General features: G+C 31.7%; 4 protein-coding genes across 4 annotated transcripts; 1 reads left to right on the top strand and 3 right to left on the bottom strand.

The window, feature by feature from the left end:
* Positions 1-13429: 13429 nt before the first annotated feature.
* LOC122610163 lies at positions 13430-16596 on the bottom strand. The gene is made up of 2 exons (XM_043783156.1): positions 16500-16596; positions 13430-14097 (listed from the first exon to the last, which is right to left on the bottom strand). The coding sequence occupies exons 1-2, from the start codon at positions 16594-16596 to the stop codon at positions 13430-13432; spliced, it is 765 nt and encodes a 254-aa protein (XP_043639091.1).
* A 10357-nt stretch (positions 16597-26953) lies between these two features.
* LOC122610161 lies at positions 26954-27334 on the top strand. The gene has a single exon (XM_043783155.1). It carries the CDS (start codon positions 26954-26956, stop codon positions 27332-27334), a length of 381 nt encoding a protein of 126 aa, XP_043639090.1.
* A 17846-nt stretch (positions 27335-45180) lies between these two features.
* LOC122610160 (protein DETOXIFICATION 14-like) lies at positions 45181-47860 on the bottom strand. Its single transcript, XM_043783154.1, has 7 exons — positions 47628-47860; positions 46464-47008; positions 46151-46237; positions 45992-46048; positions 45660-45898; positions 45366-45571; positions 45181-45279 (listed from the first exon to the last, which is right to left on the bottom strand). The coding sequence occupies exons 1-7, from the start codon at positions 47850-47852 to the stop codon at positions 45181-45183; spliced, it is 1458 nt and encodes a 485-aa protein (XP_043639089.1). The 5' UTR covers positions 47853-47860.
* Positions 47861-52463: 4603 nt separating this feature from the next.
* LOC122579915 (probable histone chaperone ASF1A) lies at positions 52464-54344 on the bottom strand. Its single transcript, XM_043752173.1, has 3 exons — positions 54059-54344; positions 53357-53472; positions 52464-52946 (listed from the first exon to the last, which is right to left on the bottom strand). Exons 1-3 carry the CDS (start codon positions 54165-54167, stop codon positions 52599-52601), a joined length of 573 nt encoding a protein of 190 aa, XP_043608108.1. The 5' UTR covers positions 54168-54344; the 3' UTR covers positions 52464-52598.
* Between the last annotated feature and the right edge of the window lie 17745 nt (positions 54345-72089).

Raw genomic sequence — 72089 nt, 5'->3', positions numbered from 1 at the left:
TGTTTATATTCTATAACACTTGATATAAATTATATATATCAATTTGATTTTAAACGAACTTTTCAATGATATAACTATCATCAAATATTATATGATACAAACAAAAGTACTTACGGTCAAAGTTGAAGGCAAAAGACTTTGAAAGTCAACAGTAGACAACTAAAATGGGAAGAAAAAAGTATTTAAAAATAAGAATAAGATAGTTTATTACTTTTAAAAAGGAAAAGTATGAGTTTTTTTTTTCAACTGGATATCGCCAAAACCCTCAACAATAATATCGTAAACTCAGAGTTTATTACAGTTGCATTAGTCACACAGAACCACTTTTACATGTAATCACCTCTCTGAAAATTCTATGAGGAGTTAGGCTATCTTCAATGGGGTTACCCTTAGATATCCATGGATATCCTTTGCCGTTAAAGTTTGTTTAAAACTAAAGATTTTTTGAAGGATGCCCTTACCTAAGGGCATGCCTTGTCCTTACCTAATATATATTTGTTTTTAGTTCGAGGTAAAATGATATGTAAGGATATAATGTAAAAATGTTTGTATGGTTGGAGATAAAATTATAGGATTTTAAAAATTTATAAGGATGTATAAGGATTTATAAGGATATAATGTGTCAGCTCAAGGACGCTTAAGGGTGTCCTTAATTGGCATTGGAGATAGCCTTAGGAGAGATTGCCTTGCTACCTCGATCAACCATTTTCTTCAAGGAGTTGACATCACCACCGTAAATCAATTGTCCTCTTTGTAAAAATGGGGCTGAATTCGCTGATCACATATTTGACAAGTGTAAAGTTAATGGTATCATTCGAAATATCTTGTCATCTTGGCTTAAATATGCGATTCCTAATACCCTTGACAAACCAGTTAAACTTCGACATAGGATTCGAGCTATACTATTTATGTGGTTGCGGCACTTGCTGTGGAAGTTAAGAAATAATGCTTTGCATAACGACGTTCAAGAAGACACTCACAACTTGTTTCAGTTCATCGTAAATTATTGGTATGATTGGATTAGAAGTCAGGACAAAAAGACTTTCCTCACGTGGGAACAATGGATCACAGACTCTCTTTCCGAATGGATAGTGGGTTAATTGTTTTTGTTGTTTAGGCCGTTCGATCTTGATGTTATATTTGTCTTGAAGTTGGTTTGTAAATTGGCTCGAGCTGGTGTATACCCCGAATTAAACTTGTGTAAAATTACATCAAAAATATCATGAAGTAATAACCGATGGCTCGGCTTTTGTTGATGAGATATTTTTTGTGTCTTGGGTCACCGTAATTAGCACAAGTTTTTTCAAACCATTTTTTATTTTCTAGCACTTAAAATATTCGAAAAGAGTCTAGATATGGTTGTTTATTAGTTATCTAGATTACTTTAATTATATGGTTTAATTTTGATCACTCTAGTACCTTACTGGTGGTCATTTTGAGATTAATACATATCACAGTTACCAGTTAAAGAAAAAAAAGGATGTGCAAAAAACCCGGTCTGGGGTGTTGGAGTGGAAACGCATCGACCAACAATTTGTTGTTAAAGATGGTCAACATCAACATCTAACTCAAAATTTAAGTTTCATCTACTAGCTAGTATCTACCAATAAACTAAAACATGATTGACATGTTCTTAAAATGACACGTGGCGTAATCCTTGATCGACAGATTTTTTTTAAAATTTTTTTTATTTTGTTAAATTAGTTTTTTTAGTTGTATATAAATTCAATTTCTTTATTAGACTTAGAACTAAACTCTAACTATTGACTTATTAATAGAAAAAATATTATAATCTTATTTGATTGATCGTTTTCTCACTAATAAATGGTCTCTTTTTCTTTCTCAATTATTCCATTTCTATTACTTATATATATACTCCCATTCAACTTGGATATGTTTATAAAAAACCAATATTTATAAACTTTTGGCTTATTAATACAAAAGATATTATAACCTTATTTGATTGATCGTTTTTTCATTAATAAATTCTCTCTTTCTTTCTCAATTATTCCATTCCTATTGCTTATATTAATTATAATAAGTTACTAACATGAAGGCTTCAAAAATTTGAGTTTATATTTCGAAGTCACAAGGCTATTAGCTATCATACACTAATACACTATGCTTATAAGTTCTGATTTTGATGTGATTCTAAAAAAATAAGATAAATCCAAAACTCTAACTAAACATATATTATATTTATCATTATCCACTCATCGATTTACTTTTCCCTTAATTAATTTCATACTCACGAATCATGTATGATGCATATTCGAATAATTTCTTTATGATACACCGTATATAGCTACCGTAAATCATACAGATATTAGGACTAGTATGATTTCTAAATCGGGAGCTAAACGTAGCTAGCTAGCTACCTACTAACGTTTATATGGTAGGATTGGTAGCTAGGCTAAGTCGATTTGATAGTGTTGGACTTTAATGGATTTGCCGAGGCATCATTCAATAAAGGTTGGCTGGTTCATTAAATAAAATAAACATTTAGCCATTAGTAATAGGGTTTTGCTGTCAAAATTAATATTCTTACTTTAGATATAAATGAAAGTAATTTATGATCTAGCTATTTCCTTGTGTATAATTACATTTATCAATCTAATTTATGATTAGAGAGCTCTTATAAAAATGTATTATTTTATAAACTATGCATATATCATATATGTTTATACAATAAAAATATGCGTACACACTAGTCTATATCCACACCCTGCGGCCTGCGCGATAGATCACCATTGTTGACTACAAAAACAATGTTAATGATAAAATAAAAGAAAAAAAAAATAGAACATACTAGTCTTTGATAAGAGAAAAAAAAAGCCCCGTGAAATTTCGTGATAAGTATTTGTGACCTGCGATCGATATGACGATATGTTAGCTAGCAAGAATCCATTTTTAGACGTTATTGAGAAAACACATGAATCTTAACCTTCTTGTAGATGTGAAATCTATAACTAATTTTAGTAAGTACTGTTACATCAAAAAAGTGATAGATATCTTTTTTAACCACTAATCTTACACGATATTTTTAACTTATTACTAATCAACCACAAGTCTGAGAAATCATTATTTATTTATTTTATATTAGTTAGGGATAAAGGATTTTGCGATTTTAATAAGTATCACTAATCAACCACAAGTCTGACAAAAAAAATTAGAGGCTTGTTGCTCACATCAAACTTCGACCACAAGCCGAACCATGAGTCAAACCATGTGTTCCACGTAATGGTGTGGGGTATATGGTGATCAAGGCGATCACAAGCAAGGTACGTACGAGTCTCAATATTCCATAGTGAATGGTCGATCGATCTTGTGAAATAAAATATTAATTGTTTAATTTTCCATCACTCAATTTGATCTTACATTTGGAGAAACACGTAAAAGTGTGAAATAAGATGATATATTATCGAGAAGGATCAAAATCCATACCTTCTATTTGTAGTACTATTAAATAAAACAATATATACACATTAATTAACTAACTACTTGTATACCGAAGCTAGTTCATGAGAAGCTGACATATTCTTGTAAATTTCAGACATTAACCTAGTCTCAAATGCATCTCTAGAACCAGCCATTTTCGATGACGCACGAGGTTTCGATTTGTTTTTCTTCGGTGTCGTCCCTGACTCTTCTTCTTCTGAAATTCCATCCAAGTGAAACAGCTTCTTAATCTTCCAAAATCGGCCATGGTGGCTTTCTCCAAACGTAGCAGTCTTCATGTCTTTTCGACGATCCGGACTTCCATTAACTTTTTCATCATAGATTTTGTTCCTCCAACTTTTGTTAATATCAACCGTGCTAGTCGAAAAGCTTCTTGTGAACCTCTCCATTTTTCTTTTATGTAGTGTTTGTAATTGAGAGAGAGATGAAGAGAAAATGTTATGTGTCCATATATTCCTTCTATATATAGTCAGAAAGATATATATGAAGGCAAATGCCGTTACAACAAGGCTTTTGGGCAATAGCAATGTGTAAGCTTGACTTGAATTAATTGAATTATATATATACGAATTTAACAATAAGTATAAAAGAGCATCTTAAAATATTTTTTGAAAAAACCTTAACCTTTGGATTAAAAATAATTTTAAGTTTTAACCTTTGGATTGTTTTGATGACATTACTAACTTTATTTGGATTGCTAATTACTATTAATAATACTCACAAATTACAAAATATAATTTAAGTTCAATTCATTAATGTACGTAACATTATGAATGGAAAGAAAAAACAGACTTTATTTGTTAATTACTTGATTTTTCATAATTTAATAATGAAATTGATAATCAATAAAATTTGATTTAGTTATAAAGTTCAAATATATCTTGTGTCTTAAATTGATAAGTGTATAAATTTAAGATTACATTTCTTATAAAATGAATTTCAAACTTAACATTTATTTTTGCCACTCCTCCAAAGAAGAGTTGGTAAAAGTGATGGTCATAAGTTCGATACTCACATAATATATTAGGATAAATATATTATGTCATTAAAAAATCATTAATATTTGTTGAGAAATACGTAGTGATATGTGAGGCTATGATGATTAGTTTAGTTTTTCTTTCTTTCTTTTATTTTTAAGATTGATATTGTGCTAAAAACTTTTTTGTTTTATAATTTAGAAAAGACGTTATCTAATTTCAAATATATCTTGGGTCTTAAATTGATAAATATATAATTTAAGTTTACAATTTTTATCAATATGAATTTCAAAGTTAACCTTTTCTTTTACCAACTCTTCCAAAGAAGAATTGGTAAACACATTGTCTACAAAAGGCATGGTCACAAGTTCAAAACTTCTTACACCATGAGAAAGTTTACAGTTTTATAAAACTACCATAAATAATAAAGTTTAAAATAGTGAATAAAAAGTAAAAGTATTTTGGGTTTATCAACAACTTAATCGGGAAAAAAAGGAAACAAATGTTTTACAATGTATTTTGACAAATAGTGTAAGTTATTAATGTAAAAGAGAGGATGTAATTCTTTTAGGGATTAAGGGGAGATGTTGTAAACTAATTTCGTTAAACTCACTATTTTCAACATCTTTTTATCTAAATGTGTCAATATTTGATATTATAAAAGAATAACATGTCATTAGTTATATATATTCGCCCGCGTATTACGAGGGTTGATAATCTAGTTAGCTTAGTTATAGGTGGTAATATTTTATATTAAATCTCCATTTATTCCTACTTACACTATTAATTTCTTGCTAATAGATTTTTTTAGTATTATAAAACCATTTTTATTAATACATATATTACCGTCATTTGTGTAATATATTGTCCAACACATTTTCTAATATCTTTGAAAAAGATGCTCAAACTACTTGTGCCATAGAAAAATATTCGTATGCTATTATTGACAAATTTTTGGAGGGTCGACAAACCTATATATATATATATATATATATATATATATAGTAAAATTATTTTGAGAACATTTTTTTTTTAGAGAATCTTTGAGAACTTTTAAAATCAAGCTCAATCGATCATTGTTCTTTACATGAAAATTGTTTTTTAACTGGTTTCTGAATAACTTATGTGTAATTTTGAAGTTTATAATTGTGTGGAGGCATGGATTATCATCCGTTATACAACTATATGGAGATTTGAATTCTTGATCACATGTGCATAAATATTGCTATGATCACATGTATGCAAGTCGATCACATGTAATCATAGCAATATTCGTGCACCTGTGATCAAGAATCCAAATCTCCACATAATTGTATAACGGATGATAATTCATGCCCCTACACAATTATAAACTTCAAAATTACACATAAGTTATTCAGAAAACAATCAAAAAACAATTTTCATGTAAAAAATAATTATCAGTTGGGTTGATTTGAAAAGTTCTCAAAAGTTCTCGCAAAAAAAGGGTTTTCAAAATAACTTTTCACTATATATATATATATATATATATATATATATATATATATATATATATATATATATAGGGAAAAGATAATTTGAGACCAACTAAAAAAAGTCCAAAAAAGGACCATTGATTTTCGTAACTTACACACTACCATCATCATCTACTACGATATACAAGACTTTTTTGTAAAAACACTAAGACTTTCCAGCAACGGACCCATAGAAAAATCATGTGTAAGTTAACTTACACATGTGTAAGACATGATTTTCTGGTGGGCCCGTCGCCGAAAAGTATTAGTGTTTTTACAAAAAAAAGTCTTGTATATCGTAATAGATGATGATGGTGTACAAAAATCAATGGTCCTAGTTGGTCCTAAAATAAGAGGTGGTCTCAAAATATCTCACCCTATATATATGTGTGTGTGTGTGTATATATATATATATGATGTTTCGAAAATTGAGATATGGGGTGAGTTATTTTGAGAACCATAAAAAAAAAGAACGCGAGAACCAATCTGGGCCACACATCTCATCTTCTTTTTTCTCTCTCATCACTTTCATCCAAATTTTTCAAAACGTTTTATCTCACAAACCGTGCATCGTTAGACGAAAAAAAAACCATGGGTAGTCTTAAAACTTCGTCCTCTTTCATTAGAGATGCGACTTGATATACTTTTGACAAACTTTTAAATTTCAAAAAAATTTTTTTTTTTTCGAATTTTTTTTTTTACCTGCACATGTGTAGGACATACCTACACATGTGTAGGATGTATAACCTACACATGTGTAGGATGTGCATGATGTATACCATACACATGTCCTGCACATGTGTAGGACGCCCTACACATGGGTAGGATATACATCCTACACATGTGTAGGATTATCGCTAAAAAAAAAATTAAAAAAAAAATCGAAATTTAAAAGTTTGTCAAAAGTATATCAAGTCGCATCTCTAATGAAAGAGCACGAAATTTTAAGACTACTCGTGCTTTTTTTTTCGTTTAACGATGTACGGTTTGTGAGATAAAACCATTTGAATGAATTAGGTGAAAATGAGGAGAGAGAAAATTAAATATCATCAAGATCAAAATCAATGGTCAGGATTGGTTCTCGCGTTCTTTTTTTTTTTATGGTTCTCAAACTAACTTTCCTCAGGGAAGTGATATCGATGTCGACAAATGAAAGAACAATATTGTGCATTAGTTTTTTGACTTTATAAAATGTTTACTTTTGATAAAGTATTTCTAAATTCACATATTTAGATCTATACCTAAATAATAGGGATAACTAAAAAAAAATAGAAACGAACTTTACTCGATTTCACGAAATTAACAATATCCTTTGAAAACTTTACTTTTTAGAAAGCATCTTTCGTTTATTAGCTAGAAAAAGTAACATTTAACCTGGTAACATGCTGACGTGTCAGTTTGATTTTTAATTCACGGAATTAGAAATGAACTTTAGATGAATTTACAGAATTAACAATATTATTATTTTATCTAATAATAATAATAATAAGCACTTTTATAAATAGTAATAATAATAATACAGTGAATAATTACTTTATAATTTTAAAATAAATCTAATAGATAAATTTACTTACAACTTAATTAAAATATTATTATTATATTACTATTTTTAAAAGTTGTTTTTATTATTATTATTACTATTACTATTATTATTAATTAATTAATTAATTAATTAAAATAATAGTATTGCTAATTCTGTGAATTCATCCAAAGTTCATTTATAATTCCGTGAATTAAAAATCAAAATGACACGTCAGTAGGTTACCAAGTCAGATGTTACTTTTTCTAGCTAATAAACAAAAGATGCTTTCTAAAAAGTAAAACTTTCAAAGATAATGTTAATTTCATGAAATCGAATAAAGTTCAATTTTATTTTCTGCAGTTATCCTTAAATAATACGAGTATACAACAAAAAAAGAAAGATTGAAATAAATTATATATGTAGCGCCTCAAAACACAATATCTGAATATGTTAGATGTTGGGATAATATTCCCGCTACATAAAGTTAAGTGCACTTCAACGAACATTTATTTTGATTTTCTGATTCGTTTCACAAGAATGGTTCAAGTAGCTTACGAAGTAATGCTTGAAGATATGACATCACTCACTGAAATGAAATAAGCATAAAAGACCCGATTCAGAACAAGACAACCCAAGTCTTAGGTCACCGATTGTTTTGACAAATAATTACTGATCCATGCTAATCTCTAGCAAGATTAGAGCATCAAGTATGGATGCAAGATGTGGAACCATTCAGAATGTCACCTCAACGCCACATCAGTTTTCATAATTTCATCAAATTTAAGCAGTTTTGAACGCGGAATCATCCAAAAATGCAAAATGCATAATCAAAAGTGAATTACGAGTCGGACCAATCTTTGAATCGAGCGAACTCCCCTGAAAAAAACGGTTGCTTAGAGCTATTAACGGATATGAAAACCTACCTTTACAAAGTATTTTTATTAACTGTCTTATATTAAATAATATTTTAATACAAAGATATTACTAATAAATGTAACAAGTCATTAATAATAAAAAAATAGTACATTAATAATAAACTAAAAATACATTAACAATAATTCTAATAATAATCTTTACAATTTTACCATTTTTAATAGAGATGTGTGTCAGATAGGTATTAATTTACAATCTTACTTTCAGATAATCATAGATTAAAAAAAAGTATATTAATAAAAAAAGATGTGGTTGTTGTTCCTTGGGTTTAAAAAAAAAAAATTGAGCTGCACATGAGACAAAAGATAGGAGATAGACTTTGGCATCTAACTATTAAAATAATTATTCTACAATGAAAAGCAATGATGTCGGACATAGCCATGTTTATGAATAAACTTGATGACATGTCCGACTGAAGAAACTTGATGACATGTCCGACGCAGAATTGAGGGGAATGGGAAGAATATCTTGTCTCCTAATGTGCTTTGTAAAATCATATCAAAAATGATGATAGACTTTTTCACTTCGTATCCCATCCACTGCGTCATGGTTATAAACCGGTTGAGTTCGCGAATCCCCAATACGAACCTGTGATATTGTCATTCCATTGTCCCTCGTAATCATGTTGCGCAATATAATACACGCGTGCACGCTGTTAATAATCTTGTCGACCGTGATGACGATGAAATCTCTTCAGACGACGATGATGAAGATATTGGATCTATATGATGAAACTAAGTTATTGTTTGTATTTGAATTGAAAAAATATAGAGTAAAAATGAGGTTTGATTGTGTTTTTGGAAGGTGGAATTCAACCATCTACGAGAATTAGAAAAAAAAAAAGTTTCAGCCGGTTAACAACTTCAGTCCCTGGCGCATGCAACTTCAAACCTTCAATCGCTGTAACTAGGGCTGTAAGCAGTTTGGTTCGGTTAGCTAGAAATTTCGAACCGTTTTTCGGGTTTTGGTTCGGTTCGGTTAGTTAGAAATTTTGAACCGTTAATTTCGGTTACCCGCAAATCGGTTACCCGAAAAAGTCGGTTAATTTCGGTATTATTTTCAGTTAACCATTTACTAAAGTTATGTTAATATAAAGTTTAAGTTTTCAATTATAATAGTCATTTACATTGTTTTAATTAATTTTTCTATGTATAATAGTTATTCAACTATATTAATATTTTGTTTTATAAATAAATATACATTATGCAATGCAAGTTTCTATTTAGGAGTATCATAATTAACTACTTAAAATGTCTTCTATATGATATTATTAATATTTTTGATAAATATTTTAAACAAAGTTAACAACTTTTCTTAAAAAGAGTATATATATAAAAAAATTACTTAAAATATCCAAAATTAATCATAGATTGTGAAAGAAAGTTAGTCAAATTGTTAATATTTTAGACAACAAATACAAAAAATTAGCTAAATAGATGTGAAAATGATGTATTCATGTAATACATACATATGTAAATATACATATATATGATTATATGTAGGTATATATCAAAATTCGGTTCGGTTAGGTTAATCGCGAGTAATGAATATTGAAAACTGTAACCGAACTATTACACATCGGTTTTTTTGTTTTCGGTTTTCTCTGGTTTTGACTTTTTTGGTTTTGGATTACGCGGTTCGGACCAGTTTTTCGGTTTTTCGATTCATTTCTTACACCCCAAGCTGTAACGATCACATGACCATTTGAAATGTTACACATTTAGTCCTTCTTCCCTCATCTCCCTCCCAACCTTTAGCGAGCTTCCAACTCGCCCTCCCACCTGCTCGCTCCAACTCGTTGCAGTGGTGGCCGAGTTCACTCCGAGCTCACGAGTTCCCTCCCATCTCCCTCTCATCTTTCTCACTCACTCCCTTCACCCTTACTCATGGAAAAGTATTTCAGCATCTACACAGTTTTGTTAGTCATGTAACACAAATCAGGGGCTAAGTAGACAAGTTGTATCATAACGGCCGGTTGAGATAATAACTTTAGATCCGAAAGAACAATCCAAATTGTTACATCATTTTGATAATTTACAAATACAATTGGTGGCTAGTAAAAAGAGTTTTTTGTTTGTCTTGCATTACAAACTCTTGAAATGGCCAACAACTGTGTGCTGCAACAAAAACGAGGTCCAACTGTTGTAAACAGCAGTTTCAAAAGAACATGTGTGTCATGGTCAAAATCAGCCACATAGATGAACCGCCTAAAAGTAAACAATTCTACGCTAAAAATGCATTCAAGTCAGTTCGCAACCACCCACATATAAGACAAATGTGTTGGATTTTAATTTATTAATTAGTAAGAAAGACTTATATATTTTTTTTAAAAAAACAACTAAATTATATAATTGTGAAAGCGTATTAATAATTCAAGCATATATTTGGAATTTTGTCTAAGAAAAACACATATATACATATCTATACTACTATATAAAAATTATATACTTCATGTTAAAATTTTAAAAAATGACACATACGAATTGACCAAATTACCTTTAATAAACTAATCTATATTTGATTTAAATCAATTATATAACTGTAAAAGCAAATTAATAAAATAAGCATAGCTTTTGGATTTTTTTTTCAAGAGAAACACATATATACATATCGATACTTCTATACTACTATATATAACTATAGACTCATATTGAAAGTTAAGAAAAATTAGACATCTGAATTGACCAAACTACACTTAATTAATTAAATCATTATCAACAGTTAATATTAAATTACATTATCAATCTTTTATATTATAAAATATTTCTAATATCCGTTAATTTTAAATCAAACACTTTTACATCAATTACCTGCAACATTTGACGTCCCCACCACCATCATCATTTGTCGTCACAATTACACAACCGTCATCTCAGCCGCATTACGCGAGTACCATACCCATAGACATAGACATATGAATTGGGAGTAAATTCTAACTTTATGGTTCTTCTTAAAACGTAAAGATGATGATTAATTGTAAAGAACTACAGATAATAAAACAAATTATTCAAGAAGGTAATGACATAATGAGATAAAAGACAATGTAGGTAGAAGAAAAAAAGAAAGAGAGTGGAAAAGGAAAATAGCAAACCATTTTATAATTTTTTTTATTAAAAAGTTTACTTTTATCGTGACATAGTCGACAAGCATAGAGTTATTTAAGTTTTTTAAAACAAGCATAGATAATATCAGAATTTGGTGGCTAAAGTCCTTATTTTACTTTTTACCCTTGAGCCGCAATTTGTGCGAGGCAACAAAAATCAACAATTATTGACACCGGAATCGATTGCGTCCAAACTGTTAGAAATATAACATGATTCAATTCGTACTATACACGTACCATGAGATCCAGAAGAACCTGTAAAAGCATTAAACATTTTTGCCATTGATTTCGGGTTCCCAAAATAAGATAATTGATTTAGGATGGAGTGATCAATTCTGTTCTAATGAATTCAACAGAGAAGATGGACGAATTATTTGATATGGGGGGCTGTGTATTTCGTTGTGATTAACCCTAAATTAGGGTTAATTTACTCTCTCTATATATAAGGAGAGTATTTTCCTATTACGTCCCTCTGGTGTTTAATTCGTGCCTCATTAGTCCTCTCAAGTCCAATCACTTAATGGGAAACCCTATAATATGTCTTTAAGAGTAAATACGTCCATCGAATATTTACTTGGACATAGGGATTTCATTATCGTCAATTATCATATCAGGAATGACACATGATCAGTGACGGTCACACTAACGTGGTTCCCTGTCCAGATCTCATGAGGAGTTTTAGGGACAGATTTAGAAGGAACTCTATTGAGAATATGAACGGCTGTTATTAAGGCCTCGGTCCAAAGGAAAGTAGGTAAGTTAGTGTTGGCAAGCATACTTCTCACCATGTCCATTAGAGTTCTATTTCTCCTTTCAGCAACACCATTTTGTTGAGGAGAACTAGGCATGGTGTATTGGTTAATTATGCCATGTTCCTTACAAAAGTCATGGAAAGGACCAGCGGCTTGACCAACATCAGTATGTCTACCATAATACTCACCTCCTCTATCTGATCTTACAACTTTTATTTTTCGTTCAAGTTGGTTTTCAACCAAAGTTTTAAAATCAGTAAAAGTTTGTAAGGATTCAGACTTTTCCTTAATCAAATAAAGGTACATATAACGTGAATAATCATCAATAAATGTAATAAATGAAGTATGTCCTTTAATGGAAGCGGGATAGGGGCCACTAATATCAGTATGAATTATTTCCAACAAGTTGGAACTTCTTGTGGCTCCTTTCTTATTTCCTTTAGCCATTTTGCCTTTGAGACATTGAATACATGTTTCAAAATCACTAAAGTCAAGAGATGGTAAGATTCCATCCTTTACGAGTTGTGTCATGCGATCTCGTGAGATGTGGCCAAGACGTTTATGCCACAACATGGAGGAATTCTCTTGTTGCTTAAGTGATTTTGTCTTTGTCTTAGCTATATCATCAACGTTAAAAGACAACAAAGATTGTGAGAAATTATGATCTAGTTCTAATTTATACAGCATTCCATCCAAGAAACTACGACCAAGCAATTCATTATTAAGAGTAATAGTAATCTTGCCGAAACCAAGAATTATTACAAAACCTTCAATGTCTAGTTTAGAAATAGTACGAGGTTCCGAGTAATTCTCGGTACATATAAGGTATCTAATAGTCTAATACATTTTCCAGTACTCATATGTAAAATATAAGTTCCCATGGCTTCGACATCTAAAAGATCACCACTTCCAACTCTAAGTTTTCTTTGGCCCTTTCGTAGCTTCTGGATTGTATGGAATCCCTGCATTGAGTTAGTCGCATGGACCATAGAACCAGAATCACCCCACCATGTATTAACAGGAACATCAGTAGTAAAAGAATCAAATATTACATAAAGTACGTTACCTTTCTTAGCTAGCCATTCCTTGAACTTAGGACACTCTTTCTGAATGTGCCCTTGAGTACGACAAAACTTACACTTGATGTTCAAGGCATTAGAGCTAGAGGCAACTGCACCAGGGCTCATTTTTTAAGCTTTCTTTCCATTCTTGTTACTGTTGTTACCCTTCCTCTTCTTGGAATTAGCAGTGGTAGTAAGGTGAACAGCTTCAGGTTGCTCGAGCTTAAGTCGATCTTCTTCTTGTTGACACATTGCAATCAGTTCACTCATCTTCCATTTGTCCTTCTGAGCATTATAGTTAATCTTGAAGGCATCAAATTGAGCAGGCAATGATGTCATTATGAAATGCACAAGAAAGTTGTCAGAGACTTCCATTTCGAGAGTCTTAAGCTTGTTCGCCATGTCGCTCATTTTCATTATGTGTTCACGGACACCGCTTTTTCCATCGTATTTCAGAGTAAGCATCTTTAGCATTAAGCTGCTTGCATGTGCTTTAGACGATCCCTTGAAGTAATCCTCAACAGATTTGAGGTAATCTTTCACTTTATCAGACTCGGGAATAGCTCCTCGGAGACCAAGAGGAATAGAGCTCTTGACCGTCATAAGTGACAAGCGATTCGCCTTGTCCCACTTCTCAAATGCCGCTATCTGCTCTGCAGTATAGGTTGCAGTAATGGCAGCGGGTTCATCATGACGAATGACGTAGTCCAGGTCATAGTACCCTAGAGTAAGATCTAACTGATCTTTCCATGAAGCATAGTTTTCACCGGTAAGTGGCTGGATGCCAATGGGAGGTACTACAGTGGAATTAAGGAGGATATAGATTTAGGATACAAGTAATAGAAGATTAATAACGTAATGCCTAAAACTAAGGGCAATGAGATTATAGTGACATAATTAGCTATCTAAGGCAGACTAAGTAATATCTTTAAAACTAATGGAACTAAAGTAATGCCTAAACTTAACTAAGGGCTAACAATAATGTTCCTTACGTAAGAGGCTAAAGTAATGTTCCTGAAGTAATGAGACTAAGACCACTATACTAATGAAGCTAGTGATAGGTAACTTATTGTAAACACCAAAACAATAAGTTAACATAAGGCTCTACTTAGATTTACATCACCTTTGGGCAGAAGTAACTAATATCTAAGTACACATGAGCATTAGGTTCATGCGTCACAACGCTTATCTTTTGACCTTTGGGCACAAAATTAAGAATCGTGTATCTTATGCATGAAAAATGTTCCTTTCAGCACACAGAGTATATTAAATCACCTTTGGGCAGAATCAATATACTTAGTGTTCATTATCTAAAAGGAAAAGAACACACCATGAGAATCACATCTGACCTTTGGGCACAGATGATGAAACCATGTACATTTGTGTGAAGCCCCCACACACTACGGGGGTCCGGGGGCAGCACCCCTGGGAGCGGGGTCCAAGGGGCAGAGCCCCTGGCTGGGGCCGTGCTGATAATCAACTAAGTTAATCAGTAATCCATGAAAATAAGCATTGTACGAAGATAGGTAAGTTCGTAATAAGGATTAACTTCGTAAGTAGTGATTAAATTCGTAAGTAGTTGACTATCTTCGTAAGTTGTTAACTATCTTCGTAAGTAGTGATTAACTTCGTAAGTAGTTAACTATCTTCGTAAGTAGCAAACGAAGATAGCTTACGAACATAAGCAACGAAGATAGCTTACGAACATAAGCAACGAAGATAGCTTACTTACATAAGCAACGAAGATAGCTTACGAAAATAAGCAACGAAGATAGCTTATGAAAATAAGGTAAGTTCGTGAGGAAGTAAGTGCGAAGATGAGCAGAAGTTCTGTTTTGTACACATATAAGCCTTACGAACTTAGAGTGTTCTTACGAACTTAGTGATTTTGTTTACGAACTTAGAGTTCGTAAGGAAGTTCTCACAAAGTTAGAGTTCTAACGAACTTTAAGTTCGTAAGAAGCATACGAATTTAAGCTTCTGCTTTCTTCAGTTCGCGAATTAGGGTACGAAAACGAATCAAATCAAGTGATAGATTCGCAACCTGCTCTGATACCACATGTTGAAATATAACATGATTCAATTCGTAATATACACGTACCGTGAGATCCAGAGGAACCTGTAAAGGCATTAAACATATTTGCCATTGATTTCGGGTTCCCAAAATAAGATGATTGATTTAGGATGGAGTGAGGAATTCTGTTCTAATGAATTCAACAGAGAAGATGGACGAATTATTTGATATGGGGGGCTGTGTATTTCGTTGTGATTAACCCTAAATTAGGGTTAATTACTCTCTCTATATATAAGGAGAGTATTTTCATATTAAGTCCCTCTGGTGTTTAATTCGTGCCTCATTAGTCCTCTCAAGTCCAATCACCTAATGGGAAACCCTATAATATGTCTTTAAGAGTAAATACGTCCATCGAATATTTACTTGGACATAGGGATTTCATTATCGTCAATTATCATATCAGGAATGACACATGATCAGTGACGGTCACACTAACGTGGTTCCAACACAAACATCATAACCGAATCCTGTAACCGTGTGTATTAGTGTATATATAAATATATCTTTTATGCGGTCTATCCGCTTTCAACCGCTGCTATTTCACCTCCCAAAGAGAGCAAAGTTGGCTTGATGAGCGGAAATTTTAATTATTTTTCCTTAGTCACTACTTTCATAACAGTTCATCAAAGCCATATCTTGAAAAATTCGAAATCTGATTTTGCGGAAGGGAGAAATGTTATATATTTACACGGATCTTCGCGAACAATCAAGCATATATATTTATTAAAACCATACTATACAATTACAGCTCGTTAATTTACTGGAATCCAAAATTTAATTTGGTGCTAACAATTTCAAATAAGAAAATACATTTAATGAATTTTCCATAGCCAAATTATTAAATTTATTTGGTGTCTAACTAGCTGTTTCTAGCTAGAACTTAACTGGCCAGTTCATGACTAGACGACATGTTCTTGTAAATTTCAGAAATTAATCTGTTTTGAAACTCATCTTCCGTACTAGCAATCTTGGATGATCTTTTCGCCTTTGAAGTATGTTTGCCACTTTTTTTAGAGTTAGTGAAGCTGCTAAACATATTCTTGATCTTTCTAATTGCGGAGCCATGGTCGTTGTCGACCTCCCCAAGATGGAAAGTTTTTATGCTTCTCCCACCATCGAACGTACCTCCATATGTCGATCTCCTCCACACTCGATTTGCGTCAACAGAACTTGAAACACTTCTCGAAAGACTTCTTGAAAGGCTTCTTGTAAAGTTTTCCATTTTTTTTTTTTTGTTTCGTTCTGTGACTACTGTTTTATAAGTTATGATAGTTTTGCTAGGACAAATGAGTTACATGAGTTTATATACATATGAAGATATATAAGGTGAGGGTGAGCCGACACTAACTAATGAAATTTAGTTTATGTTTTCTATTAAACATTTGGAACATCAATGTTTGACCAAATTTTGCTGACTATGTTATATTTACAGTCAAGAAAGTCGATTTTTCGATAAAAATAAAAGCAACCATCACGTTTCCAGACAGTAACGAAGATTCGCAGTGTATTCCACTTGGTCTTGAATACGAATTAATAGTCAATTAATTAGATTCATACGTAACCACATTTAACGAAATTAAACTTAGTGATCGAAGTGATCAAGTGAAAATCAAAATAATGGTAAACTATGAGAACCATTAAAAACCATCTTTAAAGTTTAGCCCTTACAAATTAAGGGCTACGCCCGTACTGTATTCAACAACCACCATTTTTTGGATCGTCGTCTATCAAATCCATATGATTTCAATATGCGTTTGGTAACAATCCCTTTAAAATGGATAAAGGCAACACATGTCCTTTATCCATAAGTTTCAACACGTAACCCATATGATTTTTTAAAAAAAATTTCTTTTTGGAATAGGTTTTTATTAAAAAAAAAAAAATTTGAAAAAATAGAAGACACACCTAAAGGGAAATACAAAAAAAGGAAAAATTAGTTGTTCCAAGTATATATTATAAGTTTATAACCTACAGTTTTCACGCCATTAGTGTCGTTGAGCAACTTGACAGATTCTAACAATTGTCATACACAATAACATTATGATGCAAAAAATATGAATGTAGCTTGTGAAAGGTCGTGATTTTTTTAGGCAATTAAAACCTTTTATTTTATAGCTGTAATTATAAGAGTCTATGGGGTGTTTGGTATTGCGATTAAAAACAATATCTACGTTTTTAAAATAAATTATGTGTTTTCAAAACTACATTTTGAAAAAGAATGTAGGTACATGCTTCTCCAAAATTGCGTTTTTATAGCCAATAATCACTTTTACGTACAAACACTTTTTTAGATTATTTACGTTTTACAGACGTAATAATCAGATAATTACTTTATAACGCAATCTCAAACAAGCTCTATATGTAGCCAACATCACATCATCATCAATATAGTTGAAGTTTAATATACATTCATAGCAATTCGAATGCACACTACAAATAATATTGCATTTGTCCACACTTTTAGTTAGTGTTAACAAATTAAAAATTTTGTCACGTTTTTATGTGTGTAAAAGTAAAGATGTGTAGAAATTTCTTCACACTATATAAAAGTGTGTAAAATTAAAAGTTCACACTTTTCAGTGTGAATATTCATAATTATTTTGTAACATCCCATTTGTTCACACTAACTAAAAAGGCAGTGCCGGCCCTGCTAGTGGGCTAAGTGGGCACAAGCCCATAGCAACAAAACTTCTTGGGGGCAACGGGCTTAGTCCATACTAGTAGTATATATAGTAGGTTCATGTTATTGGTTTTTTTTAAATCTGTGACCAATATTAATAGCTCATTGCTAGTTGCCCATTATAAATTAAATGGAATTATATAAAGCTGGAAACTACAAAATTGGAAACGGACAAAAGATAAACCCACCAAATTAATTAGTGACAAAAGCAAACTTTTTTTGAATTTTTTGCCTTATTCAGTGATATCTATCTATGACTTTTGATTTCTTTTTACATTTTTGCTTTGTATATAGTTTAATAAATAAAGCCTATATTAATTAAATGTTTAGATTATGACAAATACACTTAGGTATTATTCTAGGTGATTTGTGTATTTTAATTTTAATTTAATTTTCACCTCTTAAATTGTAAATTTGTAACTTTTAATTTATTTAATATAAAACCGACGTGATGACGAGGCACCTAGTTAGACTAGGTTTCAAACCCTTAAAAAAAATACCTTTGTCATGTTATTTAAAGTTTTTGACATGGGCAAACTTTTGAACACTAGCCCCTAGTATCCGAATTTTTAGGACCGGCTCTGTAAAAAGGTAGCATAAACAAATGCGGTGTTACAAAATAATTATGAAAGACCACACAAAAAGTGTGAATATTTAATTCTACACACTTTTTAGTATGGATAAATTTCTAAACACTTTTAATTATATATATTTTTACACACATAAAAGCGTGAAATTTTTTTTAATTTGTTCACGCTAACTAAAAGTGTGAACAAATGCAACATTATTTGTAGTGATATTTTTTCCGAACAGTCCATTTTATTAGAATAAGCTAGCTAGTAAGGTACTAGGAGTACAAGTAGCTAATCAAGAACAAAAAGGCTTAGAAACTAAAATTACATTCGATTTGTTTTTGATCTATTTGACATCCACATGAAGCTTGTTGTCTTCATTTCCTTTATTGCAAAACACATTGACGAGGGCTTGTTTGAAAAAATACAGTCATTCCGAATTTTTCAAATAACCCAACAGAAAGTCAAGACAATTTGTTGGATTAGTTTGCGTTTACATACTATAGAAATTTTAGATTCTTATTTAATGCATTTTCAAACATTTAATCTAGCTATCTCTAAATTACATAAGGTGGTTCTTCAAACGAAACAAAGCATATGTTTTCATATGGAAACCAGAAATATAAAAAGTATTAAACTCACAAATGTCAATAGATCTAATATCATGTTCAATGACTATCAAATATTATATTATGATATTATAGTTTTCGGCTATATTATGCGTTCTTAACATGTAAATATTAATATAATTAGTTGCAACAATACAAGTTTAAACTGGACTTTCGTTCTTCTAGAAAGTGGGCATACGCCCTCATAGACGTCTCCCATAGCCAACTACACGTTATGTCTTGCATATATTGGTTTATCATTTTCACACCTTCACTACTACTAATGATGTATTATTAAGTATTACTCCCCCGTCGCTACATTCATTTATAAAAAGCAAAAAGGTCGTAATTAGCTTAAAAATGAATGACTATATTTCTAATGTCTTTAGTTAATTTTTTGGAAACTGCATTTCAAGTATCAAGCTAGTTTTAAAGTTAAATGTAAAAAAAAAAAAAAAAAACCTTTTCTTGAGATAACTATCTTATCAAAGGTTTTGTTAACTTGTACCGACGAAAAACAAGTTAGGTAGCATTGAATGAATTCGGACATTCCTAAATATTAAAAATACACTTCACGATTCCTTTAACATGGTATATATTAAAACGTTATATTATATGCATTTGTTGATCATTTGTTTTATAAGTTTATGTTTATTACATGTTCCTACGAGTGGACGACACTCACAATCGCTGTCACATGGATATCTCCCCATCTACTAGGTACTCGTGGGATGAGGAACGAATCAGAGCTTATGGTGTCTTTTGATTGAAGTATTTGTGGAATGAGGAACGAATCAGAGCTTATGGTGTCTTTTGATTGAAGTATTGAATGACGATATTTATGAAATGAGATTAAATATCTTAATATATGAAATAACATTAAGTATCTTAATATATATTATAAGATAGTTGAACTAACTTATTAACCAATCAAATAAATCGCTCAATTTTATAAAATAGACTCTCGCTTATGTCATCATTTAGATTAACTATAAATTAAAAATTTTAATAATCATTATCCAAATATATTATTATATTAGTATTTATATTATTTTATAGAAAAAGTTTCATAATTTACAATTTTTTTTGTTTTCCATCAATAATTTACACTTTTTAGCTCTAAATACTTGATTTATATTTATTTTTAGTCTCAACTGGAGAGAATTTTTTAAAACTTATAATCATTTAATTAGTTAAAAAAATTTCAACATATTAAATATTGTCTATAAAAAATTATTTCAAAACCTAATGACTTATTAATAAATATTAAGTTAGATTTTCTAAATTATAAATATTAATATTTAGTTTAATATTTATAATAAACTTAATTTGAACTCTAGATACATATTCCAAACATAATAGCAGATGACGATATACAACATATTTATCCTAAACACAATAGGAATCACAGAACATGAAACGATCATAGAACAAAGCACGATTTATGACAAAGGGTTACTTGAATATAAAATCCCCATCCATATGAACTCCATTCAAGATTCATTATATTTCTCAATAAAAAAGGTACATAACTTTCTCCTTTTTATATATATTAGGTTTGCATATTAATCTTTAAAGTTATAACAGTTTATAGTACGTGGAAGGCTTCACCATTATACGGTGAGGTGTTCCCTAATGTCGAATACCAACTGTTCAAAAAAATCAACAGTCCTAATTGTTATCAAATAATATGAAAACAATCCTAATTGTTATTTAATTCTTATAGGACATGTGATTGAAGATAAACCTATGCGTGGACAAGATCACAAGTATGTTTATATTTTAATTCTTAATTATCTTTCATAATAATATCACATTATGAGTATAAATGGTATCAAAAAGTTCTATAATAGTGAAATTAACATGTGCCTTGTGAAATGAATACAGCAAACAATTTCTTCAATATGTCTCAGCTAATAATGACAGTGTCGAATCTATGATTTTTGTACTACAACTTGCAAAGTATAACACTTATAACCGTATACCTTCAAAAATATAAGCTTTTATGACTTAAACGTATGATAATCTAATATTAAAATCTAAGTATTCTTCTAGAGTAATGCCGTCAGAATTGAAAGTCAAGGAATGAAATTGGGCCCGCAATGTATTGAATTTCAAGAATCTTGGAGAGAAGTAAATACATACCTTCTATATATGGACCACAATTAATGGGCCTTATGTGATGGTTTATTCTAGAATATACTAGAAGTCTAGAACGCGACCTACTTGAGAGAAATTAATAATCATATTTCTGATCGATTATGCATATTTTTGATGGGCCTCATGTGATTGTTTGTTATAGAACACTAGACTAGAGACCAGTGGTAGAGCATGATTTTTAGTCTGAGGTCATCAAATAGTTTTCATGATACTAATTATTCTACAAAATTAAATTATATCAGTCTGAAATTATCAATTATCTTTAAACTAAATAAATACATAAAAATAGTACTAGAAATATAGAGTTTTACGGAAACTGTGGGGTTGCCATGGCCATCCGTTACCACTACATAACTCCGCCACTGCTATAAACATAAATTTTTTAAGAATGTGTTTTTTTAAAAACTACAGTTGAATATATGAAAAGATATATCATTGTATCCAAATTGCCATTAAAAAAAAATATTGGTTGGGATTATGTGGAAGATTAATACAAAGTTGTGTAGACAAGGAGTATTTATATTAAAACTACAAATTACGTATAAACCCTATGTAATTTACAAAGTAAACAATTCAACTCTAAATATTAGTTCTAACAATTTATCTATCATTTAGTAAGTTTTCGTCTTTACAAAGAAATAAAGAACTCACAATACACTCAATAGTTACCATTAAAGAAATAAATAATATTGGTAATGGATTATTCGTCCGGAATTTGAAGACCCCGAAAAGATTGAGGTCATGTGCAGTCACACAACTTGCAACCGTCAAGGATTCTTCGAAAGTTGAAACAAAAAGTAAGGATCAAACAAAGGATCCATGATGGGGACCAGACATAACAATTGGCTAAACATGAAATAAACGACATCTCCAAAACATGAAAATAGGCTCAATCACATTGGCCCAATCACTTGACGGGCCTGAAATCCATTAATAAGTTACGTGTAAAAATTCAGTTACAAAATTTCTCTTGTTAAGACATGCCGAACTGCCGAAGTAACATAAAAAAATCATTAGTCCTGATCAAATGACCTGGTTAATGGTAGACAAATCTTAGATTAGATGTTAGTTACATACTTACACATGATACTATTAACTTTGATACAAAAATTTTTTGTAAAATTTTATATTAAGGTGGTTAATTAAGAGTTACTTTTTAAGTGTATTTAGGGACGACATATAAAGGGTGCACGGGGCGTCAACAAGCTGGGCTCACTTCCTTCGATGTCCCATCCGAACGAACGAACATGAACGAGACCTTATTCATGTTTGTTCGTTTAACTTAATGGCTTGTTCATGTATGATTGTTTATGTTCACGAAGACAAATGAACGAACATAAATGAACTACAATAAACAAACATATAGTTATACGTATTAAAACTTAAGTTCAATATTACAAATATCCATCGCCTAAAAGTTTGACGATATATTCCTACCTACGAAACGAATTACACAACACTTTTCTAATAAAAAAAAGGTTTATATCCTTTCATTTCCAAAAGAGAGTTTAATGTTTGAAATTCGAGTCCAATACCACACGATCATACGCTTTTAATATAAAATAAGTATTTATACTTAAATTTTTCCTTTAAATATGGATAGTAGATATTAATAATTTAACAATACATTAATATATATGATATAAAAGAAATACTTATATTCAAATTATTTTGTAGGTATAGTTGATTAGGCATTAATATATGTAAACGAACATAAACGAACGAATGTTCAGGAACATAAACAAATGATGTTCACAAACGATTGTTCACGAACATAAACGAACAAACATTCATGAATAGATTATCGAGCGTTCATGAACATAAATAAACGAACGAGAGATTTGTTCATGTTCGTTCATTTAATTAAATGAACAATTTTTTGTGTTCATGTTCGTTCATTTAATAAAAAAACGAACACGAACGAATTTCCCGTCGAACGGTTCATGAACTGTTCAGTTCGTTTATGACCCTACATACGGTGGGTTATAGCAACGAAGGGAGGACGAGGTCATGTGAAAAGGCGTTGGTGAGGGGCTAGATGGTTGAAAGGGGAAATATGAAGGGAAAAAAAAAGAAAAGAAAGAGAGAAAAAAAAAACATTTTATAAAGTTAACAAACCAAAACGTATTAAGAAGATAACAAAATTTATTATTTAATAAACAAAGTAACTTCTGATTTACTTCAAAATACTCTGTGTAGAATAGATTCAAATAAGTTAATTGACCTTAATCTAACTTATATCTGCAAGTATGAGAAAAAAATATTCACGACAAATCAAATCAAATCATTCACTTGTTCAACTTTATATTAAAAATAAATATAGGAATATAAAATGTCATATAGAATATCATGGCATGTCGTTATACGTTTTAACTTGTAGTTATGGTAGTTCAAAATATTTATATTTTACGCCACTTTATCTTACAAATTAAATATAATATAATCTGCTGCTATCAAATTCTACCTTCCAAGTAGCTCTCTTTCGCGTTACGACAAGTCAACTATTTCAATTACAAACAATAAACTTCGAACTATTTGGCATAGATTGTTCTTCAAATATGGCAACTCTACAAACCAATTGCATACTTAAATTCCGTCTCTTATACAGAGTATAGTATCAGCTGAATAATTGGAGAGATTGTTTTAATGCACGGCTGACGTACACGATTTAACTTTTAAAAAATAAACTCGTGAAGGTGATGACATAACAAATAGAGACATTAATTTTGAAAAAACAATAAAAAAATATTAGTTATTACTATCACATACGTACTATGATCGAGCAACAGGATCTCAATCTGTTCTACCGATTATAATGGAGTATTATATATAATACCGCCTATAATAGAGTATTATGCGATAGAGTTTATTTCCTTATAAGTTCCAATTTTTCAAACCATTGTCGACTACATATAAGACTGGACTATTTATGAATAGACATGAAAAGAAAGGGTTATTTAATAACTTAAAAATAAAAAAAAAAATTCAAAGAATAATTTTGGACTACATATTTCTCCTATTTTTTTCTCTCTTCAATTAAATAACAAAATTCATTCAAATCATTCAAAATGTTTTATCTCACAAACCGTAAATCGTTAGATGGAAAAAAAAGCATGGATACTCTTTAAATTTCGTCCTCTTTCATTAGAGATCCAATTCGATATATACTTTAACGACTTTTTAATTTTCTTTTTTTCCCCCTTGTACTTGTCTATCTACACATGTGTAGGATCATTATTTTAACATATAAATTAGTAAATGAACATATGTACACAACAATGAAGGTTAAGGGCGGAACCCATTAATCCATGGTGGGGCCATGCTGGCGAAAGGCGGAGCCCGTCAATCCATGGCGGAGCCATAGCGGCTACAGGCCCGTTAGGTTGATCACCCATCATCGGTCATCCCCTATGACCTATCACCCTCTATGACCTATCACACTAATACACTATGACCTATCACCCTCAATGACCTATTACCGCCACCAGCTTTAGTTTATGAATACCCTTAAGTAGAAGCCCGTTCTGAATCATAATTTTTGTTCAACCTATACATGTGTAAGTTATGTGTAAATACCAAAAAGAAAACGAAAATTAAAAAGTCGTTAAAAGTATATCGAATTGGATCTCTAATGAAAGAAGACAAATATTTAAGACTACCAATACTTTTTGTTTCGTCTAACGATTTACGGTTTGTGAGATAAAACATTTTGAATGATTTAAATAAATTTACATATTTAATTGAAGAGAAAGAAAGTTACATAAAATATGTGGTCCAGAATTATTCTTGCGTTCTTTTTTTTATGAGTTCTCAAAATAACTCACCCCTAAACATGGATATTGATTGATTATTTATGTTCATAAAAATCCAACGGTTCATTATGTTACATATGATATTTAGATATATATTTTTTTCTTTTCTGATTACTTTAATTTTTTTTTTTTTTTTTGTAATTTTGGATATCATATAATTAATGTTAAAATTCTGTGTAATGCTTCTAATTTATATTTGTGCTCATTTGTATTTATCTGGTTTTTTCATAAATACAAATAAATAAACATGGATATCTTCATGAATACAAATACAAATAAATAAACATGGATAACATATATTCATTTTATTCAATTTTTGAACCGATAAACAAACTCTTTTTTCCCTTCCGTATTTTATATTATTTTTGTGAGTTGTTTTTATTTTTTCCATTAGAGTAAACATTTTTATCATTTTGATTGGTGAAAATACTAATTAAGGAGTCTTATATTTTTCCCATCCGTATTAAGAGGAATAAATGATGAACAGTGAAGTGGCAGGTAACTGCACAGCTATCTGCTAGTTTGCTTATATTTTTATTTTTAAAAAAAATATATTTAATATGTCAAATTTTTTTTTTGCGGGTTTATCATATTACTTTTTATTTAAGTTTTTTTTTTTAGATTTCGTCTATCTTTAGTTTTGATTTGACTCATCAATATTTTTTATAATGGTTTTAGTTGCTTTGTCTTTTATATTCTTTTAAAAAATAAATTTATATATTTAATATGACAAAATTTTAAGCATGATTATTTTATTATTTTTTTATGGCTTTTTTTTATATTTCATTTTTTACGTATTACCCTATATTACCTTTTGGATTTTTACCAAGTCACAACCATTTTTGGTTTTTCTTACGCAGCTGTCTGTCATTTTGGTTTTTGTTTTTTAAATAAAAATATGTGTTTAATATGAAAACTTTAAGTTGGTTTATTATATTTATTTATGTTTGATATAACAAACGTGACATATATCTTTATATTCTTTTTTATCTTTTTAGTTGTCAGTCAACCTGTTTGATCTTTTTGTATAATATTAAAAACATTTGAACGTAATTGTAAATGTAAACACGGTAGTTGTAGCACGCACGGGCTTATAAACCCACTAATTATTATTATTACTAGTATTACTATCTTATCGGTCAATTCCAACAATTTTTCAAATACTTTTAAGAATTTGTTTAAAGTAAGATATAAACTTGATACTAATTCATACTATTATATAAAAATTATAGTTTCATTTTGAATTTTAAAACAAATGAGACACTTAAATAACCAAACTATCTTTAATAAATTGAATTACCATCAACTTTTAATATTAAATTATATTATATTGTAAATATTTTTATAACTCCTTTCACTTAAACATCCTTATATCATTACCTACACTATTCAATGTCACAACTACCATCACCCATTGTCGCATAAAACACCACAATCGTCGTCGCATTGCGTTGTTATCCTATAGTATTTAATTAAAAGAAACATGACTCGGGGTGGTAGTTTCACAAATCGTTTAAAAAGGGTCTTTGTCAAAAAAACACATGGGATGCTCTTAGAATAATATTGGTCAATAAACACAAAATGATAATTAAATAAGTACAAACATTAGTTAGAAAATGACTAAAACTTCCCATTTCCCTGCTAGTCTCTATATATACAGTCAAAGAGCTAGTCAATATACATCTTTAAGACTTGCACCACAACACACTTAAATAAATCTTTGGGAAACAAAGTATCCATTTCAAAAATGGTGGAATTAAGTTCAAGTGTTTTTGATGGTAGCTCGAACAAATCATGGAGGCCAAGAAGGTACCAACGAATCAATAGTTACAGAAAAAGCGTTAAAACTGTCACGTTTGGAGGTAAAAAGAAGCGGTTTTGGAAGATTAAAGCCATTCCACGGCTGCGATTGAAGAAATTTTCACCCATCAGGCTTTATTTGAAGTTCAAAAATGCTTATATCAATATGATGCTTAGATTAGGCGGAACTGAAAACGTTTTCGGGTCTAAAAGAATTCCAAAAAGGGGTCAGGTTTCTAGTGCTTATTCGATGGAACAGTTTCAGAATAGGCTGATCTATGAGATCTCAAAAAACTTGTTCACTGCACGTGAATTGGCTGCCCTATGATGTGTAATAATCCTTGTACTTCTTTTAGTAATCTTAAACGTTTTAGTTTGTAATTGTAATCTAATAAATTACTGAAAGTTTGATTACATATATAGCTTGTTTATCGTCTTCCAAGTCAAGTCTTTGTGTTGAGTTTTCTGGTTTCAAATAGATGATTTTTGTTGTGTATCAAACATGAAACAAACTGTATTTTGGTATGTTTGGATTAATATCTTCCTAAGAGTAAAAGGATCAATCAAGTCTACATAGTTTGTCTCAAAACATGCAATTTTCTGGATGTTTTCATGTGTCAAATAATTATGATGCGCTGTCAAACTTTGTCATTTTTCCTATTTAATATCAAAAAATATATAATTCATATTAATAATATTGATAAAATAATACGGTAATAAAATATTGCATGAAACCCCTGTCCTTTGTCTCCCTCCCATGCCTTGTCCCTGTTGGCGGATCTTATTAAGGACACGCGAGAGCCGCAGCCCCCTCCGTTTTTTCGTTAAGTATTGATATTTTATATTCGTACTTCTTCCAAAAAAATATTTTTCTTAGAATTATTTTAGGTCCCCGTGACTTATGGCCCCCTCCGTAACTTCTCTCAAGATCGATCCGCCACTGCTTGTCCCCTCTTTTCCGTTTTCCACCATAAGGTCTTTATTTGTCATTTAGATAGAACATACAAATAGTTTCTCTTGTTGGAACCACATTAGTGTGACCATCACTGATCATCTATCATTTCTGATATGATAATTGACGATAACTGAAATCTCTATGTCTAGTAAGTATATAATGAGAGTATAATTTAAAGACATACTATAGAGTTTATCATTAAATGATTGGAACTGTAAGGACTAATGTTACACATATTAAATACCAGAGGGGTTGAATATGTAAACACTCTCATTATAAATATAGAGTCACTAACCCTAATTTAAGGTTAATGAAAGAATCACATAATCACACCATAATACCCTCACTAATTTCATGTGTGTAATTCCTCCATATATTCGTGTATAACTATATCCGAATTTAACATCTCATTATTACTTAATCATCATATTTTGGGAGCTGGAAATCATTATCAATCATGTTTAATGTTGTTACAGGTTCCATAGGATGATGTGAGATGTTTTATCACTCGAATCGAATCATGTTTATTATAACATCTCTAAATAAATAGTGATAAGATTATTTACATTTCAACATTCACCATAACTGTTAAGATATTAGAACTCAAAAACTGTACAAAACAACGTTATATGTTATTTATTTAATTTTTTTCACCACCATTTGTCCACCCTTCCTTCCGACGACCATAGTTCACGGCCACCCAAGCCAACACAGATCACCTATTTGCTTTCTTGTCAACCCCAGCCACCTCAACTCTAGTTAAATTCGAATCAAAACCCCACATATTTATTCTCACAAATTTCATATCAGAACCATCATTTCAACTCATACATTTCACCTCTCTACCATTTCGATTCCATCTTTTCAATTATGCCCACCTTAACAAGAGCGTAAACGTATACTAGACCAACCTCATAGTACATCCAAAATACAATCACATTCACATGTGATTCAGACAGAATATTTAAGCTAATATGCAAATTAAATAAGTTACATGATAAACTAACGCATACACAATCACATGTATTCATTATTTAGTGTATAAAATATAATAAACAAACACTACTACAATCACATTTGATTCCAGTCAATAAAACATAAAATACAAACACATGAACACAGCTAAAAAATCACATGTTGTTGACTACACATTACTTAAAGTACATTACCTCCCACAAACTTTCATTTAGACTTTATCATCAAACACCTTGTAGACAATACACTTCTATGAATTTTTAAACAACAATAACAATGATAAAACAATAACTAGCTGTCATTTTGGCTAGAATATCATAGAGTTGTTTCCTTGCTGTCGGATAAAAATGGAATATTCATCTATTTTTATAGAAAGAAGAAAAAAAAAAGGACGAATAAAGTATAATATGGAGTTGATTGGAAATACAAATAGTACTTGACTAAACCTAAAACATTGACTTTATTGAATATTTTAGGATCGAAATAAAGACGTAAGGTGCTATTTTGAATTTTCATTTACTTTCTAATATTTTGAGTTATTCACAAATAAATAAAAAAATTATGTAGAGAGATCTAACGCTTTAAGCCTCATAGATGATAGTGGACTTCTATTCACCCAATATCCGAATTCCATAGCTAAAAACGTGATTTGTAATACTTCTTATAAAAAAAAGATTGAAGGAAAAAACCTGCACAATGAACGCTAGATATTCGATGAATTGCCTCAGTGAAGTTTACTACGATTATGTTTCATTTTTAGTCATGTTTATTTCTTCTCTTGATTTGTGTTTCATTTTTTTTTTTTTTTTTGTCGGTAAGATCGGTCAGAAGTGACCCGTGAAACTTGGCGGCCTAGGAGGCACCGGTTTGGATGAAGGCACGAGTCGTCTAACAAGGCACACGGGACCTTCATACTAATTTGGTCAAGTTGCTTACTTGAACCAAAGTGGTCTATAAGAAATTTCAATGATACTCTACTAAACTAATGACCCGCCTCGATCTTCTTAACATACTAGTAAGTAGTAACAATGTTAATATTCAAACCAAGTTTTCTCTAGAACGATTACCGCTTAATCTTGTACTAATTAAAAACATCATTTAAGGTTATTGATGTTTAAATAGGTCCTACAACGCCTCCAATAATCCAGTTGGATTATATGTAGGCGTTTTGATTGTTCCCATTATTCATCAGCAAATAAACCAGCATCATGGACTAATGTAGATGTAGCCAAACTAGAGCGATAAAGAATATGACTATGTAATCAAAATGTGCAAAAGTTTTATTATACCATGAACAAATATGAAGCGAGCATATATGGTGCCTCGGGGCTCGGGCATCCCAAGGTTTAAACGTGATATCATAAGGTGCGTGGGGAACCGACAACACTTACAAGTTTCTTTTGTTGTTGTCATAATTGACTATACTTGGTGAGCAAAACCGGAACTTCTTTTTATGATCATTATTCATCAACAACGGATGTCAAACTACTATTAGAAGAATGGGACATTTTGGTTCGTACATTCGAGGTTTAATTAATATACAGTCGAACCTTTATAAATACTCGATAATTTAATAATCGCGATAAAACTAATAGTTTATCCGATTCTAACTTGGGACCAGTACAAAATTGAACTCCAATCATTAAAATAATAAGATAATAACTTTTTTGAAATCTCATAATATTTATATTGGTGCCAGCGAAACTATAAATTAATAATTATTAGAATCTTTCAAATTTTAAGATTGTTCACTAAAAAGTCACATTTTTTTTGTTGAACTTCAAATCTATATTGATCTTATCTTTAAGTATTCTCATTGTACTAAGAGTTGCGGCATTGTATTTTTGTAATGTTACAAAAAGTTGTGAAGACTTGTTGTCGTTTACAATGTTTCTTTTTAAAGCTATTGAATCATCCTCAACTTCGTCATTAACCAAATTTTGAATGATTTTGCCATAATTTCTTTAATGTTTTGAATCTCATAACCTTCATTATTTACATCAGGTGAGATAAACAATTAAGTGCTTCATATACATTTTGTGTTGATAATGCATACTCGTAATCAAGTTATCAAACTCACGAATTTTTTTTTCACAATTTACATCATAAAACCTCTTTAAGTTAATAAAATATTAATTTATCAATATAATAATATATTAATATCTCATTAAATTGATAAAATATCCTAGTCCCGACATTATTAATTTATAGAGATTTTACTGTAGATATTATCAACCATCACTTGCTCGCCCTAACGTACCCTGGTGAGGAGAAAATGTATTTACTTCTGATACCCTATATATGTGAGATGGAGCAAAAATGTGGTTTTAATTATACTCACTTGATCTGCTAAAATACCATCAAAATAGCACTAATAATTTAGGGTCGAAGTTGGTGTCCATGGTAATGTTGTTGCAAAATCTGAACAACAGCAGGCTTGTGTATTAATTGAAACTAATTTGCTAGTTGTAACTCTTGGTATTGGTACCAATACTTGATTGGAGTTGGTACTATATGTACATAAACAGACTTAAACGAGACTAGAACTCAGAACGTCTTGGAGTGTATGTCAAAGCTCATTTAATTGTCATTGTGAATATATAAAACTGGTACTGGTAGCCTTGGGCCATCCGGCCAACTGTTTATATGGCCTGGCCTTTGTTTAATTTTGGGCATAAATATCTCAGTAAGTGAAGTGAGATTATTGGACCATACTAATTAAACATATTGAAATGGTCAAGAAAAATAAAAAAAGGTTCGGAAAACTTCACAAAATACGGGTCAAGGGTTTAAATTTCCGGGTAGTCTGAATGATAGTTACTCTCCATTGGCCTATTAATATTTTATAAACATGCGTTTCGATTCTATTTTATCACTACTAAAACGAATTCTGCCAGTCGATGAAAAGATAATATTATTGTGATAATTTTTTAAAAAGTTTTTACAATCGAAAAATTAGATTCATACCAATAAAATTCTTGAAGAAATTAAAAGCTTTCTTCTACACGGTCGAGGTTTTACCTCTAATTTAACGTCGTGCCTTCTGTAGCGGTTAAATTGGTGGGTTTTTCCTTCTCTGTGGTCCGGACTTCGTGGATCAGTCTAGTGACTGCCTGCCCGTATGGATGTAATTGCTAACTGTCCCGTAACACGAACGTTAAAAAAAAAAAAAAAAAAATCCTACACGAGTATGATCGGCTGAGGCACCTCAAATATATAACGATCTATTATGTTTTCTCGAATTTAAAAGTAATTTTTCGAATGTATGATATAATGGGCTAGACCTCAAATATATTGCGATAAATTTTATGGGGTAAATTAAAACAAAAGTAAAAAACGTGAAAAGACTAGTCACAAATTCACTTTTTGTGAAAGAGGGATTCTATATGTCCAAAGACGGAAAGTTTGGAGTTCTACCAATAAAAGGCTGCCATGCAGAAAGATAAAAATTCCATTAATGTGCCTTATCCCACTATTGACCGTTATTGGATACTTGTATTTTTATGGCAATAATTGATATTCCCTCTTTGTCCAACCATCTTGCCCACATTCCCATATAATGGTCAACGAGATATCTTACCCGGATATTGCCCCGGGAAATATTACATTTGTTAACGATTTAATAAAAAATATTATTCAAGAGATAACGTGTCATAAACTTTTTGAAAAAAACACGTATTATTCAAATTATTAAAAACTGACATTTGTCAATTAAAAAATGAACTGTAAAAGTTTTGTGTGAAAGTGAAAGTCGTTAATATAAAAGTTTAGTGCTAAAAGTGTAATAAACTTAAATGTTGTGGTGAAAATAAAAGAAAATCAAAAAGTATAAAAATTTGTTGCTAAAAGTATAAGGGGTTAAAATGTTGTGGTGAAAATAAAATGAATAAAAAGTCTATTATTCTTTACAAGTTTTCCCGTACATTTCTTTTTAATATATGTGTTAAAAAGTTTGTTGGTAAAGTTTGTTGGTAAAGTGTAAGAGGTTAAAATGTTGTAGTTAAAATAAAAGATTATCAAAAAATAGAAAAATTTAGTGTTAAAAGTTTAAGGGGTTAAGATATTATGGTGAAAATAAAAAGATTAAAAAGTTTACTAAGAATTATCAAAGTTTTGTTCTAAAAATGTAAAGAGTGAAACTATTGTGATGAAAATAAAAAATAAAATAAAAAGTATATTATTCTATACACGCTTTCGCGTACCTTAAAATAAAAGAAAATTAAAAACTATAAAAGTTTAATGCTAAAAGTGTAAAGAGTTAAAATATTGTAGTGAAAATAAAAAGAATACAAAGTTTATTAAAAAATATTATAGTTTAATGCTAAAAGTGTAAAGATTGAAAGTTTTGTGTTGAAAAAATAAAAAGAATAAAAATTTTACTAAAAAGAATTATAGTTTAGTGCTAAAAGTGTAACGATTGAAACTTCTGTGGTGAAAGTGAAAAAATAAAAAATATACTATTCTTTACACGTTAAAAAGTTTAATAAAAGTATTATAGTTTAGTGCTAAAAGTGTAAAGATTGAAACTTCTGTGATGAAAGTAAAAAGAATAAAAAGTATACCATTACTAAAAAATAATATAGTTTAGTGTTAAAAGTGTAAAGATTGAAAGTTTTGTGGTGAAAATAAATAGAACAAAAAGTTTACTAAAAATTATTATAGTTTAGTGTTAAAAATGTAAAGATTGAAACTTATGTGGTGAAAATAAAAAAAATAAAAAAGTTACTATTCTTTACACAGATTACGAGACTTTATTTTTAATATATATTATAATATGTATTACCTGAAGATAATACTTTCGTGTTCACTAAGAGCAACTCTGTAAAAGTTTTTTCTAAAAGCTTTTTATAAAAAAATTTTCATTAAATGATGGTTCTAATGGTTAAAACTTAAAAAAAGTCTTTTAATTATTTTTAATTATAAAATAGTGAAAAAAGAGAATGTCATGTTCTTACAAAGACTTAAAATTTCTCAAGCTATTGATAAAAAGCTTTTTAATCCAATGATAAAAAGCTTTTGCAAAAGCTTCTTCAAATAGTAAAAAGCTTTACAATAACCTTCATCGGAGATGCCCTAATAAGATTTTGCCAATAAGAAAATAAGAAACATGAAATTATATTACGTAACAACTAAGATTTGATATATAATTTCAAAAGTCAGTAATTTTTATGGGTTTTACTAAATACAACCTTTTAAAGTTTATTAATGAGAACATATGCTAGATCAAGAAGTATTAATGTGGGTAAGTGTGTGTAATGAAAGAATAATCTATCTCTTATATTAATAAAGTAAAATTGTTATGACATCATCTTTTGCTTACATGGCTTCTCAATATTTTCTTACATTAATCCTTGATATATACTAATTTTGTTAATGTGATGTCATCTCCCCATTAATAAAGTTTAACTAAATTCATGTTTTTACATGGAACTCTTTTAACCCCATATTTTAAATATCTAAACAAAGTGTTATCGTTGGAGTTTTTTAAACAAAGGGTGTATGAACAAATGCTATAGATAATTATGTATTTCTATTTGTAAAGTTTTCAATTAGATGACCCGGGTTAAACCCGGGTTTAATTAGCTAGTATACATCAAAATATGGAGGAAAATAAAACAAAATTTTGATTACATTATTATTTTTAGAACAAACCTTATTTGGCATTTTTAGGTTTTTTCTTATTAACAATCTTTTTTATGTAATTATATTTATGACATCGTATTAAAATTTTCATTTTTAATCCCCCGTTAAGAAGTTTGTCAAAAATAGTCAAACTTAAAATAAGATATTTTTTGAACATCTAATCATATTCTCATATAATTTTTTTAAAATAACATATGATTTTGTAAAACATGTGTTACGTCATTCATTATATTTATTTTAGTTTTGTTTTCCTAATTATACTTCTTTTTTTGGTATATCGATATAAATTTTCTTTGATTCACCCGCGTATTAACCGAAAACCGTCTTTAAATTGGATGGTTTGGCGTTTTGATGATCCCTACCTTATTGACTGCAACTTCTGTATTTATTATCGTCGTTATTGCTGCTCCTCCAGTAGATATTGATGGTAGTCGTGAACCTGTTTCTGTATTGGTACGTATTTTGTAAAGGAGATGATAATATTATATGAAAGGCTAATTACAAAGGTGGTGGAGGAGGAGGATTTATACACAAGGAATATTTCATAATAACCCCCTCCATACTTAACTAGCTAATTACATCTCTAACTTATGCAAAATTACAAAACAAACACTAATCGTATATTAATCTAACAATCTCCCCATTTAGTGTTGTTTTGAATGTAGTCTTTCATCCGGCTTTTCTCTTATGTGAGGATCTTTTCTTCTGTCTCCTGTTTTTTCTCTTGGTTGAGGGTTCTTTCCTTTTCTTTGAAGGTTCGGGTTAAGGTTTTTGATTGGATTGATTTTTGAAGGCTCGTTTCTTGTATTCAGTGTATTTTTCTTTCCATTAACATTTAGGAATGAAATGGAACTTTGGATCAGTCATTCGGCTGGCAGGCTCGATAATGTTGTCAGCAAAATTTACTGGTGGAATGTTGTGAGGCCCGAACTCATGATTTGGTGAATATCTATCCCATGTGCCTTCAGGAACATGAATCACTTTAGGGCGATCTTTTGGAATACGTGCTTTCATAATTTGCCTTGTCCTTTTTCTATGGTTGCTCTTTGCTTTAATCTTTGCAATCACCTTCATCATCTTCTTCTTTTCTTTCTCTGACTCTTCAAGTTCATTCAAGCTTTCAAATACATTTTGGCATTGCAACAGAGTACCATCAGAATATTTGGAAAGTTCGTCGAGTCGAATGAAGATCTTGTGCCCTTGTTCACTTTCGAACACAAACCCTTTAGGAATATCAAACATGGCACCTGTGTTGAAGTTATCTAGATTAACACCTTTAATCTTCTGGTTGGGCATGGTAAAATTTATCTTCTTTTTTTTCTTTCTCAATTCCAATTTGGAATCTTTTTGTGTTTGGCTTAGAATAAAGCTATCTATGTATCTCTTTATAACATGATAAGCTTCTTGGTTTTCGGGTTCTTGTTTAATGAGTTTTCTTGCAAAATGGTTTTGGAGAAAAATGAGATCATCTACAGAGAGAAGATTGCATCTGGCAGCTTCTTGGTTTTCGAGTTCTTGTTGAATGAGTTTTCTTGCAAAATGGTTTTGGAGAAAAATGAGATCATCTATAGAGAGAAGATTGCATCTGGCTTCACTGATCACATACTTTCGATTGTCTTCTCTTTTGGCAATAAACCTCATCAAGCCTGGTTGTCTGGCGAAGCCGAGATCACGCCATTTTTTGAAATGAAGGCTGACAACTTCAGTGATCTTGAGTTTGAACTGATCTTTCCAGGCTTTAGGAATCTTGTGACTTTTGCTTCAACAAGATCCTTCAAGTATTTTTCCCTTTGATGATCATGATCATAAGCACGTCTTGCCTTTATTTTATCGTTATAAAGCTCGATTCTTGTTGTTGAGAGAAGATTCTGTATGCCTTTTCTTCAAGGAATTTTGTTGACTTGATCAGTTAGGTTGGCGTTTCAAGATGATTAATTCTTTTCTGAGTATTCCTTTTGAAAGCACCATCATTAATTTGATTAATTGAAGCTCTGAGAGAAAAGGTGCTTCTGAAGAGATGGAGGTTTGCATGATGATCGATTAGGTTGTCAAAGTTCATTTGGTTCAGGGAGGAAATTGGCTGTTGAACACCTGGGTATTTATCAAAACCAAAGTCATCATCGTCATCGTGAGAAGGCTTAGGAGAACCATCTTCATCATTAGAATCAACAACGTGATCATCTGGAAAGTCAAGATCATGAAAATCTTCACCAATGACAGAATCATGTTGAGGATCTTGAGACTGAGCATCAACTCTGATATCTAAATCTCCTATAATTTCAGTCGCATCACTAGCTCTAACCTCAGTATCATCAAGATTGACCTTTCAGTTTTCTCCCCCTCGTGTTGATCCTCGTCATCTGGATCATCACGTCTCCTTGAGGAGGCAACAACTTGCCTACAAGTGGCTTCAACCATCTTGCCCACATTCCCATATAATGGTCAATATTGCCGGAAGATAATACTTTCGTATTCACCGATAAGATTTTGTAAATAAGGCACATAATAAGATTTTGCCAATAAGGCAATAAGGAAGATGAAACTATATTACGTAACAATTAACATTTGATAACTAATTTTAAAAGTCGGTAATTTTTATGGGTATTGCTAAGCCAACCCTTTAAAGTTTATTAAATAGTTATATACTTATTATAAAATCCAGAACAATGTAAATTTTTTTAAACACGTTAAGTATAGTTTAGACTGCATTTAACAATAGTCTAATTTTATTTATGATATTTTACTGTGTGTTATTTCAATATATTTAAATGTTACAAATAGTAAAATTCGTTTTCTAGATATTTTTGCTGTTTTTCAAGATTGGATTCGTTAGATTATATTGTTAAAACGATTCTAGGAAGATAGGAGAAAGAGAAAGTGTATAATGAGAGTGGAAACATGGGGGGATTGACAACTAGAGTGGTGATGAGATTGGAATATTGTTTGATGTCGATGATGATAAGGGATATGTGTATAGGGTTTCTTCTCCTTTATAGCCAAGCATGCTTCTTCTCCCACTTGTGTTAGATCAATCAGTTATTTTTAAACTTTGTGTGCATGTGTAGAAACTTTATTTAAAACGAACCAAAGATTAAGTAACAGTTGGAATACATTAGCGACATAAACTTTAAATTCCACAAAATCAATGCTTCAATCATCTCCATTGAATTTTCATGTAAGATTAGACAAAAGAGTTCGTACGTAATTAAGAGTAGTCACATCTTGATATTTCAATATTATTTCTCTTTTTACAAGGGTAGACCCATGGCTTCTTAACAGGTGGTTTTTATTTTATATCTAAAGATGTGATGGATATCGATTAACAAAATAACTATTGTAACACAAAGTGGATGTATAGACTCGATGTAATTAATGATTATCCTAACTAAATAGTCTAAAAAACCTCTTAATTATAAAATTGTAACAATTGTCAAAGTGAAAGAATGAGATTTGGAGAAAAAATTAGTGAAATATTTGTGAAGTAGTTAGGGTATTAGGGGGATTTTTAAGAGGATTTAACCGCGCAATGCGGCGGTAGTGGACATGACGCCGACGATGTGGTGGTGGGGGCCTGTTACCGATAAGACGTCAAGTTGTGTAGATAATTAATGCTAAAGTTTTAATGTAAAGGGTTAATAAAGATATTTTAAAAGATAAAGTTTAATAGTGTAATTTAATCATTAATGTTAATGTTAATGGGGTAGTGTAGTTGAAAATATTTTAAGATGTGCTAAGTGATATATTACATGTTCTCAATAGATCCAAAAATAAAATGCTATTTTTATTTTATGATATAGTATAGATATAAATGGTATTTCTTATTCAAAATGCATGTTACACATACGTAGATAGAAATCATGTAGTTCACGACCTCGTGAGTCCTCCCATGTTAAAATACCAGGAGATCAAATTCTTCCAAGCGACCAAGCATGAGTGAGTAATCTATCTGAAGTTTAATGAAAATGACTCTCCTTATAAAATGTCAACAAATTTTGAGTCTTGATCATAAACTGTTTTGTATTCAACGATATTTTAATTACATGTTTCTTATAAAATGATAACCTGCATCTATCCCTCTAAGTTCCAATGTTGAAGTAAGTAAGATGCATCGGGAAGCGCGTGATAGCAGTGATCCTGATCCCTCTGGCAGCACAACTATAATTGCTTTGATCAACCATCTACTCAAACATTGTTGCTAAACCAGTTTCTGAAACGTTAACTCTTGGTGATGATCTTCCTATCATTGTTGAACTTGGAAGATCTACCAAAACTGCAAACCTCTAATATTGTGTTTTACTAGTTTGAATTTTGAGAATTCTTTCTTTGGTGCTATTTTGAAAAAAGGTTTATGAACATATACAAGGACCCTTATGGGTTGATCCAATGAATTCTGAAATTGAGGCCTGCCTATAAAAATAGTACTTCCGAATTAAAGGATCTCGCATCAAACAGAAAACTCGTATATGTTGCAAATTGGTGTATAAAGTTAAGAATAATCCAATAGGAAAATTGAAAAGCTAGACTTGTTGCTAAATGTTACTTCCAAAAGGAGAGCATTAACCTTAATAATGTTTTCTCTCTAGCTTTTGAACTGTTACCATAGCGTGCCTTGTTAGTTCCGGTTTCGGAAATCTTTCTGCCAAGGCCTAACATCAAAGGCACAAGATGATCTCTCTAGTTGAGGCTGCAACTCATTTTAACACGTGGACTATTATTACTAGTAAAAACAACGAATAATGATTTCAATATGTTTTTAACTATAAATGAATGTCTATATGTGTATCCAACGCAAATCGTGCGCTCATTGTAGCTAGGTATTTAACTTTCAAAATTTTAACATTGTATAAACCTGAGTATATGTGAGATTCATATATATACCTTGTCACGTTGAGTGTCAAATTCTAAACTTGCAAGATTTTATTTGGTCGGATGCATATAACATTAAAAATTAAAGCGTCAAATACATACAATAAACATAATTGTAGTTAAATACATAGTATAGACAATTTTGTATAGTTGGGTACATATCGACCCATTATCTCTTAAAGCAATTAGCCTCCATATCAATTGGGTATAAATAATGCCTTATTTTGTTGCTATATGTCACCACCACTTCGTAATTATTCTGATCTGGATCCTAAGGTGTGCAACATGTTAGAATGACTTCCGGAATAGAATAAATCATTCCATTGCTATGTTAATATTGGCTTTGGTTGGCCATATTGAACGAATGGAATAATTCCATTCAAAAAGTTTAATGGGAATGCTATCGTTTGTGAGATACTCTTGTTATTAATTTGTCACAATCATTCGAATTTCTAGATTAGAAAACTTTCCCTAACCACGCATTAGCCCTAGCTAGCTAGCATTACATGACCATAGGTAAAAGTTATGCTAGCTTTTGTTTTTTCCCTTATAAATAGAGGAAACAAATCATCTTCCTATTCATCAAAAACTGAATTCACTTCTTCCTTCTTTCTTTCTTGCCTTCAATTCCCTCTTCCTTTTTCGGCGAAGAAAGCAAAGAGTAATATACATCTCACTTTTCAATTTGTGCTATTTTTCGTTCTCTGTTAAACTAGCCTACTTATGTTTTAGACAAGTTGTTTCTCTCATATATGTTTATTTACTTAACTCACTAAGAGATTAAACGTGCAGCACCAAAGGTATGTGTGACCACTATTAAGCTCATACTTGAAAACACATTTGCATGATTTTATATATGCCAAAATGGAGCATAACGCCAATCTCATTTGTATTTCATCCATTCTAGTAAAATTATACTTCTTTTTCCAATTCCATTTCGATATTAATCATAGACTCTATTAATATCGGTGTGTTTCCCTTCCGAGAACTGTATATGAGACTTTTGCCTTGGTAACACCTGCTGAATACCGCAGTCTTCTCTCTATAATCGTGATAGGGCATATTAAAATTTTATACAATAACAATATATATAATTTCGACTATATATTGTGTGTTTTAATTGATACTATATATTGTTGTACTCTTATTTTCATTGATTTCTTCACCATTTTCCACGTATTCATGACGTTTGCAACAACTTGTTTTGCTGAATCTAGTGTAACATACTATACTACTAACAAAACTAAAAAATTTAAGGGAGAAACTTTATTTACAAGATCATTTGATTACCAGAAAAGGTCGTAAACATCTTTATAGATAGGCAACTATATAGGTATCAACATGACCAAATGTAATGAGATCGTATAATTCTTTAATATTAAGAATCATACCAAGATTAAACTTTATGTAACCTATAACTGTTGAGAGCGGCATTAGCTTCAATTCTGTAAATTGTTTTCGAAGAGGAGTAGTCAATGATGGATGTTGACAGAAGATAGAGAGCACAGAGAAGAACGATGAACTTTGCATCTTCCTCCTTCGTGCTCTCTATACCTCTGTCATTACCTTTTGTTTCATCTCCTCTTAATTACTATTTATTTAAGATATAATACATATTCATTTATGATGTGGTTTCTTCATTTTTACTCGTCATCATAAATTTATCATTATATTGCTAATTAACAGAATGATCGATTATTTATATTAAGGCTTTATTTTTATATAAACACATACTCTAATCAATCTATGATACATAAAACCCTGCACTATAATCTAGTAAAGTAGGATAGTAGTATTTGTACCATTAGCTTAATATTTCATGACTTGCTTACATATGAGAGTCATATGGTATGACTCATTAACTACCTTAGATAAGGCAATCTTTGACACAACTTGTTCAACATACTCGTACAAGTAATGTTTTCTAGACGCATATATAGTTGTCTATTTGCAGGTTAATTGCAATAATAACGAAATAATTAAGCTCCAATATATGGCCATCGATCATGAGATAATGGAAATTGCATTAATTGGTGAGTCAAGGAAATACAACAGATGATTCATTTGCTAGTATTAGCTAACAATGCTTATCTAATTTGAAAAGGTATACATGGGTCATGGGGCCGAGATATGAATGTCAACCCTCCACTTAGTGTTGTATGTTAGTGACCACTAGGCTACTATTTAATAGACATAGTTTAGGAAGAGAAATATGGTTGATAAAATCTTATATATACAGTGTTATCACCATCTGGAATATTGACACATACTTTCATTGTGTAATTAGAAACATGCGATTAACGTGAGGGAATTTGTTTGTCTGATTTATGACTTAGTTATGACACGTATGCTCTGTGACTGCTGGTCTAGCTTCGTCACATCAGAAGACCAATCTTACATGAGTATAACAGACACATCCGATACACTGAATACAAAAGTATAACAAACTTTTATCCCCTCATGAAACCTTATGTGTGAGTAGTAAGCCGATAGAGGGTCACGATAAGTCTAAATTTTGGTACGAGCTTGGAAATCTCAATAAGTGTTGTTGGGACACATTTATGAATCCAGATAACAACTTGCCAAAAGGATAATCAGCCGTATGAGGTGTCTGATGATTCTACACTCCTTATTACTGGTATCCCCTTAGTCAATCCACATGTATCTTATCTAAACCAGAATTAAAAAAATTACAAAAAGAGTAAAAAAAAGAAAAACATAATAGGTACTTCAACCAACTCAGGCATCAAAGAGTTTGTTCAAACCTCCAGTTTTACATCAACTCCCTGCCACAATCCTTAAGGTAAGATCTTCCAAGGATCTATCTAAACCAAGGTTATACCCACATCCACCTTGGCGCAGTGAAGTTTACGCTTACATTTTATGGGTGAAAAGGTGTACCATTGTTTTTTCGCCTAGTCGATACATGATTCAAAGAATACCAACACGCATGTATTAATTGGTACAATCCAGACTACAAGAAACACTAGAAAATTCTTTATATACTTCTACCCCAACTTGAAAATGCCTCTTAATTATCCTTCACTGATGACAGCCTTGATAGCTCAAATTAGATTGGTGGAACCCCACAGGTCAATACCTTTCCGGCTATGTTTTACTACTAGATGGCATACGGAGTCCAAGATCATTGTTTGGACATCATATTTCCCGGTCAAAATGACTCTGGTAGTGATACGTTGCTCACAAACATTAGTACCAACGCTACAACATGCCAGAGAAGAGCTCACAAAACTAATTACACAGATTAAACAAGCAACTCCACCTCAGACTATAACAACTCCAAATTTTGTACACCATCAAGACCAACTTTTTGTAATCGACTTCTTAAATCAAAATCGGGGAGTCTAGATTGTACCACTTGGAAGGTCCATGCCCCTTAGGTTATGGATCCTAGTGAGACCACAAGCTAGATCACCAAAGCCACCTTAAATGGAAGCCACCTTAGATTGGCAAAGTAAAAAAAGATGTTTCCCAAAGCAATGATCTCAAGGAAATAAGGTGGAGAGGTGTAGTGCCACTAAATTGGCTAATTGGCAAGTTTGGCAAGCTATCGGCGAATCATATATCGCCATGTGTCATTGCCAAAAACTAGCCAAAACATGCGGTGTAGTATACGAAAAGTAACCAATTTGCCAATTTTAAAACTAAAATAAATGTAACCGGAAATAGTTGCCGGAAAACTAAAAAATGTGACCGTTTTTTGTAAAATTTGGGCTCTGAATTTGGGGGTCGGGAATTTCGGAAGTCGGAGACGCCATGGTTGCTAACCCGAAGGGTTACCCCGCCAAGATACGCCCCGGATCATCCGAGTCCCATTTTTACGAACATTTGTATCATCATCGTCCATTTTTTCCGGCAACCTAAAAAGCTGTTCAACGATATCATCATCGGCTACGAGCTACTTTTTCCGGCTACCTATTGCTTTAATGGAACAAAATCCGGCAACGACGCCAAGGAAAAATCCGGCATCGCTACCGTAACACTACCAAGGAAAAATCCGGCAATGTAAATATATAAATATACATAAATATACATATATAAGCAGGAAGTCTAACCGGAAACCCAAAAAAGGGGTCGTTGGAAAACATCCCACAGTAGCAGAACAGTAGCAGTTAACCAAGAACCCAGAAAGGGATCGCCGGAAAACCACAAGCCGCAGTAGCAGCAGCAGCAAAGGGCTCACCGGAAAACCCAAGAAAGGGCTCGCCGGAGAACCGATGCAACATGCAAGACCACAGGAAGAAGCAACAGGAAGCACATCGGAAAACCGGAAACCCCAAAAAGGGATCGCCGGAAAACCGAAGGAACAAGTAGTAACATAGCCAACTACACCCTTGTCAAAGCCAAACAAAGTTTTGGCCGTAAAAGTGAACGTTTTTTGCCGGCGACTAGCCGATATATATAGCCAATACTAACCGATTAAACTTGCCGATACAAGCCGTTGGAGATGCTATAGTGTAGCCGATTAGCCGATGCTTGCCGATGGTTTTTGCCGATAAAACTAGTCGACTACACCTCTCCCCCTAACGGCCGAAGAAACCATGTTCATAAAAATTCAAGAATCCTTGATGAAAAAGTGCCAAGTTTGGAAGGAATCCTATATGATCTCAAGTCAAAAATTCTTTAGGGTCATAATGAGTTCCTCAAGATGGTCGAAGACACCCCATTCTTCTTTTCTTCAATTTCCTATCGAAAATTTCAACCCTGAGCCACAACTTGTCAACCCCAACCTAGAAAAACATTGGTTGGCGAGTCGAGTTTCGGGTTGGCGGGGCAAATAGGTTGGTGGGTTGGCGGGTTAACTTTAGGTCGAACAGGTGATATAGGTTGTGGGCTGGAGGGTTAGAGGGTTGATTTGAAGTCAAATGGGTTGTAGATTAGCATCTTGGCTGGTGGGTCGAACTATTATAAAAAATCACTGTTGTAAAACTCACCGAGTAGAGCCGAGTACTCTCCGAGTACTCGCTACAAGGTAGGGTGTCGAGTCGACCCGAGTCGGCCGATTACTCCGAGTACTCCCCTATTTGGTCACTTTGAACCCCGAGACTCACCGCATACACCCGAATACTCCCAACTCGCTTGTCGACCGACCTGGGAACGATTAGCGACTTCCGCAACCTTGTAAAAAATATATAAACATAAAACGATATTTGGTTGACGGGTTGGCCAGTTAACCCAAAGGGTCAACCCGAACCAGACCAATAAAAATCAGGTTAGTAACCCTAACCCCTTTTTTCTTGGGCCGGTTTTAGGTTGGGTTTCCGGTTTCAAATGTATATCAGATAACGAAAGATCAGTTTTTATCTTTTGTAACTCTTTGGTTTCAACTATATGTCATAAAATCTGAACTTTGAAAGTCTAGTGTGAACTTTGAAGTTGAGACAATTCACATTCTATACTTCTTTTTGATAGTAAGGATACATGTATGCTGATTTATAATCTGTAATCTAAATCTAATTTTCTCGAATTATATATGTACAATATCTTGACACACACAGTCTGAACAAAGCACTTGTTGAGCCATAATACAAGGGACACCACAATATTTCAATTATTTTCTGTTCAAGAAAACACCAAAATGTTTTCAATTTGTGGGTGCCAACTTCATTTTTCTTATTATAAACTATGGACAATCTTTTAAGTTCTAACGTCTTCCCTGTTTTCTTCATTAAAAGGACAAAGAGAACCAAAATTTACAAGTTTTACATTCATTTCTATGCACATTCATATTCCCTAATGTCTACATCATTGCCTTTGTTATTGTTATATACTAGCAATGTAATTTTTGAAATTCGCTCTTTAGCCTTCATTGCCTGCAAAGAAAACATTTTAAGACACTCGTTAGACAAACATAGATAACAATATTAGCGAATGAAGGAATACAGCACAATAACCAGACCTGTTTTTGCCAGTCAGTGACTCCTGTTATCAGTGACAGACTCGTTGACTGGATTATGGATCCTACCATAATCCCAATCCAAAGTCCCTTTGCTTTCAAATGTAAAGGGAACCCCAATACAACGGCTACTGGGATCCCAAATACGTAAAACGCTACAAGATTCACATAAGCTCCAATATGTTGCCATCCACTTCCCCTAGCGATTCCTAAAACACGAACATGAAAATTTTAGTCCATATTTTTTAACATCACCCAAGGTCTATATATGTCAGAAAGAGATGGACACATACTAACCTGAAATCACTGCTTGTAGGCTATCTGTAATGAGAGAGAGGGATATAAAAGGAGCCATTGATGCAACATAATTCACAACTGCCATTTCGTTGCTGTAAGCGTTTCCAAGAAAACTGCGACAACTGAAAACTGCTGCGCTAACTATTATGGCTTCGGTGATGGCTAGAAAAATAGTGGTGTAAACGGCTAGCCGGGCTGCTTTTGGGTTCCCAGCACCTAATTCATTTGAAACTCGGGTGCTATGTGATTGGATATATCATCAGTTTCTTTAATAACAACAGATAAATGGAAACTAATGAAGTTTAATTGTGTTTGTTGTTCTGGAAAGTTACCTTGCAGCTGCTCCAAAGCCATATTGTATGGTGAAGTGTAACGTTGAGATAGTTAGGCTGATTGAATAAAATCATTTGCAAATAAAGATTATTCGTTAAATTATCGTTATGATTGTAATTAGGAATTAGCCATGAATAACAGAAGCAATGAAAGTATACCATATCGAAAGAACTGAGGTTTCAAGCTTTGGATTTGGTAATAATCCTGAGACCAAGATAAGTACTTCTAGTGCCCACCATTTGAGACTAACAAGTATGTACATTTTCATAAGAAAGCAAATCCAGAAGAATAACATAACATGCCGATTGGGGCTTTCTTTGAAAAAATAATATAATCTCCAAGCCTTCTTTAACCAAACAATATTTTTTACCAAGAGGAGCTTTTTTTTATAACCTTAAGCCCCAGTTCCCAAAAAGCCCTCAAAAAACCCCTGCCAAACCACCCATATGTATGAAGGTATACAGAGCTTACCAAACCATTACAGCTGACGGGACTGCAAACTGAAAGAATTCTTTGATGACAAACAGTGCTTCAATGGAGATAGTCACACGGGTATCCTCACACATTGTCGAGAATCTAACATAAGCCACCATCAGTAGCAGGTAAAACCAGTTTGACAAACTAAACGCTATTGCAGCACCGACGCTTCCCATCTTAAACTTGAACACGAATGCCCAACAAAGAGGGACATGGAAACATAAAACAAGCATAGAGCTCAATAGCAACGGCATAGTCAAGCTCTGGGATTGAAGTGATCTCACCAGAGGCTTAGTTATTGCCCCTCCAAACAGAGCTGGAATGAGATAAACAGAATATTTTCGGGCTTCAAGTGAGATCATTGGATCTTGGCCTATTAAGATTAGAAATTTGTCTAGAAAAATCCAGGAGATAGAAACTGGGATACAGACCAATAGCAATGAGATAATTGCACTGCAAGTGTAGATTCCAATTTTGTCATGTTGCTTGGCTCCAAATGCTTGCCCACAAAGGGTCTCCAAGCCTCCCACAAGTCCTGACTATTGATATTAATCAACAGTTGTATTCCAATTTCCAAGAATAATGTTTTGTTACTTGATGATAAAGTGCAAATGTTTAAAAAATTTAGATTGAGCATTAGAAATCCACAAAATCAACATATTCACATATTAGCATCACAAATGAAATATTGTTTAGTATTTTAATGTATTAATTCTTCAAAATCACATTTCATTTCATGCATCTATTTAAAGATGCATTTTGCATGTATCAAATATGGACTTGTATGTTTCCAAGATACATTTTCATCGAATGATTACACATATATACAAGCCTTAATACCTGTATGATATAAAAGTTGACTATATATTTGGGACATATACATTTAGATCAAATATGCATCATAAATAATGAATTTGAGATTAAGTGGCATTATAAACTAATTAAGGCCCGTTTGATTCGTAGAATGTAGAGAAATTTGGTGTAATGGAATTTGTAATTTCTTCGTTGTCTAGTTAGCTTAACATTAGAAATTCTAAATTCCATTTAACCAAATTCTAATACATTGTAAAAACCAAATAACCCCTAAGTATACAAACAACTTGTGATCAAAATAGTCTCCTTATTTCGTGTACAAGTTTACTGATAGAGTGAACTTACAAGAAGGCTGAAACCAGTGACATTGGTGAGGGAGGTTGCAATGGCGACACTAGACAAAGATAGTTGATCAACATGGCCAACCATCACGACCGCTACCATTTGCATCATATACTGCAACACTGCTACCACCACCATTGGTACCGCGATTACACTAACCTTCTTTACCTCAGTACTAAAATCTGCCCATCTTTCGGATTTCTGCTTCCTTTCCCCTGCCATTTCCATTTCTAGTTATTACACATATATAGAAAACTGCCTTAAGTATATATATTAGTACAATGAAAAGACAAAGTAAAGGCGTAATGGAGATGATTTAATATTCATTTTACTTGAAAAAAACATCGTGCAAAATCAATCGTTATCATGTGGACACACAAACATATGTTGTATACGACTGTAGAAGTTAAACTTTGTGGGAGATAAATCAGCAATCCTATGACAGGCCTAGTATTTATTTTATATGGTTTTTATAAGGGGATAATGACGTCTGAGTGTATTAAGCCAAAATGTCTATATATGTAATGTAACGATCTCGAAAGCCGTCTATCCAATGCAACTAAAAACGAATTTGTATCTATGTAATGTATGTACCGGATAAACCTTACAAAATGACCAGTTATTTAATATGTGCTCCATGTCAGCTGCCATGTAGCCTTATGTTGCCCAGTTTTCCTCCCATTTTCATCCCATATATCTCCAGCTTATGATTTCCCTTCCTTTAGCTACACTCACATGTCATTATCTCTTTTATAAATCAACAAGTTAGAAAAGCTCGCACTGCATTGTGGATGATAAAAAATTGTTTTTTGTTTTTTTTAGAAAGTTTTCTTGCAAACTATGATTTGAATTCATTAATGTTTTTCATTTTTTTTTAAACAAAAATGGATAAAAAAAAAAAGGTGTTTTTTCTGACCAAACACGCCCTTAATAGTCTGAATTTATGAATTTGGACTCTTGAACTCTTAATTAAGAAAATTTGGTTGTTTTACCGAATGACACAAATTTGTTATATTTCTTCATTTTGTATGTTTTGTTTAATGTCAACTATCAAGCGAGTAGTTTCTTTGAATCGGTTAAAACTGTGGCAGTATACGATATGACCTCTAATGTTATGCTAACATATATGTATTCCAATCTAAAAGAAAGTTTAAAACGGCCGTATACTCATACAAATTTTATATCACGAGAGAAAGTACCCGGCCGTATACTCATACAAATTTTATATCACGAGAGAAAGTACCCTAGGGTTATAGGATAGGTCATTAAGTGATAAGTCTTAAAGTGTGATAAGTCATAGGAGGTGATAGATCATAAAGTGTGATAGCTAAATGCAATCATCCAAGTTACAATATGGTGCTTGTGGAAGAAACGTAATAAACTGGTTCATGAAAATGTTCATTTCTCTCCCAATCTCATATTTGAAGAAATTAGATCCATCTCTTTTTTATGGATCTCCAACAGGTCAAAATTGGTGGCAAATTCCGCCTTTGCCGTTTTAAAAAAAAAAAGGCTAAATGCCTTAGCGGTATAGGTTCCCCCTCAGATTTAAAAATTCGTCAAAAGTATATTAATTGACCTCTCTAATGAAAGAGCATGATAGTCACCCATATAATTTTTATAATTTATCGATGTACAGTTTTGAGATAAAAAAAATTGAATGAATTAGAAAAATAAAATGATATATCGAGGAAAGAAAAAAAGATGAGTGGTAGAGATTTGAGAAAAAAAGATGAAAATGAGTGGCTAATAGGACATTATAAGGTTTTCAAAAACTTAGTTGAAAAATTGAAAAAAAAAATAAAGAAAACAAATGCTTGATGTAAATTACTTGTACAAGAAAACACGTAATTTAATAAAATACTTGTATTTCTACGTAATAAATTAACAAGTTCACTACCATACAACGAATTAGAACAAGTTGGATTTTCTTATTAGTTTGTATGTTACACTGCTCAATAAACTTGGATTTTAGCCTAAACAAAGCTACAATGTGTAAATTTATTGGAGTATTTATTGATAGTGGTAATAAAATATAGAGAAAATTACATTTTTTTTCCGTCAATTTGGCACATTTTATATTTTTGGTCCCTAAAATGAAAAAATAGTAAATAAAACCTTAAACTTGGCATTTTTTTCACTTTATTTTAAAATTTTTGAAAATGTAAAAAGTGTCCGGCGATTTAGAAATCGTAAAGGAGTAGACAACGAATCTTAAAAGAAACTATTGAATGGGTAGAGTCAGTATCAAATAAAACAAAGAAAGCACGAATATCTATGAACACATGATGATTTATCGGACGAGACAATCACATAAAGGTACAATTAACACGATGGATAAATAAAATCAAACACATAATATGTCATCTCAACTAATGTATTAAAATACGATTAAGGTTTTCTTTAAGTGACGCATGACACTATATTTAAACGACGCATGTCTCTTTTAGGCTATATTTAATTTTTAAAAAAAAAATTCTCTTAAGATTATCATTAATAAACAATAAATACTCATACTTTTAGTATTACTAGATTTAGTATTATATTATTTAGTATTATATTTATTATTATATATAATCATATCTAATTAAACATATATATGTAAATTATTTTTCTAACATTTTCGATTATTAAAACCAACCCACAGTTATACTATATTGCTTTTGTTATATATATATATATATATATATATATATTGTGTTATCTAAATTTCAATAAATATATTTTAATAAGTATAAATATAAAAAAATAAATTGTAATATGTCTCATATTCTACTTTCAAATAAGGTTTATACATCATTGAACGGTTTTGAAATTATCAAAATGAAAAAAAGTGGGGAAAAAAATGGAAAGGACAAGAAGTGAACAAAAAAACTAACAAATATTGGCAACCTTAACGGAGAAAAACTAACACCGTTATCGCGGGGACGAGAAGGGAAAAAAGTGCCAAGTTTAGGGGTTTTTTGCTATTTTTTCACTTTAAGGATGAAAATTGTAAAACGTGTCAAACTCCGGGACGAAAAATGTAATTTTCTATAAATTATATAGTGCAATTTATTGCGACATCCTTTCCTCAACCCAGGGGTTAAAAAAACCAAACCAAAACAAATAATATGTTTAAAATAAGGTAGAGCACTAAGGATATGTTTGCCGAAACCAACAGATAACTAAAGCTGATAGCATGTAATAGAGCTTGTAGCTATTAGTTTGGGTTTCTATCTGGATCATTTTGTTACAAGACGTGTTTGGTACAGTAGCTAGAATTTGTAGCTTATGAATTTTAAATAACTTAAAAGAACCAGTTTGTCAGCTTATGTATTTTACTATTGCATAAGATATAAGCTACTATCCAAAAGCTACTTCACATTTCTTATAGTTTAGAGCCTATAGAAATCAACTATAAGCTATTAAAATAAATTTGGTAGCTAGACGAAGGTTATAATAGGGGTGTTCATCGGTTCGGTTTTTGGTTATTTGGTCTATATGGTTTGGATTTTTCGGTTTTATTATTTTTATATTTCAAAACTAAAACCTAATTCGAAATAGAAAAACCAAACCGAAAACCAAATTAGAATTCGGTTCGGTTTCAGTTTAAAACCAAAAAAACCAAATATGAAAAACACAAATTTACCATTTCTTTTTGTCTAAGTTGTGATTAACCAAAATAGGTTCATCATTTCAATTTTCACCAAAGTAGTAAATTTAAACCATATGGATAAACAAATAACATAAGTGAAACGACTAAACTCTTGTTTGTCATTATTATTAAAAATTATTCATCAAAATTGAATTTATCTAATTTCATAAAAAAAAGTTAATATGATAAACAAATAGATATATAAAGTAAAAAATACATTAATAATTGTCCATAAAAAAAGATACGAATTAAATATTTTTAATAATACATAATAGTAATGTAAGTTATTCGGTTTTTTCGGTTTAACCAAATTCATTATCCTTTACCCATAACCAAACCAAAATCCGAATATATAATTCGGTTTCAGTTACAAACCAAACCCAAAACCAAATTCAAAAACAGTTTGATTTTTTTCAGTTTTTTAAACGGTTCGGTTTACAGTTTAACCGGGTAAAAACCAAACCGTGAACACCCCTAGGTTATAAGGTTGAGACGATGAAAACCATAAGATCAAACTCCCATCGATTCTTATACACCTTATGTCAAATACTCAAACATACTTCACTCAATAAAGAGTCCACTGATAAGTTTAAAAATTTAGTAAGGATGTCATTGTAGTCTAAGAATGAAGAGTAATTGACACAATTTGGTCTAATGGTATATGTTAGTAAATCACCAAAAGTTAATATAGATATATGGGGGAGTAGGTCTTAGGTTCACAAACAAGAATACATTGCTTACATAATTTAAATTAGTATCATAAATAAAGAAATACTTTAATTATAAAAAATTAGAAATCATTAAAAGAACCCATGTATCACAGTATCAGGCAATGTGCAGTGCATTATTGAATTGATCAACTAAGAAATTGAATATGTTTTAAGCCATATGTTTAACATTTTGTGAATCATTAAGTCTGGTCTACAAAATTCAATCGGGTATAAGGACCAAGAAAGATGGTCAACTTTCTTCTATCTGGCAAACAAAAATACCTGCACATCAGTTATCACTTGGTTTTTTATTCCGCCTGATATATGCCTACCAGATCACATGATCCCTCTAAATCGGGTAACATCCCCGAATAGACTGAGATGGCCACACAAAGCTTGCTATTGTGGTTATATCTTTGTCACAGTTTCTTTCCTTTGTTTGCACTAGCCTGATTTCGGGTTGGAAATGTTTGTTCAATAATTTTGCTCTGACAATTGAAATTTCATCTATCACCATTTAAACGAATCCATTAACATAAAAAAATAAAATAAAATAAAATAAAAACTAAACATGTTTACAGTTCACTATTGAACTATTAAAGAGAAAGTTGGCATCTAGAACTAGACTTAGGGCTCCCCCTTGTCTATGGGATTACTACCAGGTGAATTAGGCGGTTGTTCGTTTGCGTTGGCTTCAGGTGGAGGGGCTTCTTGATCTCCACTTTCAGTGTTTTCTGGGTGAAAGTTAATCGGAAACTTTGTCACTCTCGGCTTGTCTGTTAATATGTTCCTTTGGACCTTATCAATAATCACTTTTTGTGGAGGTTCTTCCTTTAACTTCTCATCATCATAGTCATTGTTCACATAATATCCCACTCGTATGAATTCGTGACCGACATATGAGCAGGTTAGCAAAAGCACTGTCACTCCAATTATATCTTCTTCACGAATCTTTGATGGGTCGGGAGGGTCTGCCTAACAATGTCAATGAATTATCTGGGTCATCAATAACCAATATTGTATGATATCATTTGACAGTAACAAAATGAGTGGGTCGGCAGCTTGGGTAACAGATATAAACGCGTTTAGGTTGAAAAATATCAAAACGGGCTAAGGCTGAGTTGGTTTAACCAACACCATTATTACAACAATAATCCAAATCTTTAACCTAAAAAGATCTGAAGGTTATATGAAGAAAAAATGATACTTTTGAGACATATAAAACTCGTACAGTATATAAAATCTGGTAACATTTTTCTGCCTAGAAATATATAGAATCTCAAATCGACGACCCACTGACAAGCGGGTCAAAAATGACAGTTTGACACTTTTAACATAATTATTTCAGATCATTTCGATTGGTAGGTTAGTGTAGTACGTGTTACCTGCAAAACAAAACGATAGTTTCCCACGTTGACAGGACCGACGAGTACACTTTCTAACAGTTGGTCATAAGTTTCATCCTCTGCAGATCCAACATAAATGAGCTTCCACTCCAAATCTTCGCAGATACAAAAGTTTCCATTTAGTTCATATAACATCATTAAACGCCGAGTCTCAACATAAGATTAGCATCCGTTTATTTTATGCATTGGTTAACAAAACATGTATTGGTAACACGGGTAGGTGACACATAATTCACAACGACTACGTTAATATAATTGAGGTTAACGACGTTATTTAAAAATTTTTAAGGTCTATTTTTAGGAAAATATATATATATATATTTATAGCAAATTTCAGCAAAACCTTAACAAGATAGTATAAAAGCCAAAAAGCAGAATGCCCTAAATTTGCCCTAATTTTTCAGTACTATTTACACACCAAACCCTAATTATAACATAATAAAATTACTAACATTGCAATAAAATTAATTACAAAAAGTAAAAACTCGTACCCAATACCGTCTTCCACGAGGTATGGGGGAGGTGAGATGTAAACAATCTTACGCCTACTTTAAGGTAAAGAGTTTGTTTCTATTAGGACCTGTGCTCATTTTATAGGGAGTGAGGATCGAATTCTTTACCTCGATAAAATTAAAAGTGTAATAAAAAAAAGAGAGATAAATTGAAAAAAAAAAATAGTACCTTCTTTAAGTGAGGAAACACATTCGTAAGATATTTCAAACTGGAAAGGTGTGAGAAATGACGCCGGATTGTCCAGCACCGTGACGTTAGTTATGTTTACTGCGCTCATTCTTATGATGATATAATTAAATTTAAAAAAAAGAGAGAGAGAGAGAGAGAGTAAAATTAAGAGAGATTTAAGTGATTAGAGAAAATATGCTAATCTAATTTCAAGGTTTGATTTGTAAAATTAACGAAAGGAAAATTAGAGATTATTATTGTTATTGTGTGAAATTGGGGGAATTCTGAAGAAAGAAATTTTGGATTATGTGAAATATTTGTGTTGTGGGAGGTATTTATAGAGTTGACCGGCTGCAGCCGGTGATTACGGATTAAAGCGGTTATGTTTTTTGAGTAGACTGATGGCGGGAATTGAAGCATGTGATAATCACGTGTTTTGTAAAAATTAATTGAAAAGATTGAAAAAAACACTTATAGAAAATTTACTAGATTTTAGATCCGTGTCCAACACTGGACACAGGATTTACGATATTAATAATATTAAATATCCAGACATTTAAGTCATAAAAGTTTACAATTTTAAAAAATACGGTTTTAAGTGTTATATTTTGCAAGTTGTAGTACAATAATCATAGGTTCCTCACTGTCATTATTAGCCTAGATATATTGATGGAATTATTTGTCGTAGTCATTCCACAAGGCACATGCTATATATAATAATTTCTTCATAATAGAATATTTTGAAACAGGTGTACTCATAATGTGATATTATTAGGAAAAATAATTAAGAATTAAAATATAAACATATTTGTGATCATGTACTTTACACTCAAGTATATGTATTTAATCATGATGTGCGTTCATAACACGCATATGTTTATTTTCAATCACTTGTTCTATGATAATATGATAACAATTAGAATTGTTTTTATATTATTTTATAACAATTAGGGCTCTTATAATATTTGTTAATAAGTCATTAGGTTTTCAAATTATTTTTTGTAGAAAATATTTCATATGTTAAATTTTTTTTTTTGTTTAATTAAATGATTGCAATTTTTAAAAAAATTCTCTCAAGTTGATGGCTAAAAATAAATATAAATGAAGTATTCAGGGCTAAAAAGTGTAAATTATTGATGGAAAACAAAAAAATGTAAATTAATGAGACTTTTTCTACAAATTAATATAAATATTAATATAATAATAAATTTGAATAATGATTAATTATGTTTTTTAATTTGTAGTTTATCTAAATGATAACATCATCAAAAGTCAATTTGATTAAATCGAACGATGTGCTTGGTTAATTAATTATTAGTTCAACTGTCTTATAGTATATATTAAGATTAAGATTAAGATTATCGTTTGACTTGCTATTAATCACCTATTGTTGTTTACAAACTACCTAATCAACATGGGTTGAACCCGGGTTAACAAATAAACGTTTTGCAAATAAATCAATTAATACCGAGATAGCTTTAAATTATTTTATCATATTAAAATGTATAATAACAACGTTAAATAAGTTGATAAGTTGTAACAAGTTATTATAACGACAAATTAAGGTGATTAAAATCTTACCTACTAATATGACATTTAATTTAATAAAAATCTATATTAATTATTCATATTTAGAAAAGAAAAGATATTTTGTATTTTAAATTAATAAAGTATGATAATGATGTCATAATTAAATTAAAAAGATCTGTGGGAGAACCATACATGACAATTTTTCAAAAATCTTATGTCATCACAATTTTCTTTTATTTATATAATAAAATAGAAGATATATATAATCTATGTTTAGGGTCACCTAAATTATTACTCTAATATATTCTTTTTGATCATCTTCCTCTTTATTATATGTTGTTTTTGACATCTCTAGTTCTTCTCATTTATCTATCTATTATGTTTTATGTTGATTATTGTAAAAATAGAGATTCATCTGAGATCAATATCTATAACACATATATTGATGTTGATGTGTCCTAATTTTTTCAAGGAATGATTTTTACTTTTTTAGTCTTGACTAAAATTATTATCTTTATTTTAAAGTGGCTATAAGTTTATGGCTAGACGCTAGTCATCATAATTTACGACTCAATATTTTAACTATTGTAATTTACGTTCAGAATTTCAAAGTCCCAGTGATATATTTTAAGGCTAATTAGTCATTCCACAAGTTACATTTTAGTATAGAATTATTTGAAACCAGTTGTATTTATAATGTGATATGATTATGAAAAATAATTAAGAATTACAGTAAAATATATATAAACATACTTATAATCTCGAACTTGACAATATTCAAATATATGTTTTTGATGATGATACGTGTTCATAACACAAAAAGGTTTATTTTCAATCACCTGTCTTGTGATAATTAGATAACATAAAATTGTTTCATATTCTTTGATTACTTAAACATTGAACACATATATTGTATTTCATTTTTTTTAATAATTTTTTGTAAACAATATTTCATATGTTGAAGTTTTTTATAAATTAAATATTTTAGAAAAATCCTCTGGTTTTGACTCTAATAAGCTTTAATGACTAAAAATAAATATAAATTAAGTATTCAAAAGTAAAAAGTGTAATTACTGATGAAAAATAAAAAAAATATAAATTAATGAGACTTTTTTTACAAACATTAATATAAATACTAATATAATAGTATATTTGGATAATGATAATTAAAATTTTTAATTTATAGTTAAATTAAATGATAACATCAGCGATAGTCAATTTTAAGAAATTGAACAATTTAACTAGTTGATAAGTTATTAGTTCAACTGTTTTGTAATATATAGTAAGATGTCATGTAATGATATAAAACAATGCCACAGAAAGTAAAATAAGTGCTATTAAAAGCACTTAAGATATAGTGACATACAAAAATATCACTACAATCAATGCCGCTAAAATTCTTTTGTGACAATTTTTTTGTGCCACAATAATTTTATGTAGTCATTGAACCTTATGTAGTGATTGTGACATTATTTATCGTGTGATTAATGACAAAAGATAGTTTGGTGGCATATGCTTTGTATCACTAAAACGAGCATGGTACTCGCGCAATACGACGACAGTAGTGGGAAAGACAGTCTGTTTTATTAGGGATTTTGAGTAGTTACGTAAAGAAAACAAAAAAACAAAAAAGTTCAAAGACAAATAAGGTATTTCAAAAACAAAAATATTTAATAGGAGGGAGGATTTGCTTTATTAAGAAGTAGAGATAGAAACTAATGCTTAACTTTAACAAATGATGCTACATAAAATATATTTTTTAATTAATTTGATTTGTCTAAACAAATCTATTATTCATAATTTTAATGTATTTGCAATATAAAAACAAAACAAGAAACATACAAACTAAAATTCAGTTGTCTATTGACATTGTTCATATATTTGGAAATCTTAACTTTAACAAATGATGCTACATAAGATATATTTTTTAATTAATTTGATTTGTCTAAACAAATCTATTATTCATAATTTTAATGTATTTGCAATATAAAAACAAAACAAGAAACATACAAACTAAAATTCAGTTGTCTATTGACATTGTTCATATATTTGGAAATAAAATTAGTTAAATACAATATGGAACGTACTAAATACACATAACTTAATGCCAAAAAGAAAAACATGAGGAAATGAGCATAACAATCCGACTGCGCCTTGAACGTGCTCTTCTTCCTTGTGAGCCGATCAAGACACGTCGGAATTCATTAGTTTCAGAAAAGGTTAATATTTTCATGTGGAGACTTCTACGAGATCGCCTTCCCTCTCGGTTAAATTTAAGTCGGAGGGGCTGGAAATCACCAATCTTTCATGTCCTCTTTTTCGGCACAATGTCGAATCAACTGCACATCTCTTATCTTTTTGCGCTTTTTTTTTAATGAACTTGCACAACATTTTAGTAAATGGTTCTCCATCGACTTCCCTATTAACACCCCAGAGGTGATGTTAGAATGGATCAACGATGCCCTGTTCCCGTCAAAATTTAAACGTGTATTGGAAGCATCTTGTTATGTGTTGTGGTAGTCACTTTGGAAGCATAGAAACAAGGTTGTTTACTGGGCAAGTAACACTTTAGCCAACGAGGTATTTCAATCTATTGTAACTCATTTTTATTTTTGGATTTCTAGTCGCGATAGGAAATCTAATATGTCATGGCCCATATGGGCAATTGGTCCTTTTTTATTGTAATTGTAATGTTTTGTATTATGCTCCGACTTCTTGCCAGAACATTATTTATATAATATCAAAGTTGTTAAAAAAAATGAGCATAACAATCCAGTGTTGTGTCTAATCCTGTCAAACATCGACAAACATCTCATTTTACAAGGGATGATATATTTTTTTTTTTTCATTTTTCATCTTTTACCCACTTTTTTATTTAAGAAAATACAAAAAGTAATACAAGTGAGAGAGATGTAGAGAACAAGATGAAAAGTGTAAAGACGATGTCATTTTTTATCCCACATTCTTCGTCTATTACCATCTTAGTTAAAGGGATGGTGTAGCATGTGGTACCAAAAATTTTGTACGGATAGGACAAAATTTTAGTCATGTGGTGTATCTAGGAATATGGCACATATTCTTTGTGAAAGTAGGAAAAACGGTATTGAAAAGATCGAGCTTCACCAAATCATTAAGGTCCGGTGTCTACAACACCGGTCTTTCTTTTTTTTCTTTCAAAGTCGGTCACTTAAACACCATACTTAAATTTCTTTTTTTATTTGCATGTTGGTTTAAATCTTTAATAGAGAAGACTATTGTTTTTACTAGTGTCTAGGACTATAGGTATTCTGTAATAAAGGTTGTCATTCAAAACAACATATATTAATTGGCATGCAGCTTTTTGAAAGTCGGTCACTTAAACACCGTACTTAAATTTCTTTTTATTTACAGGTTGGTTTAAATCTTTAATAGATAAAATTACTATTTTTATGAAGTTCTAGGACTATAAGTGTTCTGTAATACAAGTTTGTCATTCAAAACATGTATTAATTGACAATTTTTTCTTTTAACACCCCTTCTTTAATTTAAGTCGAAGTTGGGCCACTTAAGATAAAAAAACGGTGTCTTCGATACCACTAACTATTTTTGCAAATATTGTGAAGCAAGTTCCCAAATACACCAAATGACTTAAATTTTTGCCTGTACATACAAATTAATCCATGGTACCACTCCGGATCCATTTTGCTTTATTCACAAGAAGGAAATATCAAAAGGGGGAATACCAAAAAACAATAGAGGGAAACGAAAACAAAAAAAGTGTGGTTGTACTTTTTCAGATGACGTTTAAATATGTATAGTCTATGTTTGCGTCTTAATTCTAATCTTTGTAACCTAAATTATTACACTAATATATTGCTCTAGATCATCTTCTTTTTTATTATGTGCCGTCTCTGACATCTCTTCTTCTCATTCATCTATCTATTAGTATGTTTTATGTTGATTATTGTAACAAGAGAGATTGATCCGAGATCAAGATCTATAACACATATATTGATGTTAATGTGTCCTAATTTTTTTAAGGAATGATTTTTAATCCTGATTAAAATTATTTGTTTTATTTTAAACTGGCTATAAGTTTATGGCTAGACGCTAGTCATCATAATTTACGACTCAATATTTAAACTATCGTAATTTATGTTCAGAGTACGTTACAGAGTCCCTGTGATATATGTTACAACTAGCTAATTAACCCGGGTATCTAAATAAATTTTTTTAATAAATAATGTATACAGAAAAATAATTACATGTTTGTTATATGGATCACGATTGACTGAATCAAAGATCAAAGGGTCATTGCAAAAGCCATGTATATGGTGGCATGTTACCAACGTTTTGATTAAGCAAAACAACCAAAGATTGGGAAATATAAAGGGGAATACCTACACCATATTTCCTTATTCAACTTTTAGACTAATCATAGTCAATTAACAAAGCATCATAAGAAATTGTCAAAACTCAGAAGCACCACCCGACAGGTCAACTCCAACAATACTAACGAAAAGCAAAAAGAAGAAGAAAAGACAATGATACTGACATACAGTTACACCAAAAATCAAATATATCTACACTATCTTTCTTAGTTCATGTTACCAAGCCAAAGTGATGGAGACTTTCTGCACCTTTCCAATCTCACTTGCCAGTTCTAACAAATGTACATCATCCACAACCAATGAACCAAATGATTATCATTAGTAAATTTCTTCAAATTTTTCGATACAGTGTAGCACGTCCCTTGTACACATTGCATTGAATTGGACCCAATTTCCACCCACCTCACATATGAATAGCACAGTCCATACACTATGTTTCACAAGTCAAATATCTTCTACAAAATTGAATAGGTATATACTGCAATCAAATAAAAGAAAAGAATATGATATGACGAATTTTGTAAATCGTGTGATACTTGATTGGATTGTAAAAAGAATTGTTGTGAATAGTAGTAGAGGTTCACCGTCATGTTTGCTTCATCATAAAAGTGGCATGGATGGACAGAATTTACAATATATATAAGGGAAAAAAAAAGTCATAGATGTTGATCTTTAGAGGGTAATAACGACCACCAAGCATCATTGCATCTTTGCATCTTTGATTGAAAATGAGAATTTGTAGACCGATTTTAACATTTACAAATTATGAAAGTTTTAGTCATCAATCAAAATCAGTTTTTTTCCCATGGCTTACGCAGAGCTTTGCATATCCTTCAACTTAATAAAGGTATGTATCGAAAGTATAAATCAAAATAACAATATTCTACATTTAACCATTGGAAGTATGACAATAACACATTTTAATGGCTAAAAATGAGTGGAGTAATAGAGATAACAAAGTCATACGTGATCAAGTTGCATTGGGTAACTAATTTCTATCTCCGGGCATCAACACCTCGTCCATGGACCATGAAAATTTCCTGGCAAGTCTAGACACCCAAAAGATTTTAAATCATCAAGAGACCATCAATATACTGAGAGTAACTCATCTGTGTAATAAGACGCAGTTTATCTTGTGAATTATATAAAAAAAGGCAACCAAATTGATGTGTGAAAATCTAATTAAATTAAAATCCTATAAATACTCTGAATCGTTTACCACACGCAATCGGGCAGTAGACCCGTTCGTATGTAATATAGATTAAAGTAAGTAAAGGTTCTTTCCACGGAGACTAATAAAAGTTAGTGAGTTTTAAGTAATTTAGAAAGAGTTTGGTCTTTAAAGACACCACGTCATCTTGATTTTAAATTGAAAGTTAGTTAGATTGAAAGAGTTAGAAATTCCGTAGAATTTATCGAAAAGAGATTTGTTTTAAATCAAATAGGATGAGAAGATCATCCACTTCGACTCCATGATACACATTATTTAGGTTGCATATATTTAAAGTACCAATTCAAATACGTTGATTTTATAACCGAGAACTAACAAAGACTCACCCCGTACCCGTCAAGTTCGTTACTTTATTAAATTCCCTTAATTAACTAGTTCCATTACTAAGACCGGTACCCCAAGACGCCTTTCATAACTTTCCTAGCCAATGAATTGTTTTGGTTATTTAGATAACAATTGTGTCTATTGATTGTACCCAACCATTAACCCGTTAACCCTTATTAACTATCAATTACTTCCTACCGTACCCGTCATAGAAACAATTGCTTCTAACCAAGCAATCAAAATAACTTCGACACAACCTAGTTACCACTGAAGTTATGCAAAAACTATCCGCAATTGAAAGTTAAATAACAAAGAGTTAATAAGCTAAGATTACGACACAACGTTAAATCAAATCAACTTGAATTCAAAAGATTTATGCAACCATTATTCAATGTATCACTTCATCTCAGTGGATGACGAATTATTTAGCTACTCATAATCAAAAACAAAGCACAAAGAGTAAAAATATAGAAGAACATATTGTACCAATGTGTAGAAAACAAGTAAACGCTAAGAAAAATCGACAACCGAATGCCTTGGAGATCACGAACAACCCTTAGACCTTGATGGACGAAAAAGCTGCTGAGAATACCCCCAAAGAACCCTAAAGTCGACTAGAAGTGATTGTGTGTCGAATGGGAGGGTTATGGTCCTGTATTTATAGAGTTTGCTAGAGGTCTTCACAAACCGACCTACAGGTGCGACGCACCAAGCTTCAGGTGCGGCGCACCTGGCCTTGTTACCAAATTTGAAGCTGCCCGATATGCGACGCACCACAGGGTTGGTGCGTCGCACCTCCCTGCTTTCCAACTTCTTCCAAGTTTCTGATTAGAAAATGCTCCATACCTCCTTACATGGTGTGACGCACCAACCTTGTTTTCAGCCAAAACTTGTAGTTTCCATTCCATCTTCACTCGTATGCGTCCACGAACCATCCCAATGCATCTCAAAGTCTTCCAACAGCTGTTTCTAACCATTTTACCTATTCTAAGCCTGAAATCACTAGCAACACCATCAAAGCATCGAATATACATATAATTTACACATAATTAAGCTTAAAACGTCTTAGAAACGATATGGGAATATGCATATAAATGGACATATCACAAATCATTTCAAAAAAGCAGGGGATTCAAAACAGAGGCATATTAATTACAACTTAAACACCAAATCATCCATATGGTCTCAATAATTAAGATAGAAAAAACATGTAGAAAATAGGAAAGCTCACTTACTATTATCGTGATCGAGTGCTAACTATCTATAATTATATGATATTATGCACGACCTAAAAAAAAAAGTTTTAATTTATACATGTAAGTCAAAGAGAAAGGTAATATGAAGGGGAAGTTTATAAAATTACACATCGGAGTTGAAAAAAAAACAAATTAAGAATGAAAATAAGAACCCTAAAATTGAAATATAAAAAAACCTTAATTGAATTTGGGAAGATACCTGAAAAGTTGAAATCCATTACACCCGAATACCCGTCATATTGAAACACGAGGACATAAATCATGAAATTCAGGATCGGAATTTACACACTGCCTAGGGTTAGAAATCTGAAACACATCAGTCTCTTTAACTTCTTTGATGAATAAAGATGATGTTATTGGCTCAAAGTTGGAATTCACGAACTCAATCCTATGATGAAGATTTTGTTTATGGGAAAAGTTGAGAAGGAAGAAAACTCTTACTTACATTTATTTTAATTTAAATAAATTAATTAGTTTTATTTGATGATTTTTTTAAACAATAAATAAATAAATTATTTTAATTTTTCTATCTGATGATGGGAAGCCGAGTGAAAAAAAAGTAGAGGCTGCCACTTGGCAATTTTTTAAAAATAATTAGTCTAAGAAACATTGCTTTATTAGAGAGAGAGAGGGGAGAAGAGAAGAGAAGAGATGTTACATAGGCCAGAAATTTACGGCTAAGGGTCCTAAGTTTATGGGCCTGCCATCACATTTCCTTTTTTACATTCAACATTTCTAATCATTTTTAGTAGCCCAAAATTTATTACCCTAACTTATAAATTTTGTTAACATAAGTCATAACATATGAAACATATCAAACTCATTTCACACTTAATATACCAATGAAGCGACCAAATGGGCTAATGTCTCATACACGCGTCTTATTGTTTCCAACTACAAAGTTATTTGAGCGACCACTTATAAACTCTCCAACAAATACAAAACAACTATTGTGAATATAAATATCAACCACTTTCTTAAAACAACACAATTATATTTGACCAAAAATCAACCACGGTACCACGCTAACAATATACCGAAACGATTGGTTTAAGGACAAATAGGGTGAAGCTGAAGCATCGAGACTAAAAGTTCTTGGGATTACTAACCTATAAAATTCACTATCATAAACTACAAAAAAATAAAAAATAAACGTAAGAACTTTTATTACCAAAACAATCTATAATCGTGTGTTAGCTTTATATTTTGTAGTGCGTATTTTGTATATTAACATTTGTTTTGTCCTTTATGTTTATTAAGATTTGGTGAAGGGTTTATCATGTAATTAGCCATGTACTTGTTTGTAATTATATATGGGGTTTAATTGCAAATTATGTGGCTATATAAACCCCCACATATAATGAAAAGTTAACCTTTTGTCCAATTAATCTTTCATTGTTCTAATACCTACTTTCTCTCTAAATACCTACTTTCCCATTTCACTTAAAGGTTCAATACACATTTTAGCATAGTTTACACTTTGTATCAGAGCAAAATCACAACGTGTGAGAGATCCATAGCTTGATTTTGTTCATCCTTGTGCTAACTTGTGTTTTTACTCCCATTCCGAAATTTTCAATCTTTTTCCCTTTACCATGTTAAAGTAATCGAATTTCTTGTGTTTATTCACTCCTTATCATCCCAAGATATCACCCATAAAGTATCTATTCCTATCTCTAATCACAATGTCTTGAAATCAAATTTTTAGGTTTCTGTTTCAAAAACCGGGATTCAATCACGGTTTTCTATCACAGTTCTAATACCGAGTTTCTGATTGGCTTTGAACATACTAAAATTGGGTTTCCATACCGGTTTTACTTGTCTCAAGAACTTTTAATTTCAATAAAAATACCTGGTTTATACCAAAACCGGTATTTGTTCTCCCATTTATAGATTATTAAAACTCTAACTAATCTTAATTTAATTTCTCAATACCGGTTTTCTGTTACTTTCAGAATACCGGTATTAGTACTTTATTCATAGTTTGAATGTTATAATACCTGGTTTACCCCAAAACCGGTATTTGTTCTTCTAATAGTTAAATTTCAAGCTGTTATAATCTTCAAATTTTTCGAAGAAAACCGGTATTAGTACCCTTATTACTGATTACCGGTTTTAGTAAAGGATTGTTGGTTTAAGTTGTGTTTTGAATGTATTAATACCTGGTTTACTCCAAAACCGGTATTAGTTCCTCCATTAATCATTTTTCTTAATCAAAACTCTGTTCAATTTCTTTCCTAAAAACTGGTATTCCTACATACGAATACTGGTATTAGTTCTTCCGTTTCTGAAAAATCGGTTTCTGTTGTGCTTTGCTGTGTGGTTGTATGTTGTAATACCTGGTTTACACCAAAACCAGTATTAGTGCTCTTTTCATCAATTTAGTGGAAAAGTTACGCTGCTCAATTTTCAGCTTGAATACCAGTTCCTCACACTGTGTAATGGCTTTTCAAGATTCTTTAATCATAGGTTCTGAAACTCACCCACCTGTCCTCTATCATGACTGCTATCCCCAATGGAGAAATCGTTTTCTGAATTGGGTTGCTAAACAACCTAATGCTGCTGATGTAAAGACATCTCTCAAAAAAGGACTGGCTGTTCACAGAAATCCTGTAACTAAAAAACTTCTACCACCCGAGAGTTGAAATACCACACAGAGAAACCGATCCCAAGCAGATGATCTTGCTGTTACCTATCTGTACTTTGCTCTTCCTAATGAGATATATTGAAACGTTGATTCTTATACCACTGGGAAAGAAATTTGGGACGAACTTGAAAAACAGTTTCAAGGGTCAGAAATCTCAACAACCATTCAACTCTCTTTTTTAATTGATCAATATGAGACCTTCAAACAGGAGAAGGGGGAACCATTAGTGAAAACATATGATCGTTTCTGCAATGTGATCAATGATTTAAGAAAAGAAAAGGTGAACAAAACTGAGATTGAGCTCAATGTGAAGTTTATCTGATGCTTGGAAGAAGTCTGGGAACCTTATGGCACACAGATAAATGTTCAACCAGACTTCAACAAGCTTAACATTCACAATCTCTATGAGAAGTTGAGATTGAATGAAAAAGCTATTCTGAAACAACAAGCAAAATTTCAAGAAAGTTCATCCACTAATCCTCTTGCTCTTGTGGCCAACAGAATGTCACATCTCTCTATGAACTCCAATGATGAAAACACCTTTTCTAATCTTGGTGATAATGACCTCATCGAATCTGACATGGATGATAAAGAAAAGGAGATGTGCAGAGATCTTGCATATTTTACTCGATCCTTCAAGAAAAAGTATATGACAAGGAGACCGACCAATAATCAACTTCGAACATCTTCTGTTTCATCTTATGTCAAGAACAACCAAGCTCCCAAATTTGATCATTATCCGAGAAGCACAACTGGTGAAAAGAAGTTTGAATCTCCAAGGTCACTTGAGAAGAAAGTTGCTGAAAGAAAACCTGAAGAAAGGAAATGCTACAACTGTGGTCAAACTGGTCATTTAGCAATCAATTGTACCAAGCCTCGTCAGAAGAACTCCACATACTATCAAAACAAACTCATGTTAGTGAAGCAACAAGAAAGTGGTGTTGCTCTTCTTGCTGAAGATGATAAATGACTACATCTCTCTGATGAAGAAACTGAAGAACTTGCTGCAAATGTGTGCTTCATGACTAAGATCAAGCGTTCCAATGAGCTGAGTGATAAAGGTAACAAATCGGAAACTGATGACGATGAGGTATGCGAATTTCCGTAACTTGCTTTAGAACAATTATTGCATGAATGTGAACAAACTGCTCTCACAAATACATCTCTAAAAGGAGAAGTAGCAAACTTAACCAATGCTTTACAAGAAAAAGAAAACTCTTTAACTGATTTTCAAAACAAATTTCAAATCCTTCAAAAGGACTTTAAAGATCTTTCAACTAGTAATGCATCGGTTTCTTTTACTGCTTCTTCTGAATTACATCTTGCTAATCAAGAACTTGAGCTCAAAGTATTTGAACTAAACAAAACCATCAAAGAATTAAAAATTGCTCAGTCAAATGAAATGTTTAGAGCAAATGCTTTGGCCGAAGATCTTGAAGCCCTTCAGTCTAAGTTCAACATTTCCAACCCTTTTGTGAAAGAATTACAAAATCAAATTTCTGATTTAAATCATGCATGTTGCATCAAAGATTCTCAGAACCAAAAACTTGAAAATAAAATTGATGAATTCACTGATGAAATCAAGTTTTATAAAGTTAAGGTTTATAGAATTGATCAATCCAACAAGCAAATCTTTTTAAACAAACCAAGAGATTTTGATGATTTCACCAAAGGGTTAGGATTTGAAGATCCCAAGAACTTACTCACGGGTCAACTAATTGTACCACCCATGTATGATGAAATCATGATGCGATATGGTTTGCTAAGTCAATTTATTCGACCCAGTTATGATGATTTTGATACAGAAGAACAGTTATCCAAATGTGAAATCAAAATTAACTATGATCAAATCAATGATTCTTATGATTTGTTTAATCTTCCACTTTGTCCTAAACCTAAAAAACACTCTGCTACTATAGTTGAACTGGATGAAAACTCAAGTGCAGATTCAACTGAAAAACAATCTGTTGGTCATACAAGTGAGCCCAAACTTGAAAAAGAAATCATTCATCCAAAACCAGCTCCAGTTCGACCATATATTCCACAAAGTGTTTTGGAAAAACAAATAGAAGATTTGAAACAAACTATAACTGAAAAACAAGATGTGATAAATGTTATTTTGTCTCAAAATCACCATAACAAATCTGTCCCCAATAGCTCATCCAGTGTTGTTTATGACTGTACTGATCTTAGCCAACCAGTGTGTGTCATTGTAAATCCCAACAATTGCTCCTTAAATGATGAAGCGTGTGACATTCAAGATGTTTCTGTGCAACCCAACTGGGATTCCATTAAGACCAATTCTGTTGCTACCCAAACTGAAGATGATTTTGTTTCTAACATTGATTGTGTGTATGATGAAGATTATGATGAACAAATGTCGGTGGATAAAATTGAACACATTTTTCCAAATCTCTTTGATACTGAGCCAATCAAGTTTTCTGAGGAAACTGACTCGTATTGTAACGAGTTTAACTCTCTTTCCAAACAATATAAATTTGAAAGAAATCAAAGACTGAATTTGCTCACTGAACTCAATAAACTTAAGATGGAAATGGAGTATAAAAACATTATACTTCAAGCTTTTGTGGATCACAACACTGAAAAGGCAACAAAGTTACTGTCCTCAGGTCCATTTTCAAAAATTGTGTCCAATTTGACTCCACCACATTTATCACATGAGTCAAAGTCATCTACTGATACTTCATGCTCTTCCATCAACTCGACCACCTCTCAAATCAATGTCCAAGTCTATTTGGATGAAATTGATGCAATAAACATCTCATTAGAAAAAATAAAAAAGGAATTTTAAATTAAGTTTGAAACAAGGGAAAAGCGATACTGTAAAATCATTCAAGAACTAATGAGTCACCAACCCGTTTTTCTAAATGACAATGCATCAAACAAATACAAAGAGACTTCCAGTCCTCTGAAGACTCCAGTTTCTAAAGTGACTGTGAATTCCGATTCAAAGAACAACGGTTTTAATCTAAATATTTCTAAAATCCCTGATCTAAACAAATTTTTGGAAGAAAATAATACTTATGATCCGGATTTTGAAAATAAATTTTTTAAGAAAAACAAACCTTCTTTGAAAAAGACTCCACCCTCACATCCCTCGAAAGCAGCTTCATTACCAAGGAAGACACCAAAACAAAAGGTAATCATTACCAATTCAAGGAATTTGCCTGACAGCTGCAAGAACAAAAACAAACCCCAGACTCCTACAGTCCACACCAACCCCTCTCCCAAAACTAAAATGAAACTCCAACAGCAACCCAAGGATCGAAAGTTTTCTGGTTACCCTAAACAATCTCTAACCACACCTAGGTGCACTTTAAAAGTTTTAAGAGATTAAGCTGTAGGAATAACTAGATACCAAGATCAATATGGTTGGTTTTCTTCCACTCCAAAGAAACAAGTGTCGCCTGTCGGTCAAACTTCTAACAAAAAACGAAATGTGTATTGGTTCCAAATCCGCATTCTCACAAAGAACCAATTAAGACAAAGTGGATCTTCAAGAACAAGAAAGATGAAGGTGGTATTGTTGTTCGTAACAAGGCTCGTCTTGTAGCCAAAGGTTTCTCTCAACAAGACGGTGTGGATTACGATGAAACTTTTGCTCCTGTTGCCAGAATTGAGGCCATTCGTATTTTTCTTGCCTATGCTGCTTTTAAGAACTTTACAGTCTATCAAATGGATGTCAAGTCTGTTTTTCTCAATGGAATCTTGAAAGAAGAAGTGTATGTTGAGCAACCTGAGGGCTTCGTTGATCCAAAATATCCTACTTTTGTCTACAAGTTAGATAAAGCTCTCTATGGTCTAAAACAAGCCCCTCGTGCATGGTATGATGCTCTCTCTACTTATCTTCTGAAATCTGGATTCTCCAAGGTACCATTGACACCACCTTGTTTATTAAAAAGCAAGGTAATGATATTCTGTTAATCCAAATCTATGTTGACGACATCATATTCGGGTCTACTAATCCTACATACTGCAAAAACTTTGCTGCTCTAATGGTTAAACATTTCGAAATGAGTATGATGGGTGAATTAAAATTTTTCCTTGGTCTTCAAGTCAAACAATTGTCAAATGGTATTTTTATTTGTCAAAATAAATACATTCTTGACATGCTAAAAAAGTTTGATATGTCTCACTGTCAACCGATTGGGACACCCATGGAGGTTCGTACCAAAATTCATGCTGATTTACATGAAAAACCGTTTAACCAGAAATTGTATCGCAGTATGATAGGATCTCTCCTATATCTAATTGCTAGTCGCCCGGATATAATGTTTGCAACATGTATGTGTGCTAGATTTCAAGCTAACCCTATGGACAGCCATGCTCAAGCTGTTAAACGAATATTTCGGTATCTTAAGGGTACTATTAACCTTGGTTTATGGTACCCGAAAGAAACCGGTTTCGAATTAACGGCTTTCTTAGATGCAGATCATGCAGGGTGTAAGTTAGACCGCAAAAGCACTTCTGGTAGTGTGCAATTCCTTGGTGACATGTTAGTTGGGTGGTCTTCAAAGAAACAAACTTGTGTTTCTACCTCAACGGCTGAAGCTGAATATGTCGCTGCTGCTAGTTGTTGTTCTCAAGTTCTGTGGATGAAGACACAACTCTCTGACTATGGTTTTAAGTATGAGCGCATTCCGATTTACTGTGACTCCAAAAGTGCAATTGCAATTTCTTGCAATCCTGTTCAGCATACAAAGACAAAGCATATCGATGTAAGGTACCATTTCATAAAAGATGACGTCGAAAAAGGTAACATCGAACTCTACTTTGTCCCTACAGACTACCAACTTGCGGATCTTTTCACTAAACCCTTAGATGAACAAAGGTTTAATTTTTTGAAAACCAAGTTGGGTATGCTCGATCTTCAAGCTTAATTGCCATCTTGTCATGCTATCTATGTTTATTTTCTTTTTCAAACAATTGATGTATGTTTCCGTACTTATACATGCAATATTTGAGTGGGAGAACAAGGGTAGATTGCATGCTTCTGGGGGGAGTAAGTCGATTTTTATCAGTTTATCTGTATGCATGTTCCTAGGGGGAGTTTGTATTTATCTATGCTCTTCTTCTGATTATGTGTTACCCAAAAGTTTTCTAAACTTTTCCCATCTTTTCCAAATTTTTTTTTTTTTCAAATCTTTCGTATCTTTTCCATTTTTTCCAAACTTTTCCATATATAAATCTTTTCTAAAAAAAAAAAAAAACGAAGTCTTTTGACCCTTTCGCAAAAATTTTCTAAGTATTCTTAACCTTATCAAAAACCGGAATTCTCTCAGTCAAAACCGGCTTTCTCAAACCAAATCCCGATTTTAGTTCCTCTGAAAAGAAACCCGACATTATAACCTATAAACCACAGGAAAGAAACCCGGTATTAGTTCTTCTATTCTTCAAAACCGGCATGCAGGTTTTTCCATTTACTTATACCGGTTTTCCTCATTTTTCAATGTTTTAATACCGGTTTCCTATTTTTCAATGCATTAATACCGGTTTCCTATTTTTCAAACGCATTAATACCGGTTTTTTGTGTATTTGTGTTTTATCTTTCAGGGGTGATTATTTCTCGTTTACGTGATTCATTATTGTCTATCATCTTATTTTACGTATTCGGGTATCTTATTTCTTCTATTTTCATTTTCTTTTCTCAATGATTAATTGTCTTATGTGTTTCTTATGTGATGTTCGTTTTGCTCTGCATACTTATTTTATTATCTGCATGATTATATGTGCTTATCTTGCTTTAATTAGATTTCGCAAGTGCATCGATATCTAGTTTCGACTTGATATCTTGATGCTTTGCAACATACCGGAAATCAAAACACCGGTATGCATTCTTAAATTCACAATTTTATGAAAAGTCACTCTGCCCTTTTTTTTTATGATCTTTCAATTTTCAACCAAAACTCACTAGTTTTTGTCACATTTAAAATCATTTTTCCATATATTCATCGAATTTTTTTCCTTCCACCAATAACTCAAAATTTTTTTTTTCTCTCCACAAAATTGTGACCTCAAATAATTCTATTTATGAACAATTTGATGATCATAAAATCTCTTGGGTCCACAGACACTCTTGTTGCCAACTCTCCTTTTGTACCTTCACTTTCTTGATTATCAATCTGTTTTCCTTAAGAAGTAAGGTATTGAACGCCTTGATGTACTACCTTTACATCTTTCGTGAACACATAATGATCATTTTTTTTAAACCCTTGTTCTACTTTTCATACATCGGGTTTCCTTTAGAAGCAAGACATTGAACGCCTTGATATACTGTCTTTTGCATCTTCTGTGAAACAAGGTGTATGACTAGTTCTTTTAATAAAATCTGTTTTTCATAATTGTACATTGATTTTCCATAAGACGTGAGGTATTGAACGCCTTGTTGTACTACCTTTACATCTTTTGCGAAAATCAGTGTATAATCAATCTTTTCTAACCTTGGAAACGATATTTCCCATTCGTCTACTTGTTAATTTTAGGATGGAGTTTCTTAAAGATGGAGCCACAGAACAAATGACGAATAACCTTCGTCTTATGATACCGTTTACCTGTCCATTCGGTATTATTCCAGTTATGCTCACATATCATCCATTGATCAATATCTTCACTATCACGACTGAAGGCATTGAAGAAGAATTATTATATCAAA

Source organism: Erigeron canadensis, chromosome 8, assembly GCF_010389155.1.
Source record: "Erigeron canadensis isolate Cc75 chromosome 8, C_canadensis_v1, whole genome shotgun sequence".
Classification (NCBI taxonomy): Eukaryota; Viridiplantae; Streptophyta; class Magnoliopsida; order Asterales; family Asteraceae; genus Erigeron; species Erigeron canadensis.
The sequence above is the reverse complement of the archived record's forward strand: the minus strand, read 5'-3'. Positions and strand labels throughout refer to the sequence as shown.

Bases quoted from the DNA above. Each gene is read 5' to 3' on its own strand.
- LOC122610163 (XM_043783156.1), bottom strand. From the start codon at position 16,596: ATGGAAAACTTTACAAGAAGCCTTTCAAGAAGTCTTTCGAGAAGTGTT. The intron at 14,098-16,499 runs GTACGTTCGATG...ATTCCACTGTAG, and splicing joins GAGGAGATCGACATATGGAG to TACCTCCCATTGGCATCCAG.
- LOC122610161 (XM_043783155.1), top strand. From the start codon at position 26,954: ATGGTGGAATTAAGTTCAAGTGTTTTTGATGGTAGCTCGAACAAATCA.
- LOC122610160 (XM_043783154.1), bottom strand. From the start codon at position 47,852: ATGGAAATGGCAGGGGAAAGGAAGCAGAAATCCGAAAGATGGGCAGAT. The intron at 45,899-45,991 runs GTAACTTTCCAG...CCAATCACATAG, and splicing joins GGCTTTGGAGCAGCTGCAAG to CACCCGAGTTTCAAATGAAT. The intron at 45,280-45,365 runs GTCTGGTTATTG...TTTTCTTTGCAG, and splicing joins TCACTGACTGGCAAAAACAG to GCAATGAAGGCTAAAGAGCG.
- LOC122579915 (XM_043752173.1), bottom strand. From the start codon at position 54,167: ATGAGCGCAGTAAACATAACTAACGTCACGGTGCTGGACAATCCGGCG. The intron at 53,473-54,058 runs GTACTATTTTTT...GTATCTGCGAAG, and splicing joins TGTTTCCTCACTTAAAGAAG to ATTTGGAGTGGAAGCTCATT. The intron at 52,947-53,356 runs GTAACACGTACT...TGACATTGTTAG, and splicing joins ACTATCGTTTTGTTTTGCAG to GCAGACCCTCCCGACCCATC.